At 35.0% G+C, this 72,089-nt stretch overlaps 5 protein-coding genes across 6 annotated transcripts in view; 2 read left to right on the top strand and 3 right to left on the bottom strand.

Annotated features, from left to right (window-relative positions):
• LOC110864413 overlaps positions 1-1,690 on the bottom strand; it is a 3,889-nt gene extending 2,199 nt beyond the window's left edge. Inside the window, exons 1-2 of the mRNA XM_022113469.2 lie at positions 1,471-1,690; positions 257-538 (exon numbers count right to left, since the gene is read on the bottom strand). Of these exons, the coding sequence (XP_021969161.1) occupies positions 257-448 (192 nt within the window). The 5' untranslated portion in view covers positions 449-538; positions 1,471-1,690. The remainder of the gene's footprint in view (positions 1-256; positions 539-1,470) is intronic.
• Positions 1,691-20,869: 19,179 nt separating this feature from the next.
• Positions 20,870-30,540, top strand: LOC110864412 (mitogen-activated protein kinase kinase kinase YODA). The gene is made up of 12 exons (XM_022113468.2): positions 20,870-21,159; positions 21,253-21,320; positions 23,591-24,372; positions 26,182-26,889; positions 27,008-27,095; positions 27,546-27,608; positions 27,723-27,883; positions 27,983-28,058; positions 28,137-28,196; positions 29,046-29,156; positions 29,258-29,479; positions 29,557-30,540. Exons 3-12 carry the CDS (start codon positions 23,846-23,848, stop codon positions 30,118-30,120), a joined length of 2,580 nt encoding a protein of 859 aa, XP_021969160.1. The 5' UTR covers positions 20,870-21,159; positions 21,253-21,320; positions 23,591-23,845; the 3' UTR covers positions 30,121-30,540.
• Positions 30,541-34,191: 3,651 nt separating this feature from the next.
• LOC110864411 (short-chain dehydrogenase TIC 32, chloroplastic) lies at positions 34,192-36,492 on the top strand. Its single transcript, XM_022113467.2, has 7 exons — positions 34,192-34,312; positions 34,392-34,623; positions 34,721-34,954; positions 35,033-35,111; positions 35,197-35,281; positions 36,069-36,115; positions 36,201-36,492. Exons 1-7 carry the CDS (start codon positions 34,207-34,209, stop codon positions 36,381-36,383), a joined length of 966 nt encoding a protein of 321 aa, XP_021969159.1. The 5' UTR covers positions 34,192-34,206; the 3' UTR covers positions 36,384-36,492.
• A 919-nt stretch (positions 36,493-37,411) lies between these two features.
• LOC110864410 (short-chain dehydrogenase TIC 32, chloroplastic) lies at positions 37,412-40,340 on the bottom strand. Its single transcript, XM_022113466.2, has 7 exons — positions 40,158-40,340; positions 39,060-39,291; positions 38,904-38,983; positions 38,660-38,813; positions 38,115-38,193; positions 37,930-38,011; positions 37,412-37,793 (listed from the first exon to the last, which is right to left on the bottom strand). The coding sequence occupies exons 1-7, from the start codon at positions 40,264-40,266 to the stop codon at positions 37,582-37,584; spliced, it is 948 nt and encodes a 315-aa protein (XP_021969158.1). The 5' UTR covers positions 40,267-40,340; the 3' UTR covers positions 37,412-37,581.
• Positions 40,341-48,254: 7,914 nt separating this feature from the next.
• LOC110864409 (aquaporin PIP1-3) lies at positions 48,255-55,776 on the bottom strand. Of its 2 annotated transcripts, XM_022113464.2 has the most exons (5): positions 55,662-55,776; positions 51,913-52,280; positions 50,558-50,856; positions 48,709-48,849; positions 48,255-48,571 (listed from the first exon to the last, which is right to left on the bottom strand). In XM_022113464.2, exons 2-5 carry the CDS (start codon positions 52,238-52,240, stop codon positions 48,476-48,478), a joined length of 864 nt encoding a protein of 287 aa, XP_021969156.1. In that variant the 5' UTR covers positions 52,241-52,280; positions 55,662-55,776; the 3' UTR covers positions 48,255-48,475. The 2 variants fall into 2 exon arrangements, with proteins under 2 accessions (XP_021969156.1, XP_021969157.1); XM_022113465.2 differs by lacking the exon at positions 55,662-55,776 and having other exon boundaries at positions 48,375-48,571; positions 48,705-48,849; positions 51,913-52,360.
• Between the last annotated feature and the right edge of the window lie 16,313 nt (positions 55,777-72,089).

Below are 72,089 nucleotides of genomic sequence, written 5' to 3'. Positions count from 1 at the left end.
GACATTTTACTTTAAAAAAAAAAAAAAGCATTTCACTTTCATGACACTACATTAAATTACATCTACTATCACCACTACTAGTAACCACATTATCAAAACTAAAAATTGAAATGTGATGGTCCCATCATGCACAATTTTAATCATGTTGGCATGCTATTTCCCCCTTTTTTCTCCTTAATTAGTGTGACTAAAAGATTCAAAGTAACAAAAGGTGTATGAAATTGAAGTAAAAGCAAAAGGAAGAATAAGGCAATACCAGCCAATGCCAGCCACCAAGACCAACAGCCTTCTTGACAACGCCTTGAAGACCCACCAAAACCGATTTTGTTCGGTTATTCCCAGTCACAATTACTTTAGTATGCCTAGGAAGAACAGAAAGCTCTTCGTCCCCACTTTCTTCGCGAAAAGGGGAGAAAACTCTAGAAGAATATAGCTCGGGTTCTAACATTCCGCGTAATTTCCAACACTTGTAAAAATCTTTATCTTTATCTCTATCTCTATCTCTATCCAGTTCTCTTATCTAATCCATAACATTGAGCTGAATGTACCCAAAAAAATAAAAATTGATCAAAAACACCATTAAAGATTACAATTATTTTTTTTTTAATATTAATTAATTATATATATGAACTGGCCGAGTTACGTCAATATCGCAGGTAAGCGAGCAACAAGCTGCTGCGCCACTACCCCTTTCTGAATATCAACTCAAGTTTCAAACTTTAAGTTGAATATCACAATTCTTGATATAACTACATATGGGATTATTCCTCCTGATCAAAGAAACCATTAAAGATTACAATTATAAACTCAAGATTCAAACTTTTTGTTAAATCTTGCAAATCTTGATGCAACTGCATATGGGATTTAAAGATTTATACATACCCACCAAGAATTTAGACCCTTTTTGTGAAATCCAATTTGAAATGATGAGAGAGAGAGAGAGAGAGAGAGAGAGAGAGAGAGAAATGGTTCTTATCTATCTGGGTTCTTGTAAAAATTGAATCTTTAAAATCTGACACGAAACTTTACATAGAATGTTGAATGCTAAATGACCCACAAAGTCATCCTTCACGGATTCAATTTGAAAACAATAAATGAAGCAAACAAATAGATATACAATTCAATAACAATACAATATAATACAATAAAATATAATATATTCAAATTGGATTTTTGTAGGATTTTAAATCCCAATTTTCCCACTGTGATCTTTAATAAAAAATTAAAAATTCAGCTCATTTTATACAAATTTTATACAAATTAAACTAAATAAATTGATGAAAATCCCCAAATGAATCACACTCAGATCAGAAAGTATTCATGTATGCAATCATATGAAGTTCAACTAAATCCCAAAAAAAAAAAAAAAAAAAAAAAAAAAAAAAAAAAAAAAAAAAAAACTAACAATAATAATAATAATTAATCTAAAGTGCATTGAAAACAGAGCAGATAGTAATCCGTACAAATTACCTCATAACAAGACTGAATTCCAACAAATCAAGAGCTTGAAAAGGATGCAGAATTGGATATTGTGGAAGAGAAATGTTGTGAAATTATTGATCAATCAAGATTGGTTCTTGTTGGAATGAACAGAGCACACAGAGAGAGAGAGAAAACAGAGTGTATAGATACATACATACATACACACACACTAAATGCTTACCAACTGCCATTGGAAACGACCTGCAAATGAATAAGACACACGCACACTGTGTACGGTCAATCACACACAATCTTGCTTTTGGGTTTACCGGTTACCGGTTATTACCGGTTTCGTTCTTTTGGCTTGGCTTGGATTGGCTCGGCTGGGCTCGGCTTTTTTTTGTCTTGTTGTTGGTTTGAAAATTTGAAATGTAAGTTTTGCAGGGTACCCAGATTCCACTGAATCTACCCGACTTGATTTGATGTGACTTGACCCATCTAGATGTTATGAATCTCTTTATTGGGCTCTGTTTGAAAAGACTCACGCTAGTCTCTAGGGTGTATAAAAAACCGGGTTGGGCCCGGTGACCCGGAAACTGACCCGGTCCTGGTAAAAAACTGGGTTGGGTCTAACTTGACCAGGTTTGAGATTTTTGTGTTGAGAATTGGTTCCAATACAAACCGATTTGAGCTCAAAACTGATTAAAAAGGCTGGTTTAAACGTTAAAAACGGTTTTGAACCCAACTCAAATCGGTTTCGGTGGGGGTTGGGGTTTCAACCCTAAAACCGGTTCTTAATCCGAATCAGTTTGGGTGCAAACAGTGGCGTAGCCGGCATTTTTTTCTACGGGGTCGAAGATTTTTAAGGGACGAACAATCGATTGTCTTATCACTAAATTTCGGCTTTTTCTACGGTTTCGATGTCGAAATACACGTATATATAACACTAAATCTGTTTTTGGTACGAACACGTACGTCTCTATGTACCTATGCCCCTGGGCGCAAACCAATTTGAGACCAAACTATAAAAAACGGATCGGTTAACCCGGATTTTGTACACCTTTGGTCTCTGTTGGATAAATCAATATTATCAATATCAAGTAACGTTTATCGATCGATTAAAACAAACATTTTTGTTATAAACTAGTAGAAATTCTCTTGCATGGTAGAGATAGAGCAGGATTAATGTATTACAAAATAAAAAGGTTTATTATAAAGGTAGTAGGTTTAACTATATAAAAGTTGTTTGGTATGTATATGTTACAATATAAATGAAAGTTATCGAAACCGAAAATCATAATAATGAATGTCTAAACAAAACAAAAAGGAGAAATAATATCAAAAAAAAAAAAAGAGTTAAGATTAGGCGTCATGAATAAAGTGTTGAATAAATCAAGAACTTATCAAGCAACATGCCCATAAGATCGTAAGTTCTTGATATTTTCTTTTTTTTTTTTCTTTGTAGTTATATTTAATCTTTAACAACCAATTAAGAAAAGCTGCATCAAGAGGATGATGTATCATGTGCTTTAACATGTGGTACAATACATAACTATGAGTTGTTGTATACAACACTCTAATGCACAACACGTCAATGAAGCATAAAGTATAACCTATAAAGCCAACTACTGTTACAAAATTATAATATATAATTATATGATTTTTTTTTTTCAAATACGGTGAAGGTGAAGTAAACTTCTTTCTATTGTCATGACTAATTTATAATATTAATGAAATAACTCTATTATTAAGTTAGAAATATACTTCATTAAAGATTGTTCAAATGCACCACAACCGGAAAACTCAACACCAAGATAGAGAATTCTTTATATACCGAATTATATATACAACACACGTGTTTGTGCATGCACTCACGCTAAAAAAGTTAAAGTTAGACATGACAAAACATAGAGGTTGATTTATATTTTTTCTTATACGAATATGAACTCAAATATTTGGTTACTCGGTTATAAATATGTGTATTACACGGTGCTGTACAATAAAAACGATATAATTATATAATTTGTATAAATTTGATGTATTTTTATCTTCATATGACAGTTCGTACAACTGCTTTAATTCTATCACAAAAATTGACCTATATTAATTAGTAACACTGTAATAAGATTATTTTTTTTTTATTATTCTGTATCATCTAAATATAACTTTTACTTAAAGTAAATGAAAATGAATTTCTTGGTATGTCATGAATTAGATTTGTAATGCAATTATGCTTATTAATAATTGTTATATGAACTTAATTAATAATTAGTTATTATACAATTTTTCTTTAATTTGGTTTATCTTTAATAATTAATTACTTTCATTTGTTAATTTAAAAAAAAAAAACTAAATACGTGGTTGTGCTAAAATATTTTTTTCTGACGCGACGGTATCTTGACGAATCGAACTGATTCTAACCGAACATTGGTACCGATATTCATTATTTACAATTTTCGATCAAACACGTGTCAATATCCTTTTGGACGTAACTACGACTTTATTTTTTCTCTTTTCGGTTGCTATATCAAGTATTGGTACTGTAGCAATCAAAATCGATACCAACCGAATTCTCGCCGATACCAACCGAATCTTAAGGTTTGGTGGTGCAGTAAACACTAGGGTTCTAATAATAATAAAGTCCAACGTTATTATAACTAAAAATAACATACTTAATTACAGAGGTCAAATAGTACCACTCTCGCCGATACCGAATCCAAACAAGATTTGAAAATTCGACTCTTTTATATAGAGGTCAAATAATAGTTGGGGACAAAAGGCTTGACGATGTTGTTTAAGGACAATACTGTTGGATCGTAGCGACTCATGACTCAAGGTCCTTTCAACCACACATCTAGATTTTTATGATAAGTCAAACAACTTTTTAAATAATACATGAAAAATATTATCAACTTTTTTATTTTTTAGAAAGAAATATTTTATTAAGGGGGTGTACAGTTACATATACTATTCAAAACATCCATATTACAATTTTAGATTACCTATACAAATACACCAATTCTCCCATTCTATAGTAGTAACTTTCGCCCTATTAATTTTAATATTATTCTAATAAAATATAAATTTATTCTCCCTAATATTTGACATTCTTTTCTTACAAAAACTTTAATATTTTTACTGATTTGCTCATGCCAGCCCGTCAAAATAGTCCTATTTTTCCTCCATCACGATCAGAGCCTAAGATAACCTAGCTTTTTTTAAACGGCAAAAAATCACACGTGTAAACTCACCTTGCTCGAGGCTATGTCAAAGATCGACTCCTAGACCGCCATGAGACCGAGCCCGATGCGCGTGAACCGGTTGAAATCCGTAAATCATCGCCCCCTATCAGGTTTGAACCCGAGATTAAAGCTCTGATTCGTCCCTTTACTTAGATTTCCCTTGAAAATGGCCCAAACGGGAAGCGAACCCGCATCTCCACTAGGAAGGGCAAACCAGTACTAGACCAAATTCTCAGTACAATATAAGATAACCTAGCTATTTGTACAAATATGGTAGAGGGGTACCTACAGGAGCCTAGGTAAAACACATGGGTTGCCTTTATGGTGTGCGAGTAAAATCACCGCACAGGACTCGTGATTTCGAGGGGCAGACGTTTTTTTAAATCCGATATGTTTATGTTAATTTTCTTTAAATAGCATACCCATATAAATTCCAATATAGGCTCATTTACAAATCTTTTATGGTTTAGAAGTTAGCCCATACATTAGCTTTAGTGAGCTCAATACTAGTTTGATTAAAAAAACATTAGGTTTAGTGAGCCTAATACTAGTTTGGTTAGCTATTAGCTTATTACGGTATGTAACTCATTTGAATGCTACGATTTTATCATTTTCGTAATTGCATTGTTTATTGTTAAGACATAAAGACACATTTTTACAAGCTCAAACAAAGTAAATGAATTCTCATAAACGACCTTGATCAAATATATACTACATATATAATGGAGAATGACGTTCATACATAAATTAGATGCTGATATGATACTTTTAATGTTAAACAAAACAAGTATTTAATATAACACCCCATTATCATTATCAATATAATATAAGCAATGAATTTGAATATAAACTTGTTTTTTATATCGTGCGTTGCGGCGAAACCGAGCAAATAAAATGTAAAACAAACGTGATTTAAAAATAAAGCATGTTGTTTAGAAAATCAAACAATTAGAACGATTTAGTTTATCATTGTACCGTTTTATAATACCAAATAAATACTTTATTTTGAATATAACCTCGTTTTAACAAAACTTATAACGGAATGTCAGGGAAAGAAATCAAGCACAACTACGTACTTAAGTTTTTAGAAAAAAAAAGTTATAAACGTAACTTATTAAAGAAGTATCAAATTAATCGATAAATTAATATACGTTAAAAAAAAGAAAAAAAACAATTATTATAAAAGGTAAAGGAAATAGATGTTTAAAAAAAAAAAAGAAAAAATATGTTAAAAGACAATTAATAGACAAAAGAATGATTCATTTGCCGGTATAAATCCTCGCATTATTCAGAAAAAATAGAAAAAAAAAATCACAAGCTAAGGGAGCCAAGGATGTGAGCCTATATCACAAGCCAAGCGGAGCCAAGGGAGTGAGCCGTGAAAGAGTGTGTGAAAAAAAAAAAAAAAGATGAAGGACACGTGTCGGTATAAGTAGAGATACACACAGCTGTCGGATCTTATCCGGGCAATTTACATTACCCGTCCCTTTCTCTCTCTCTTTCTCTCCATACGTATAGATGATATCTCTATATCTATACGTACATATTATTTTTTCCCCAAGTGAAGACGTGAAGTGTTTGGTACTGTGGAGGCAGCTGCTCTTTTTTTTTTTTTTTTAATTCTGTTTATTTTAATTTTCATTTGGAATCCGCTGCATGCAGCTGGACCGCACACACTTACAGTATGCTTCAATATAACAACATAACCACCCTATACTATTATTATTATTCCTCTTTTTCACTCCCACTTTTCATATTTCTCAATTCTAACCTCATACCTTACTTGACACATTATATCTTTGAACAACAAGCTTTTCACCTAAATACTAACGCTGCAAACGAACCAAACGCTTGATAAACTGTTCGGTAGGAAGTTTGTTTGTGTTTTTTGGTTATTAAACAAACGAATACAAACGAGAAATTTCGTTCTTTTAGTTAAATGAACAAACGTGAACAGAGGCCATGTTCGTTCATTTATGTCCGTGAACGTTCGGTAACGTGTTTGTTTGTGTTCGATAGTTCATCAATGTTTTTAGTTTGAGTTAACTGCCATTTTCGTCCCTGTGGTTTGGTCACTTTGGCCATTTTAGTCCATTTTTCAAAAATGCGCCATTTTCCTCCCCGACGTTCTGGAAAGGTGCCATTTCAGTCCAAAAATCATAACCCAGTTAAGTCGGTTTGTAAATAAGGACTGATTGTGTAAATTTGTAACATAAAGGACCATTTAAGTAAAATGTATATATAAATAATATAATTAAAAAAATTCAAATAATCATTTAAAACAAGTAGGCCCCAGCCGCCCCACTTATATATATATACATTTAAAATTAAAAACTTATCCCCCACCCCACTTATATCTTCTCCGGTGATTCTTTAACACCGGTCACCACCGCCACGTTTTTTCCGGCCATGCCCGCGACCACACACACTTTCACCACCGTTTAAACACAACCTGTCACCTTCTCACCACCGCAAACAACCAATCACATCCGACACACGTCACCGCCTTCCATTACCTTCACCTCTGCAATAAAAAACCTCAAATCACTCTCCCCTTTCACCTCCGACACACCTCACCACCCGACCACCGAAAGCCCCCACCTTTTTACCACCTTCATGAGGATCATTACGTTACATAAACCGACTTCATCTTATCAATTCCCCTAACAACGTTACATGGCACAGAGAATCATCTTAACAAGGTTACCAACACTAAAAATCATTCTTATTTATAAACATCATCCTAACAATATCACAAACATGCATGACCAGGTTGTACATTCAAATGAAAACACAGCATCCTACTATCACATGGTTCTATCATTAATCAAAACATGAACAGAAGCATTTATGTGCACAGGACAACTCCAAATATCATTTCATCACAACCATGGCATCATACTATCACATTAGTGGATTATTTAAGTAAATAGATTATTGTTTTTAAATCACTCTCTTGTTCAACTCACATTGCCAAGACATCGACATGAATCATTATTACCATTAAAACTAGTTTTCTGGAATCATCAACAACATCACGACATCATTCAACATCACTTGGAATCGCAGTGTTTTAGGGTTCTTACTAACCTGAAGAGTGATGGTTTAAGATGTGAGAAGATGGTAGGAAAGATCTTCGAGAACGGCGAGCGGAAAGATAAGAATGAAGGTTACCGTAGACTTTTCCGGTGTACGAGTGATGTTAAGCAGAGAAAGAGAAATGGTTCATAGGTCGTTAACGAGCTTAACGGGAGCTATCGGAGAGGAGCGGAGGTCGCCGGAGATTGGTCGGCTGAGGTGAGGTTTTTGTGTTGCAGGTTCAATGGAAGAAGAGAGAGTTTTAAGGAAGAAGAACAAGTTTTAGAGGAAAAAGGGGTATAGGGATTGCTGCACCCTTGTTAAGATTATAATTATATAAATATTTATACATTTTACTTAAATGGTCCTTTTATTAACAAATTTACACAATCAGTCCTTATTTACAAACTGACTTAACTGGGTTATGATTTTTGGACTGAAATGGCACCTTTCCAGAACGTCGGGGAGGAAAATGGCGCATTTTTGAAAAATGGACTGAAATGGCCAAAGTGACCAAACCACAGGGACGAAAATGGCAGTTAACTCTTTTAGTTTTTATATTTTATTTAGAAACTTCACAATTCTGATAAATAAATTATTTAATAAATGCCAATGTTTTATATACTTTGTTCACGAACGCTAGTTTGTGTTCGTTTTCCATTTGTGTTCATGAACATTAGTTTGTGCTCATTTGTGTTCATCGACGTTCGTTTTTGTTCGTTGCCTAAACTTAACAAACAAACACAAACGGACATGAACATGTTCATTTCCTTAACAAACGAACACGAATATAAAATAATGTTTGGTAAATGTTAATGAACAGTTCGTTAACACATATATTTTTTAACAAACGAGCACGAACGAGGTCTTGTTCGTGTTCGTTCAGTTTGTTTGCAGCCCTACTAAATATCATACAACATAACCTGACACTCGCGGGGATTTAGTGAGGGACAATCATTATACCACCACTAAACCACTAGGTTACGGATTCTTATCTACCACTTGATTGGTAAGCAAGAGCTCTTATTTGTAATGGAGTTGTTTGAACGATACTATTTTACTCAGTAATGTCCAAAATAACTCTTCATATCTAATGTTTTATATTATAAAATACGTTTTATACTGAAATAAATAAAAGTTTATATCACTAATCGTTCCTAGTAGTATTTTTTTGATCATGCATGCATTATGAAGCACAAAAGAGAGGAAAAACATATAAAGGAAGATTAGTAAATGTTTTATATGTTCTATATTAACTAGTTTTATGTAAATCATAACGAACTAAACTACGTTCATTCATGCTGAAATTAGTGAGATGTATCACTTCAGATTAGGCCCTAGGCGACATAAAAATCGGGGCCCAAAATTTTGGTCAAGAGGAAATAATTAAAAAAACAAGATATTGGTGTTAGAGTCAAATCTTAGACCTCTATATTATCTTGAGATGGTTTTTTCAAATCCACTACCAACTTTTTTACGTATAATAAATAGATGCATATACTAAATATATAATTTATCACATATATAAAAGCTTATAAACTTTTCAGGTCTTTTGAAAATTCAGACCTTTAGCGACAACATGGGTTGGCCGGCCCAATAGCGAGCCTTGCTTAAGGTAGTTATTCGTTCACTCGGATATGATTGTCCTAAAAAGCCAAGGGCAAACAAAAATGCAAGGACTAATTGGTGATGACCTTAAAAGTCTACAAGTTGAAATAGTGAATTCAAAAAAGTTGAAGGTGTAAAAAAAGGGCCTACTTTGGAGATTTTTAGGGGGAAGAGTGGACCCATATCCAAAGTTCCAAACCCAATACTTGCTTTTGAAATTTCTCACTTTCCTTGGTACTAAAACACTTGTCCCATTTATTTTCCCTCCATTGTTTTGGCGCCAATTCTAGGTTGCAAAAAGAAATGTCACATTTGTTACATAACTTTGAGACATGAGTGTTGAACTTTTATTACTTAAATACATATCATGCCAATTTAGTCAATTTGGATTTTCTTTTTTGTTTTGTTTATGGGAAAGCGATACAACAAGGAGAAAAACCAACCTCTAAAACTGGTCCAAAGTGTAAACTACAACATACAAAAAGAGGTTCACATAAACATCCAAAAGCCTAAAGCCAAAAATCATGCCCAACCCCACCCGTGGCGACCAGGTGTTAAATTGGACGTGTTCGAAGGTTGATGGGTCGATTTTGATATAAACCCATAAATTTTTTTATGAATCTGAACATAACACAAACTTGAGAAATGTGAACACGGAGATATGTATAACCAGAAATCATTTAATTGTATTACTATTAGTTGAAATATCACTACTCTAAAGGTACAAAAAAATAAAATAAAATAAATTAATCAAAATAAGCATCTACAAAACAATTTTGCATTCAATCATTCTTTTAGAGTTAATTACACATATACTTCTTGTGGTTTATTGAAAATAACGTCTTTAAGTACTAACTTTTTTTTGTAACATGTTAAGGTTTTATGGTTTTGATTTTTGTAACATATTTAAGTATTACCTTGACCGCAAATCTTGGTCAGACATTTCATTGAACAGTTGGTGGGCAGGCCTTGAATCACCGGAATCGCAATAGGTTTTGATGAGTTTGAGACTTACACGTGAGTTATCCTTGTAGCCTGTTGCGCATTAATTCCCAGCCCAAGATTCAGCCTCTTTTCCTTTCTTTTATAGGCCACAACACACAACGAATTTAATGCCAGCCCAAGACCATTTAGTCTCATCTCAGCCCACTTAAAATAGCTTTAGAATCCAATTGTGACCTTTTGTTCCCTGCATGTAATTTCCCAAAAAAAAAAAAAAACAATTTAAGTTTGACTACTTAATTAATTTAGCTTTTTAATAGGGGTGTGAATTTCTGATACGATTTGAAAACCCGACACGAATCTAACACTAAATTTGCGGGTTTAGGTTTAGTCTAAATGGGTCCGGGTCAGTTTCAGGTTGAATCCGTGAACCCGTTTAGGTTGACGGATCGGGTTCGGGTCAACTTGGTTCGGTCGGCGGGTTGACCCGTTTAACACATTTATATCATATTATATTTTTTTACAATATGTTTTATGCCATAATTTTAAATGGGGTGTGTATTTTATGCCATGATTATAACTTAAAAAAAGAAATTAACACATGTTTTATAATTTAAATATGATATTATTATATACATTTGTGTTTTTTAAGTATATTTTAATTTTAGTATATTAATTTCAGAAAAAAAATCAAAAAATTCGGGTTAAACGGGTCGTGTTCGGGTCAACCCATGAAACTTCGGATCGTGTTCGGGTTCATATGTATGATACGATTTTCGGGTTAGGGTCGGGTTAGGGTTTGTGTAAAATTTTCGGGTTCGGGTCGGGACTCGGGTTGAACCCACCAACCCGCGAACACGACCCGTTTAGCACCCCTACTTTTTAACACACATTTAATTGCATCATGGATTTGTTATGGGAACCTATGTCAATCTCTTCCTCATGTCCTTCAATTCGTTTTAAGTTACAGTAGGGAACCCAGCGAGGTCAACAATACAACCTATCTTCATCTTCAATCGATCAATGTATAATCGCCAGTTTTCTTCCATAGCATCACATTAGAATCAACAAATACACACACGGATACATTGTCACAATATAAAAAATAAACAAATCAGATCTAGAATACTAACCAGCTTAAAATTAGAGTCGCCGAAAAATGAAATTATACGTCATATATAATAGATAACAGATAAACAAAAAGATGAAACAATAGTTGCATCTAAACAAGAATACATCAAATATTCCTCCAGGGATCACATTAACTCCATACATAAAATATAATATTACAAATGCATGAACTCCATACATAATCAAAATCCACAGGACCACAAGTAAGAGAAACCTTACATCATGTTATGAACCTAGGTCAGCAAGCCCAATTAAGTAGCCCAACTCATGAAGCCCAACAAGTGAAGCCCACCTGTGTGAATGCATAGTAAACTTTATTGTTTGTTTCTGAATTTTGTTAAGCTTCCAGTTTTTATGCTAAATATATTGTTATTTTAAAATCTTACGAATATATCATATCAAACTAAGTATGTTTTATATTGTTTTATCAACATTATATATTTTTTAACCTTAAAACTAATCTAGGTTTATATTGTTATGTTATATTTTTAAATATTAATTGAGATTTAGTGATTATTATTTTCAGGTTTAACATTAAATGAAATGTAACTATAAAAATGGTTATTATAGTCCCTTCAGATCCATTTCAATTAATTCAATTTTGTTAACTTTACTTTTATGGTTATTCTTCAATTGATATAACTTTGGGTGATCTACAAAACAAACATTATGGGCTCGTTACGAGAAGGAGACGTAGGGGGTTCTCTTTGTAACCACCTTCCGGCGTGAGAATAAGTATTCTTATTTTAAGAAATAAAAGAAACAAGCGTGTGTGTTAGGTGTGAGAGTATGAGAAATTAAATTATTAAACCTTTGGTAGTGGTTGTTATTTATAGTTGAAGGGTTAGAGAAGAAGATGGGCTATGGGTTGGGCGTTGCTATCAAGGAATATCCATTTTGTCTCCTCTGACAGGACATGTAGTGTCTGCAGTGGTGGAGGTATGCTGGAGCATCGTGATTGGTTACACGTCACCTGCCAAATGTACTTGTCACGTTTTTCATCAGCTGTTAGTGAAGATCATAGGGTGGTGAATGGTGCACGTTGATTGGTTACATGTCACTGTCCTTTTGTACTGCTTGTTCCTACACGATTGATCATTGTGGCGATTGGTTGTGACAGAGCCTGGCACATGCGGATTGGCTGCAGGCTGTTTCCACTTGTATTGGTTGTACTTTATGAATTGTCATGGTTGCGCGTGCGTAGGAGGATCCCGCGCGAGAACCTTGAAATAAGCTGAGTATTTTAGGAATTAAATTATTAAACCTTTGGTAGAGGTTGTTATTTTAAGATCCGCGCACATGACTTGCGTGGCATTTTTGACCATACATACCCCTTCAGTTATCATCTCCTTTTTTTCTGATTAATAACATAGTTGATATAACATTTAGTTTAGTTATCATGTCCCTCTTTGTTATTTTACAAATTATATAAACATTCAAAATAATATAATAAGAAGAATATACGTATATTTAAAACACAGAATAAAATGTATGTTTTACATATAGATTGGGTTATATGATGAAGAAGTCAACAATTCTATCTAAGTCCATGTTAAAAAATTATTAAGAATGTTTTAAGCATGTATAATAATCAGTGTGAACATTTTTCTACATCTTTGTGACTTCCTTTTTCTTAAGGAACCACTTTTCTACATCTTTGCGAGTTCCTTTTTCTTCTAAAAATTGAAAATGGAGACAATTTGTCGATTATTAATACCCCCTACACTTTTGTATCCAAGCAAAACTCACCTTAAAAATAGATCGAAATTAAAAATGAAGATAATTTGTCGATTCTTTTTCTTCGTTCGTTTAACTGAATCAAAATAGATCAAAATTATGCAATTTTATTTGGTCGGAGTGGTGTTGTTCTCCGACTTCCTTTGTAATTTGTAACTATTGTTTCTCTTGTCTAGCGTCTTGTTATTCTTTAATGATTGCCAATGTCTAGAAAAAAAGTTCTTTTTTTTTTTTTTTGTTAAAAATAAGTATAGATTTTTTCTTGTAACCTATAATTTTATAACTTTTATATGAAAACATAATATATTTTATGAATGTTATGCATGTTGCAAATTTGCTCTCGCTAACACTATGAGATTAATAATCAAACAACTAAAAATTTCCAGCCAACAATCTTGGCTACAAGATTATCAAATCATATTGAACACAAATGTTATTAATGTTGAACTTGAAATCAACCTTTTTTTTTTCGTTATTAATGTTATCAAATCATATAACTCTGGGTGATCTACAAAACAAATATCATGGGCTCGTTACGGGAAGGAGACGTAGGAGTTAAGTGTGAGAGTATGAGAAATTAGATTCTTAAACCTTTGGTAGTGGTTGGTATTTATAGTCGAAGGGTTAGAGAAGAAGATGGGCTCATGGGTCGGACGTCGCCATCAAGGAATATCTATTTTGTCTTCTCTGACTGGACATGTGGTGTCTGCAGCGGTGGAGGTATGCTGGAGCATCGTGATTGGTTACACGTCACTTGCCAAACGTAGTTGTTGTCACGTTTGTCATCAGCTGTTAGTGAAGATCATGGAGCGGTGAATGGTGCACGTTGATTAGTTACATGTCACTGTCCTTTTGTACTGCTTGTTCCTGCACGATTGATCATTGTGGGGATTGGTTATGACAGAGCATGGCACATGCGGATTGGGTGCAAGCTGTTGCCACTTGTATTGGTTGTACTTTATGAATTGTCATGGTTGCGTGTGCATAGGAGGATCCCGCACGAGAACCTTGAAATAAGTTGTGTGTTTTAGGAATTAAGTGTGTATATGATCATGCGCACACATGACTTGTGTGGCATTTTTGACCATACCCTTTCAGTTATCATGTCCTTTTTTCTGATTAATAACATATATAGTTGATATAACATTTAGTTTAGTTATCATGTCCCTCTTAGGGGTGTTCAAAAAACTTGTGGCTCGCAGCTCACTCGAAGAAAACTCGGCTCGAAATTGGCTCGGTTGTAAACAAGCCAGCTCGACTCGGCTCGGTTTGTAAACGAGCCGAGCTCGAGCTTGGTCTGGCTCGGCTCGTGAGCTGGCTCGATAAGGTTTACATCCTTCATTTTTTTGTCCCACATCGCTTAGAAAACAAAAACTAAGGGAGTATCTCCGCTATAAAAGAAGGTAAAGACAATGTACAATGTGAATTAACTATTTGTACTTGCATATTTAGCTTTATGGTTAAAATAAATGGCAATTATGGCCCTTAGTCTATGAATAAATTCATTCTTACGGACTTTTTAAGTAATAAATTTTACGGTTCTTTCTTAGTTCGAGCTAGATCAAGCCAAGCTGAGCTAGTTCGAATTCTAATCGAGTCGAGCTGAAGCCTCAAATCTTAGCTCGATTTGAAATTCGAGCTCGATCCGAGCCAGCTCAAATCGAGTTCAAGCCGAGCTTGAGCTGGGTCTAGCTCGGCTCGACTCGACTCGTTACAGAATAAAATATATGTTTTACATATAGATTGGGTTATATGATGAAGAAGTCAAAAATTCTATCTAAGTCCATGTTAAATAATTATTAAGAATGTTTTAAGCATGTATAATAACCAGTGTGAACATATAAGGAACCACTTTTCTACATCTTTGTGACTTTCTTTTTCTTCTAAAATTGAAAATGGAGATAATTTGTCGATTATTTATACCCCCTACACTTTTTGTATCCAAGCAAATCTCACTGTAAAAATAGACCGAAATTAAAAATAATATAATTTGTCGATTCTTTTTCTTCTTTCGTTTAACTGGATCAAAATAGATCAAAATTATGCAATTTTATTTGGTTGGAGTGGTGTTATTCTTATACTTCTTTTGTAATTCGTAACTATTGTTTTTCTTGTCTAGCGTCTTGCTATTCTTTTAATGATTGCCAATGTTTAGACAAAACAAAAGTTTTTTTTTTGTTAAGATTAAGTATAGATTTTTTCGTGTAACCTATAATTTTATGTCTTTTATATGAAAACATAATATATTTTATGAATGTTATGCATGTTGCAAATTTGCTCTCGCTAACAACTAAAAAATTCCAGCCAACAATCTTGGCTACAAGATTATCAAATCATATTGAACACAAAGGTTATTAATGTTGAACTTGAAATCAACTTTTTTTTGGACGTCTAAACTTGCACACCATGGAGATTGAATCGCTGACCTCCTCCTACCCTAAACTCTATCTAACTCACCAACACTACTGGGTTATTCCCAAATGGATGAACTTGAAATTAACCGACTTGAGTTAAGAATGGATCGGATGAAAGTGACGAGTGCTTTCATTAAATTTAAAGGATGGCCTAACATTTAGATGTATAGGCACATTGAACTAGAGGTTTGGTGAAATGGATTATTATGTGTTTGGTACATTCAAAACTAATTTTTTTTTCATGAAAACTTTGTAGCCAAGGTGTTTAGAGAAAGACTTGTTTCTTTAATCAATTGTTTATTTGTGATGTTGTTTGATTATAGTTGTAAACAATATGTATTACTTGTTTAATTTAAACACGACGGGGTATACCTATTTGGTCGGGACAGGTGTCATTTACCAATGATAAACTGATTAGTGATTAATGTAAGTTTTGGATTGATTTTCGTTTTATATCAAGATGAATATAAGAGGACTAACTCTTCTTTCATGTCGATATCTTTGACATGATGAATAATTTAGCATAATTCCTTTAGCTCATCGTATGATTATGCTTCAGTCTTTTGATTAACTTCACGACTACATAAACTTGATTAACTATACGCACTTACCTTATCTTACACAATATTAGGTGCAAATTAAAAAAAAAATGTTCTAAAAGCTAAATTTATTAGGATATTGGATTTAAATAATACAAATTTTCATCAATTGGCCGATATCACTCTCAACTTTTGATTTGTATCACACCACTCTCAACTTTCAACTTATTGGCTGATATCATTCCCAAACTAACCCAACCCTAACCCAGTTTGTTGCATCAGCTGCCACGTCACCGACCAGTGCCGTGTTAGTTGCCACGTCATAAAAAACCAAGTCAGCTGCCACGTCATCAAAAAGCCAAGTCAGCCGCCACGTCATAAAAAAATCCACGTTAGATGCCACGTCACCCCACAAGTGTCACATCAGCAAAAAAATAAATGGGTTAGGGTTCAGTTAGTTTAGAAGTGTTATCGGCCAATTGGTGAAACTTGAGGTTATTTAAATCAGTATCCCTAATTTATTTCAGTAACATTAGGAACCCATTACCAACAAATTCACGTGACCAGCCAACACCCTACTTAACAACAAGATCATATAAAATGTAACTCACACCAAGCAGACGACATTAGAGGAGATTAGAAGCATACAACCAAAAAAAAAGCTCGTTTCGAGTTTTAGACCTCTACTCATGAGAATTCAAGTAGGCTTACCACCACACTTACGTTGTATAGATGCACCTTGCCGCACAACTAGGGGTGCAAACGAGCCGAGCTGAGCTCGAGCTTCACCAGGCTCGAGCTCGATTAACTTATGCGAGCTCGGGCTCGAGCTCGGTTCGATTCGAGCTTTGTTTTCAAGGCTCGAGCTCGGCTCGTTTGTATTTTCTCAAGCTCGAGCTCGGCTCGTTTATTATCTATTAATTAATATATTAAATAAAAATAATATAAGTAATAGACTTTTTAGGCTCGGGAGCTCGATAAGTGAAGCTCGGGCCCAGACTCGTTTACTAAATAAGCTTATTTTTAGGTTCGAGGTCGGCGTGTAAACACGTTTGAATAAGTTTGGCTCGACTCGGCTCGTTTACACTAAGGATCGATAAGGCTCGACGAGCCTAACGAGCTTCACATGCGAGGTTCGAGCTCGGGCTTGATAAGCAAACGAGCTTTATTTTAGGCTCAAGCTCGGCTCGGGCTCGATAAGGCTCGGCTCGTTTCGAGCTTTTTCTCGAGCCGATCTCAAGTCGCATGCACCCCTATGCACAACCATCTTCTTTACTTAACACATTATCCAACCCGTTTGTTACGACACAAGGATACTAGGTTTGTTATGAGATTAGAAGAGGGATCAAACTGCAATTTAGAAAAGCATGGTGGAGTTGACTGTAGTTAATCTATGGAAATATAACAACCCCTACAAAATCCCCCTTTCACACTGTATACTCTCCCTCTCTCCTCTCTCTCTCTCTATATCCTCTTGCTTCTTTTCTTTAGCGTCTTTTCCCGCCGGTTTCCTACACTTTACACTCTGGTAAGTCTTTCTTTCGATGTTGTAACTGCCACGTTAAACACCTCAATTTTTGGGATTTTTTTGTGTTTTTTATGGATTATAGATACGTGTATAGATAGGATCGCAAGACCCATGATTTGCTTGTTGGCCCAGTTGCTGATTTAGGGTTCTTTTAAGTTTTAAGTTGTTTTGTATGCCCACCGGTTTGGAATAAGTTGGATTTTTTTCATTTCAGGTGAATTTCAACAAAAAATATTTGATTTTTCTTATACCCTTTTGGTTTTTGCTTGTGGGTATTTGTGGAATCTTGATTATTGATGATGGGGTTTTTGCATGGGGGTTGTAACCGTGTTAGTAGTGGTTTGGAATAGTTTTCTTTTTTTTTTTAATAAATACAATTAGCGACTGAAAAAATATGCGTATTTGTAGGGTTTTTTGTTACAAGATTGAAAATAGAAGCGTATATTCTTCCATATTCAACGGATTTTCTTATAGAATACACGTGTAAAATAGCTTGTCGCCATCATTCGCTATCGATAACTATGGTTATATTTCATTTTCTACAATTCACCAAATTTATAGGTAAGCACTTCCTTTAAGTTATATAATTAGAAGGCTAGGCTCCATCATTCTTTATTCTTGGTACATAACACATACAACTATATTATAGACATGAGGTATAAAGTAGTTAAATGACGTGTATACATGTTTGATACTTGTTAATCGCGTCGTCTCTGACCATTTAAACACGATAAGACATGTTTTGCCAGCCCTAGAGTATAGTTATATTATGTTGGGGTGTTTTTAGTTGGTCAGTATATTTCGTAAATACCAGGCTAAATCGTAAAGTGGCAATTGTTTTTTTTTTTCTTTTAAATGGGACGACGCAATGATTTTACGTTCTCGACCATTTAGGGATTTGGGCGAGTTTGGGTAACATGTTAATATGATAAATAAGTTTGTATCTATTGGATTAATTGTATAGATGATGTAGTTATTATATAATTATAATCTTTTATAGAAGATTTAATAGAAAACTGGGCTCTATTAGTTATTTGGTAGATTCTGACTCTCATAGTCATATTTTATGGATATGTATTGAGTTCCTTGTTTAGGGGAGGAGGGGTGGTCACTAGTGATGGATTTTTATCATTTCCACTATCCAATCAAATCATGCCATGTCATCACCCAATATTCTATCACTATTGATAGAAATGTAGGGGGGGTGGTATCACTAGTGATGAGATTCCAATATACAAGTATTAATACCCAATGTACAAGTAATACACATTCATTTGATAAAGTTCAACGCGTTATACATTTAACGAGTTATTCCTATAACTTGTGATAAACATGGAGGCGGCGGTGTTCCATGAGTGATAGGATTCTATCACGATAAATAATATATCCACCCCGTATGGCCTTATAGAAAGAAAAATTTTCCTTTTCCTATAGCCAAGCTCATAAACGTTTTCGTTTTATTTGTTTTTTCTTTCAATTAATCAAATCATCAAACAACACGTGATTCCACGTAGAAAATGATTTATTTTTAAATGTTATTATGGGCCTGCATGTAGAGCGGGCCTTACACGTGTACTCCTAATTAATCATCGATCTAAAATCAAACATTTTTAGTCTAAAAGGGGAATAAAGAGCACATAGTAACATATGGGCTTGCCATTTGGTTTTAAGGGTTCACACGACTTGTACAAATTAAAAATCACTTTAAATCAAATCACTAAAGCATTATTGGTTATACCAAAAAAAGTATAAAATCATCAAAAATCACACTTAGGTGCTGTTTGTATTTGCTTATATATTTGCTTATATTATCTGAAAAGAGCTTATGTCTGCGGGCGGGCAGACATAAGCTCTTGAAGACTGTTTGTTTAAAAAATAAAAGAAGATCTTAAAATAGCTTTTGTTTGCTTAAAAAAAAAGCTATGAATTATAGCTTCACCATCTTCACACACCATCTTCACACACCACCCACCCTTCTTCTTCTTCTTCCCGCCACCACCACCTCCGCCACCACCACCGCACCACCTCCGCCACCACCTTCGGCACCACCACCGCACCACCTCCGCCACCACCACCCACCCTTCTTCTTCTTCTTCCTGCCACCACCACCACCGCACCACCTCCGCCACCACCTCCGCCACCACCTCCGCCACCACCACCGCACCACCGTAGAGAGAGAGAGAGAGATCTGTGAGAGAGAGAGAGAGCTGTGAGAGAGAGAGCAGTTTCTAGAGAGAGAAAGAGCAGTTTCTAGAGAGAGAGAGATAGCAGTTTCTATAGAGAGAGAGAGTTTCTAGAGAGAGAGAGCAGTTTCTGTGAGAGAGAGAGAGACCTGTGAGAGAGAGAGAGAGAGAGACTTGCGGTGGTGGTGGCGGAGGTGGTGGCGGAGGTGGTGCGGTGGTGGTGGTGGTTGTAGAGAGAGAGAGTTTCTAGAGAGAGAGAGCTGTTTCTAGAGAGAGAGAGCAGAGAGTGTGTTTTGTGGGTGAAGTTGTTTTTGAAGAAAAAAAAAACAAACCCTCTTCTCCTTGCAGACTGCAGACATTTGGGCCACATCTTCTCTTGCAGATGCCTGCAGATGTGGTTCGCAGACTACAGACATTTTACATCTGAAAAAACAAACAACACCTTAATTTGTCCCATTTTGAAGAAATAGGACCCTCACATTTGATGAGCAAATAACCAATCTTTATATCACAATTCAAACGGTTTGATTTGTCTTTAAAATTGCTAAGTTTTATACTTAATGTTTAAAAATCTTACACGTTTTATCCTTTTAACCTAACCCAATCAATTTTAGGAAAAATTACAAGTTTTGTCCTTTGTCTTTATACCACTTTTCAGACGGTATCCTTTTTAACGAATGTTGACAAACGGTGTCCTTTACTAGGTATTTTGTTGCAAGTTTAGTTCTTTACACCCAACCCAGTTAAAAAACCCTGTCAATTGTTGACAGACGGTGTCCTTTACTAGGTATTTTGTTGCAAGTTTAGTCCTTTACCTAGATATTTTGTTGCAAGTTTAGTCCTTTACACCCAACAATTAACATGGTTTTTTAACTGAGTTGGGTGTAAATGACTAAACTTGTAACAAAATACCTAATAAAGGACACCGTCTAAAAACTGGTATAAAGATAAAGGATAAAACTTGTAATTTTTCCTTAATTTTAACCATTAACTGAAGGGTAAATTGGTCTCTTTATCCATTTATTACCAAGTATCTCTCTCTCTCTCTCTCTCATCACCATATGCCACCAACCCGTCGTCACCACCCTTGATCACCTCCTCCACTAGGGTTCCCAAATTACACACTATGTATGGCTCACACATCTGAGAAAAATTGTTAGAAGTTCAAGTGTTGTTGTTGTTTCCGTCACATCCTCTAAACAATCCACCGGAAACCCTAACCTACCACCGCACCCGTCGGAGCTTCTGCTGCTGCTGCTGCCGTCACTCCGCCTCTGTTAACATAGATACGAGATTTAAAACACCGCAATTAACTTACAAACCTCTTCGATTTAGGTAATCAATTGATGTTTCTGGTCATCATACTTTCATGTGTTGAATTGTGAATATGATTATTAAGCTTTAATGTTTGGTGCAAAATATATACAGGGAACCATTGTTGAAGATTTTGTGTCCTTTGGGAAGGTTACATCAAAGTTATTAGCTTTGGAAAGCTGGTAATCGTTTTCTCATCTTTTTTTGACTTTTGTCAAATTTTTGATTTATTGATATGGTTTTTGACTTTTGTCAAATTTTTAAAATTTCAAAATCCTAGAGGAATTTGTCAAAGCTATTTACAAAATGTATGAGACATAGTTGTCGCTATAGCGTTACGTAGCGTATAGGTCTAGGCTCGCTATTAGGGTTGTAACGATAGATAGCGACAATATTTTTTTAATATAAATAGCAATTAGGTTTTTGTTAAATATACATGTGAAATAGCATATATACCAGGGTATTTTGATATAATATACATATAATTTTTTTTTTCTAGTGTATAGGTATTTATAAAATAGTTGTCCGCTATTTATCGCTATTCGATATGTAGCATATAGGTACCTTATCGCTATTTGTCGCTATTCGCCATTAACAAATAACAACTATGGTATGAGATGAGTAAGAAATTTAAAGAAGATATAAAAATATTGATGTATTAGGTATTAAACTCCAGATGATTTGATTTTTGTAGTTTGTTACTTTCATTTGTTTCCCTTTTGGTGACGTGAATAGTGAGGAAGATAGCTAGCTCGTTTAGGTGGTCGGTGAAGGGTGGTGCGGTTGATGGTGGCAGTGGAGAGATGTAGAGAGAGAAAAAAAGGGTTATATATATGTATATATTATATGTATAGGTAGAGGATCCTGTACATTAATCCAGAAGTGTGAGAAGTGTATTATAACACTATATATAACACTATATAACACCATATAAACACCGTATAACACTATGTAACACCATATAACACTATGTAACACTATATAACGCTATATAACAAATATAACACTATATTTTGTCTGATAGTATGTCTATGATAGATGTATAGTGTCATATATTGTTGTATAGTGTTATATAGTGTTATATGGTGTTACATTGTGTTATACGGTGTTTATATGGTGTTATATATAGTGTTATAATTTATAACACTATAACTTATAATACACTTCTCACACTTTTGGATTAATGTACACTATCCCTACCCTATATGTATATATATTAAAAGAGTTAACTGCCATTTTCGTTCCTGTGGTTTGGTGGAAAATGCCACTTCAGTCCAAAAAAAAAAAATTCGCCAGTTCCGTCCTCAACATTTTTGAAACGTGCCACTTCAGTCCAAAAAGATAACGCCTTGCGCCAGTTCCGTCCTCAACGTTTTTAACGGCGCATTATCATTTTGGATTGAAGTGGCACGTTTCAAAAATGTTGAGGATGGAACTGGCACAATTTTTTTTTTGGACTGAAGTGTCATTTTCCACCAAACCACAAGGACGAAAATGGCTGTTAACTCTTATTAAAATGATTTTTTTTAAATAATAAATAAAAAAGACCAATTTGCCCTTCACTTAACAGAAAAAAATAACTAGGTTAGGGCTAAAGGACATAACGTGTAGCATTTGGAAACATCAAGTACAAAATACATCAATTTTATAAACAAAGGACACCGCCTAGCCTGAAATGTGGTATAAAGATAAAGGACAAAACCTGCAATTCACTCTTTATACTATAACATTAAGCCTTTTAGCCCACACATGTCTGTTGTTCGACCATTTAGGGATTTGGGCGAGTTTGGGTAACATGTTAATGTGATAAATAAGTTTGTATCTTTTGAATTAATTGTATAGATGATCTAGTTATTATATAATTATAATCTTGTATGGAAGATTTGATAGAAAATTGGGTTTTATTCGTTATTAGGTAGATTCAGATTTTCATAGAGTCATATTCGATGAATCTGTATTCATTTCCTCGCTTATAAAAAGAAAGATTGTCCTTTTCCTATAGCCAAGCTCATAAACATTTTCATTTTATTTATTTAATTAATTTCTTTTAATTAACCAAATCAACACGTGTATCTTGTTTTCACGTAGAAAATGATTTATTTTTAAATGTTATTATGGGGCTGCATGTAGAGCGAGCCTTACACGTGTACTTGTAGTTCGTCATCGGTCTAAAACCGGACATTTTTTAGTCTAGAAGGGAAATAAGGAGCAAATGGTGACATATGGGCTTGCCATTTGGTTTTAAGGGTTCACATTACTTGTACAAATTAAGAGTTAAACTCTTTAAGTCAAAAGGGACCCTCCCATATATATAAAGATTATTGTCCATTTATATTATCTGTTGTTTGACTTTTTGAATTAGATGATTTGTATGTTGAGTCTATGAACTAAATTGAGTTATGATTTGAAATGCTATACGTAATTGATGGTTATCTTCTCGAATTTAATGTAGGATACTTAAATGCAGTTATCGGTGCACTGGTCCTTCACGTAAATACTATTTATTTCATGATTACGGAAGCAGAGGCCGATATTGTCCTATTTAGCCATGGTAGTGTTTGGGAATATTTTCAAAGCAAATCGTTCCCAATTCTCACTTGTAACCTAGAAATTGCACAACCGATTTCGCTTTCAATCCGCTTCAAATCAAGTAGAAATTATACAATTGATCCGTAGTCTCTAGTCTACCGATCAAAGTTCAACAATCATGTCTCCATGGTGGAGTAAATCTTCATCGAAAGATCCGAAAAAGAAATCAAATGGGGGCGGTATTTTCGGTTCCATTCAGCGAAAGCTAAAAAGCCCGTCTGAATCTAAACAAAAATCGTCTCGAAAGCGTTGTGAAATCGCTTCCGAAAAGGGATCTAATTCTCGGGCCTCTTCTCCGTCGACCCTTGTGGGCCGGTCTCAAAGTTTTGCAGAAAGACCGCATGCACGTCCACTACCGCTTCCGGAAAACTTGTCGGATGCTGCTCGGGTCGATTCAGGAAAACGGGCATCAAGAAGCCCGGGAGTTGGCAAAGGGTCATCACCGTTGGTGCTTTTCCCGCTTCCTAAACCTAATCGTGTTCAAAGTGCGGTTGGTCATGTGGATGCTGAAGGGGATTTAGCAATGGATTCGGATTATACTGATAGTGATACTGATAGTGATGACCCCCCTGATTCCCGGCTTCTAAGCCCTCAAGCATCTGATTATGAAACGGGGAATAAAACGTCTGCGAACAGTCCGACAAGGTGAGTTTTCATGTTTAATCTATAATCATTTTCAAGACTTATTTCTTTTTGTGTAATCTGTGAGCACCGATTTCTTGTATTTCTATTGATATTGCATCTGCCTCTTTATTGCTTTAATATATATAGTAAAAGGTTTAAATACAAAAGGCTCTTAACGTGCGACGGTACGCGACCATCAATTAGGGGTGTGAATTTCTGACACAACCCGAAAACACGACACGAACCTAACACGAAATTCGTGGGTTTAGGTTTAGTCTAAACGGGTCGGGTCAGTTTCAGGTTGAACCCACGAACCTGTTTAGCTAAATGGGTAGGGTTCGGATCAACTAGGTCGGGTTGACCCGTTTAACCCATTTATATTATATTATATTTTTTTACAATATGTTTTGTCTCATAAATTAATTTGGGTGTGTATTTTATGCATAATTATAACTTAAAAGGAGAGATTGACATAAAGTTTTATAATTAAAATGCAATTGTATTATATACATTTGTGTTTTTTGTAGTTAAATTTTAATTTTAATATATTAATTTACGATTTAAAAAAAAATTAAAAACTCGGGTTAAACGGGTTGTGTTCGGGTCAACCCGCTAATATTCGGGTCGTGTTCATATGTATGACCAGATTTCCGGGTTTGGGTCGGGTTGGACCCGCGAACCCGACCCGTTTAGCACCCTTACCACCAATATAATGTGCGTAATTATGTAAATAACGTGCGTAACTAGGGTTTACCCAACCCATGCGTAATTATGCAAAGTTAATTACTATAGTGCCACCGCGTTCAATTAAGGGCCTAGATTAGATCAGATGTGCGGTTCGCACGATAAGGTGGTCTTGTACGTTCACCGATTCATTACTATAAATTGGAACCTCAGCTGGGTGTTCCTGTAAATACAGAGGAGAAGATGATATACTAGATTAATAACTCGTATATCAGCATAGAAATATCTTGAATAAACCCTACATGGAATGCTAGGATTCCCCTTTCAATCCGTAAAAAGAAGAATAATAAGTTGCATAAAGGAATGTAAAGAACATAATTAGTAGTTCTAAGTTATTCTTTAAATCCGTGAAAAGTTGCGTAAAAGCCTGTTAAGATGAACCATTCAATAAATGCCAACCCTCATATAACAGTTTTCAATCAACCAATCACAAAGTAAGTTTGGAATCAACAATAAGCCTAAATTTCATTACTTTTGGAATAGATGAATAAATGTAGACCAGCAAAGACCTACTCTTATGGTATGGATCCATTGGTTATTTAAGTTAAAAGTAAAAGGATAACAAAGGTTTAGTTTAACACACATTTTATATTTTAATTTTATATTTTAACCCTTAAATTCCACTATAAGGGGAACGCTTCATTTGCAGCATTAAACCTCCGGTTTTGAGGGTATGTGAAATTTGAGGGTATTTGTGGAAGAGACAAGGGTAAAGGTGGTATTCATGTTAAAACTGAATAGATTAATTTACTATTTTGCCCCTTACGTGTCTTAAAATATTATGGAAGTTACAATCCTATCCTTCTCAAATAAGTTACACACCCTTGTACATGTTGTTTCAAAAGTTGTACGTGTGGTAAAATTACATCTCTGTCCATCTCATTTGCTTTATATACTCATTTGCTTTATATAGTATTATAGATATAATTTAAAAATAAAGGTGAATACATATAAATTGTCAATTTGGCTAAAGGTGCATTTGTTTATTATTATTATTATTATTATTATTATTATTATTATTATTATTATTATTATTTTTTTTTTTTTTTTTGTAATTAACACATTTTTATTATATTTTTTCTTTAGCCGTGTTACTTTTGTAACTAAAAAGAAAAGGGAGAAAACAAAGCCAGTCAAAGCATGTGCGAACAACCAAACGGGACCCGCATCACAAAAACGGGGTCCGTTTGGTCATCAAATGGCCAAGTTACAGATACCTCCATCGGTTGCTTTCTTTAGTGCACCCGACAGTTCCATGTCCAGTCCCTCTAGAAGCCCAATAAGGGTATACGGGCCCGAACCGACCCTGTCACCAGGTTTCTGGGCCGGTAGGCCCTACGCTGATGCGGGCTTTCTTGGATCAGGCCAGTGTTCTAGTCCTGGTTCGGGTCACAACTCAAGTCATAATTCGATCGGTGGAGACATGACAACTCAGTTGTGTTGGCAACATAGCAGATGCAGCCCTGAATGCTCACCGTTACCTAGTCCTCGGATGGCAAGCCCGGGTCCCAGCTCGAGAATACAAAGTGGGTCCGTCACGCCGTTGCATCCACGAGCCGGTGACTGGCATGATGATGCGGTTACGGGAAAACAACAAACCCATCGGCTACCGCTTCCTCCAGTAACCATGTCTAACGCTGGCCCGTATTCACCATCGTATTCGACCGGAACCACACCGAAGGTTCCAAGAAGCCCCGGTCGAGCGGACCTTTTGGCTAGCCATGGTTCACGCTGGAAGAAGGGTCGGTTGCTTGGTAGAGGCACGTTTGGACATGTTTATCTTGGTTTCAACAGGTTTGTGGTTAAATAATAGTATTGACTGATTTCATTCATTGTTTGACTTCTTGATATTTGATTTTTTTTACTTAATTTGATTCTTGACTGTTTGACTTATTTGATTTATGAACTGTAGTGAAAGTGGAGAAATGTGTGCGATGAAGGAGGTGACTTTATTCTCAGATGATGCAAAGTCGAAAGAAAGTGCCCAACAGCTGGGGCAAGTAAGTCTTTTCACTGCACCCTTTATTTATTTGTCGCCCTTTTATTTATTTAACTAAATTGCAATTTACGTCTTTTAAGTTTGAGCCAAATTGCAGACACCATTCTTTAACTAAGGAAATTACATTGGATGTCCTTTATGTTACTGTTTCTCACCAGACGGTGTCCTTTTGCTCTAATTCAGTTAACTTTTTCTGTTAAATCTTAAGTGAAAACACGTGTTAAGAGTTAGCAGAAAAAAATATCTGAGTTAGGGCAAAAGGACACAGTCTGAAGAGAAACGATAACATAAAGGACATCCAGTGTAATTTCGTTAGATAAAGGACACCGCCTGCAATTAAGCTCAAATTTAAGAGACTTGAATTGCAACTTACTCTAGTTTTTTATTTATTTATTTATTTGTAAAAATCGATCGCTATCTTTTAGATAACATTTATTCTTGATATTGGCAGGAAATTGCTCTTTTAAGTCGTTTGCGACATCCAAGCATTGTGCAATATTATGGATCTGAGACCGTAAGAAAATCAATTTTTTAAAACGATGCACCCCGCTTTCTTCTTCATTTATACTTTTTCATTGATTGATGATAATATTTAAAATATTCTAAAGATTTGGTATGAACGTATCAGGTGGATGACAAACTTTATATATATTTGGAGTATATGTCTGGCGGTTCTATTCATAAAATCCTTCAGGATTATGGACCACTGGGTGAAATTGCTATTCGCAGTTACACTCATCAGATACTATTAGGACTTTCCTACTTACATGCTACAAATACAGTCCATAGGTGAGTTTAATTTTGCCGTATCTTACGCTTTTATATACTTATAATGCTAACAATATATTAAAATGACACCATGTTTGTTATGTTTACTACCTTACTTAGGGACATAAAAGGAGCAAATATACTTGTTGATCCTAATGGACGTGTAAAGTTAGCTGATTTTGGGATGGCAAAACACGTAAGACCTATAGATAACTTGCTGAACACAATGTTAGCCATCCGTTTTTTGGTTTCTTAACTTGATTTCATTTTGCAGATTTCAGGACCGTCATGCCCGTTATCGTTTAAGGGAAGTCCATACTGGATGGCACCGGAGGTTAGTGTTTCAAGTACAAGATATTCTACATATTATTTTTAACTAGTGATGAATAGTAAAGCTAAAATTTTAATATTATATTTATTTTAATTTTATTTTTTCTAATTTGTTTTTTTATTGAAAATGGATACTGTGTTGCTATCGTATCAAATCGAATCGAAACCGATAATTATATTAAGATGGATACCATGACACTATTGTACCAAATCAAACCGAAACCGATAATGAAATTTAAAATGGATACCATGACGCTATCGTACCAAAGCGAACAGGAACCGACAATGATATTTAATTGTTTTTTTTTTCTATCATAAACTACACAAGTGCCGATAAAAATATAAAAAACACATTTTTTGTATCGTAAACTGTACGCGTATTGACATGGGACTTACGAACCAATTTCAGCCGAATAACATTGGTACCAATATCGGCAGTATGGGAACCAATGTTCCTTTTTATGGTTTTCGATTGATATTTTTCTATCGGAAAATGTAAACTATACGAGTGACAATAAAAATATACAAAAACAATTTTTTTTATTGTACACTATACAAGTGTTTATACGGGACTAACTGAACCGATTTCAACCGAACATCGGTAAAAAGATATCGGTAGTATCGGAACCGGTATTCCTTTCTATGGTTTTCGATTGATATAAAGTACGTATTCTTTTGGGCATAACCCGATTTATTTTATAGTTTTCTCTTTCAGCTACTATAGAGAGTGTCGGTTCGGTACCAGAACGGACCGAACGGATGAGTTCCCGCCGCATAGCGCGGGGGAATACCACTAGTTACCATTAAAAAATTCTTTTATCAGAGATGTTAAATTAAGTCAAAACCGTTTCAGGTTATTAACAATAATTCAAGTGGTTGCAATCTTGCGGTGGATATATGGAGCCTTGGGTGCACCGTAATAGAAATGGCTACAAGTAAACCACCTTGGAGTCGGTACGAAGGGGTCAGTAAATAAGTCATTAAGTCATTATAATTTTTTATGTATATATATTTGGTTCAACTAACCTTACTCTTTTATTTTCTTGCGCTATGTATATGTCAAAGGTTGCTGCTCTATTTAAGGTTGGAAACAGCAAAGAACTTCCGACAATTCCTGATCATCTTTCGGATGACGGTAAAGACTTTATCTTGCAATGCTTGCAGCGGACCCCGTCACACCGCCCTACCGCCACTCAACTTCTTGACCACCCGTTCGTCAAAAGTATCGGTTCGTCTGAAAGATTCATATCTAGTCCTGGCCCGATTACAAACGCGATGAGATCTCTGGTATGCTTTTATTGCGAAATTTTTTTATTGGAAGTTATTCTGTTTGATTATTTATTAACCTTTTTTGATGGTTATAGGGCATTGGTCATGCTTCTGAAGGTGTTCCGGTTCTTCACTCTAGAGGTCATACACCTCGTAGTAACATATCATGCCCGGTTTCCCACATGGGCAGCCCGCTTTTGCATTCAAGAACGGGTCAAAATATGAACGGAAGACTATCCCCATCTCCAATATCAAGCCCGCGGGCCATCTCGGGCTCATCCACACCTTTAACCGGAGCCTGCGGTGGTGGGGCCATTCCGTTTTATCCCCGGGTGCAGAGCCCATACCCTCATGAGTTTACGGGTGTGACTTTGACTTCAAGGTCTCCTACCAGAACCTTCGGCCCACCTGGTAATGGGCCCCACTTTCTGGACCCAAGGCCTGATATGTTTCGAGCAATGCCTCAAGGGTCTCCTTTCTTTCACGAGATAGTTCCGTCAGACAATGATTTTTTAGGGAATCAAAAAGAAACATATGGCGGAAAATCGGTGTTAGCCGACCGTGTTTCGCAGCAGCTTTTGGGAGATCATGTCAAACTGTATCCGCCCATTGACCTCAAGCCCACTTCGCCAGTGGTTAGTCGAAGACACTGGAGTTGACTTGATTTGACCTTTATTAGTCCGACTAAAAGAACGTTATGAATAATATCTAAAATATATATATTTTGTTTTTATGCTCATAATCCCTTTGGAAGGTAATACCTGGAGGGATGCTATTAAGTATAGGTACAGTTATTTCGGTTATGCAGATGGATAGCTTTTGAAAGTTAAGCATTTTAACAACGGTTGGTGGTGGATATGTAAAGAAGTGTACAACTCATACTTGTTATGCAGCAGTGATCAGTGGGCTTGTTTGACAGAAAGACGGTTAGATGTTAGAATTCGGATTTTGGTGAAAAAAGTTGGTTCGGTTGTTGTGTAAGGTGTAAGGCATGGTTTAGGGTTAAAGTGAAAACAGTTGATGTAACCATGTTTTGTGCACAACGAAATCTTTATCTATGAGGAATCTCTTCTTTTTTATTTTCTTTATCATATGAGCCAAGTTTAGGTTGTTTGGTTGCTTGTTTTTTTACCATGGTTGCATCAAGATGTAATGAAAAGGTTCATCGAACGGGCTCGACTGGTCATAAGGCCGGTTCTTGCAAGACCGGGTCTATATGGTAGCGTTTTAGGCTTTAGCTGACCCAGTCTTGGCTGCAACTGAACAGGAAAACAGAGTTGAAGATCTTTGGTTGTAGAAGAAGCTTCATATATTGATTATCATTTTCTTTCTAAAATTCAAAATTATTAGAAGAAGCTTTATATATTGATTATCATTTTCTTTCTAAAATTCAAAATTATTCACATGTGAAACATATATTTTCGTCATGTTGGATTATCAAGATCAAGATTCTAATGATCTTATATATACAAATAAAAAATACATACAACGTTAATCACACAAATGATATTTGGATTCAGCTTATATTAAAAGACAACTTTTATGTTATTTTTTAAAATAGTTTTAGCTCAATTGGATTAGGTTATTTGTTTTGTTGTTGTTCAATTTTTATATCATAATGAAACATTTTGTATTCTTGAAACATTTGCTTATTTCTTAAGGTTTTATATAATTTAGAGTTTATCTTATTATTACAGGGATGAGCAAATAAGCACAAGTACCAAAACCGAACCGGTACCAAATATACGTACCGAGCCATTTTCAGTACCAACTCGGGACCTACCAGTACGGTACCGTACTGAGCACTTTCGATACTAGTTACCTATAACTACAAAGAGTTGGTTGAGAAATATTCGGCCTATCTGCCCGCAACACAGGCAGGTCATCAACTAGTTATGTATACAAACAAACATAAGAGTTTACTGGGCCAAAATTCCATGGGCCTAGATCCATTGATTGATTCCAATATTGCCAAGGAATATTGTTAGTCTTAAGTCTCAAGTCTCAACCCTTGGAAATATTGACTTTGACCTTCAAGTCTTCCCCGATGAGTTTTTTGACTTCTTCTTGTTCAATCTTAAGAATTTGCATCGAATTATTTTACATTGAAAAGTGTTAATACAAATGAAATACATACCTAGATAACTCAAAGTAATTTTGATATACAAACGGTCTTAATTAAACAACTTGATATAAGAATAGTTTATAATAATTCACTATAAAAGGAAGTAACTTTTTATCTTTTATTGTAAAAACATTGGTTTAATACAAGAAATGATACTTTGATAGAGGAAAAAGCCGACCGTATGTTATTTATAAAAGTCGTATGAAAATGACACCTAACACTAAAGATGTTTGTTTCAGCTTGGGCACTAATGATTTAGACATCTTACTGTTCAACACTTAATGGTTTAGACTTCTTAATAGTTCAACGCTTAATGGTTCCGAAGTTGCCAAAGAGGCCTAACTAGTAATGTAATTCATATGTACTCTATTTAGGGGCTGTTTGGCAACATCTGAATGGTTAAGGGGCTGTTTGGTAGTCTCTTAATGGTCATTCGGATGCTACCTCTTAATGGTTTAAAACCTCTGAATGAATAAGAGGTAACCTCAAGTCTGAATGGTTAAGAGGTAACCTCTGAATGGTAAATCATCACATATCACATTCTTCTACCTTCTCATTGGTAAAATTCTTAATGGTTCCATTAAGAGGTAGCCTCTTAATGACCATTCAGAGGCTACCAAACAGCCCCTAAGTGCTGAACCAGTAAGAGGTTTGAATCATTAAGTGCTGAACCAGTAAGAGGTTTGAACCATTAAGAGCCTGTGTAATGCTTAACCGTTCAGAGGCAAATGTCTGACCAATTCAGATTAGAGGTCTTAACCATTTAGACTCTGTATAATTCTTAACCATTCAGAGGCAACCATTAAGTGCTGAACCAGTAAAAGGTTTAAACCATTAAGATCCTGATTAAAAGATAGACAAACAGCCCCTTAGTTAAATTAAATCTTTTTATATTGTCTTCATACGTACGCACACCACACTTATATGAACCAATTATAACAAATTAAATAATTAAAATTTATTCTTTTTACGCAATAACTTACTAAGGAATTATAAAAGTCTCTATCATACTAAATAATTACAAAGATTGTCATGTGTCATTACGTAGGGTTTTTCTCCTATATTTATTTTTTACACTAATTTTAAATTAAATATTATTTTTAATTTATACAAAAAAAACATATGTTAACTTTCAATATAATCTCTATCTTTTTCCCTATATCTTGTTTTTCTTTATCTCTATATCCAATAAATAAAAATCTTAGGAGACACGTGACACAATTCTATGCAACCTTAATTTTCCCCCAACCTATATCGTATACCAATTTAACTTACACAAATACACGTGAACCCTTACCCGTTTCAAATTTACCCGTTCCTTTTCAATATTACATTATACATTTTTATTTCGTTTTCATCAACCTTACACGTTTTCATCATTTAAATTTTACCACTTTTATAATAAAATTTTAATTGAATGTTCTTTTGTTTCTGTTTTTCTAAATTTAAGAATTTTGATTCTCATTTTCCTCTTTTACCTTTTATGATCTCACATATTTAGAATTATAAAAATAAAATCAAGTTTTACTAATTTAAGCATATATAAGATTCTAACATAGTACATAATATATTTATACTGATAGATAGATATAACATAAGTTAGGAAAAGAGTAATTAAGGTGAATGGTTACATTATTCTTACATTAAATCTTCTTCTGTATTTAGATTTGTAAGAAAACTATAAAGATTTGTTTAAAATAAATACACAAATAATATAAACCTTTCACAAATATGTTTGAAAAAAATATGAGAAAGTCGATATCTAATATGGATTATTCACGTTAGTTGGCGTGTGACAAAAGCCATTATAAAAGTACACACATTTTGACCATCAACTGATGCGTTTTGTCGTTAATATTGCTCTAACGGCACCGTTTTTGTCTTTGCATGCTTCGTTTTGTTGTGTTTGTGTTTGTTGCACATACATAATTGGGAAAATCACAAATATATTTAACATATAAAATTCTTTTAGATTATTTTAGACATAAGATCAATTAATAAATACAATACAATACGATAGGGGAAGACTCTATGCAGAATACTAAATATTGCGAAAACATACAGAACAAAATGAATTACTCATTTTTTCAATCCTAAAAACCTAAAAAATAAATGAAAATGTTATAAATGTAAGATTTATTGTTTCTCACACTAGAATTTAAAACAAAATATAAAAAATCTTCATTTTTTAAATAACCTATACACATGTAGGTTATATGTAGGCTAAATTACCTACATGTATGTAGATTATATGTAGGGAAATATATGATTTTTTATGTATATATAATACATATATGAATGTAAGAAACATAAAATTTAAGAAATATGAACCTTAAATCTCAAAATTTAATAATTTAGAGTTGTTATTTTTGTTCTCGTAATAATTAGTGTTCTATAATGATCCTTATCCCAATACGATATATGTTTCATAAGTTATCATACACATAAAGTAGTAAAATGAGATTTAAATCGTGAGTTTTTATTAACTAACGAGTGTAATTAAATAATAGTGATATTAAAAAAAAGTGTGCAAAGTTGACCAAAAGTCAACCTACCTGTTTACACCATTATATATCTCCAACTTCACTACAATGTTAAATAACAACATCCAAATTTTAATATGTGGATACTTTCATGGAAGGGAGCTACTGGCTTTTCAGCTTCATCTACTGCTGAAGAAGTTACTCGAGGAATCGAAGCCTATGGCCTCACCGCCATTATTACAGGTCAGTTGTGTTTACTGTTTAGGCTTTAGGGTTTAAGGTTTATTTTTTGTGTGATTTGGATTTACCGGACTAAATTCAGGTCCAACAAGTGGTATTGGCCTGGAAACTGCTAGGATTCTGGCGTTGCGCGGTGTACATGTGGTTATGGCCGTCAGAAACACGACAGCGGGTCACAAAATCAAGCAAGAAATAATCAACGAAATCCCCAAGGCGAAAATCGATGTTATGGAGCTTAATGTCGCTTCACTCAAATCGGTTAATAAATTTGTGACCGAATTTAAAGCGTCCGGTTTACCCCTTAATATCCTCATGTAAGTATATACTTGTTTCTAGTCTACTTTTTCTAAAATGACCACTCTAAATACTATTGATGACAACTAATTAAACGCGACGATTTGGTGTTTATAGCAATAACGCTGGGATGATGGCACCACCGTTCAGCCTCTCTGAGGACAACATCGAGTTACAATTAGCGACGAACCACATCGGTCACTTCCATATGACAAATGGTTTATTGGAAACCATGAAAAACACTGCCGAAAAGTCAGGAGTCCAGGGTAGGATCGTCATAGTGTCGTCGGTGCTTCAGAAAACGACTTATAAAGAAGGGATTAGATTCGATAAAATAAATGACGAAAAGAGGTATCCGGTTAAGTTATCATAATATGTTTTGACGACTTTATGCGTCACTAAAATGTTGGACTTTTTTAAATATGACAGTTACAATGCTTTACTGGCGTACGGACAATCAAAGCTTGCTAATGCTTTGCATGCAAAGGAACTCGCAAGGCAACTCAAGGTGATTTTCGGGTTCATTTTTGCAAAACCGTTTAAAAATATTGATCGCGATTTTAGTTATTCATAATGGTCATGTGAATCTACAGGAAGAAGGTGTTAATATAACCGTAAATTCACTCCATCCGGGAGTTATCGCGACCAATCTTGCACGCCACACAGCTGTGATGCGAGGTACTTGTTTGACACTTGGTACAATATTGTGTCTTTCACTACTAGAAAGCTGACTTGACCCGACCAACTTTTTTGTTGGAAACTTGTTGGAAAACGGCGTTTCTGACCAATTTTCGTAAAAAAAACGTTCGTTGGAAAAATCCAAGTTTGAAAATATTGCTGACAAGTTTGCGACCAAAGATTGCGACAAACGTTTCTTGATCGGAAAATGCCAGATTTTTAGTAGTGTTTGATCTGACCAACTTTTTTTGTCCCAAATTGCCGGAAATGGTGTTTTAGACCAATTTCCGACAAAACAAAAACTTCTTAAAAATTCTTGGAATAAAGTACATGGATGGTACCTGTGCTTTACCAAAATTTTAGATTTGGTCCTTAACTTTTCAAAAGTACACAGATGGTCCATATGGTTTGTACTTTATAACGCATTTAGTCCCCGGATTTTTCAAAAACTACATGAATGGTCCTTGTGGTTTACACTTTATAACGCATTTAGTCCCTAACTTGGACATGCTAAAACCTTTAGATTTGTTGGCTGGGGACTAAATGCGTTACAAAGTGTAAACCATAGGGACCATTCGTGTACTTTTTAAAACTAGGAACCAAATCCAAAATTTTGGTAAACCATAGAGACTATTCATGTAGTTTACTCAAAATCCTGGTAGGAAAACATTGCCTAGAAATTTGCGACAAGAGTTTTCTACAAACAATTCTTGGTCGGAAAATGCAAGTTTTCTAGTAGTGAAGTTGTAAACCATCTTTTGTGACGGAATTAATTTTTTTTTCACAGTGATCTTTGGGTACGTCGTACGACTTTTCTTGAAGAATGTGGAACAGGTTTGTTTTTGTTGACGGAAGGTGTTTGTTTTTTCCAATGGAAATAATGGTGTCACTAAAAGATTTCTTTGATTTGTGTATTTAGGGGGCGTCAACTACATGCTATCTGGCAATACACCCAGGGGCTAAGGGAATTAGTGGCGAGTATTGGGCTGATAATAACATATCGAGTCCAAGCGGGTTTGTTAATGATCCAGAGTTTGTCAAAAAGTTTTGGGATTTTAGCGTTGAGTTGGTTGATCGGTCGCTAGCTTCATCGTCACTATAACTTCTTCCCGTAGCTAAGTATTAGCAACGGTGTAATGTAAACTGTCCTTGTTGTTATAATAAAAGAAGCTTTGTATAATAAAAGCAAACTTATTCTCCTCTTTTGCTTATTACCGGTTCTTGTAACAAGTAACAATACATAATTGAGAAAACAAATGCTGAGCCCAATGGGCCCAACACCCCAACATAAAGCCCGTTTACTATAAGAATCTGGTTCAAGAGCCCCGAAGCCCAATCCAAGCAAACTAATGTTTTAACTCTTATTTGTTTATTCGTTACTTGAATCAAAATTGATTAGCCCACTTAAGGATAATAGGCCATGTTAGGCCCAAAACCCGAACGAGTATTCACCTTTAGGGCTGCAAACGAACTGAACTTTCAGCAAACAGTTCATGAACCGTTCGACGGGAAGTTCGTTCGTTTAATAAATGAATGAACACAAATTTTTTTTGTGTTCGTTTAGTTAAAAGAACGAACATTAACAGCGGCCGTGTTCGTTCGTTTATGTTCGGTAACGCGTTCGTTTATATTCGTTTGTGTATGGGGTTTTAAATTTTTATACATATTATATAATAATAATAACAATAATAATAATAATTAATACATAAAATTTATTGTATATTTTATTATATTCCTATATTTTTATTTATTTTATATTTTCCCAAGATCTGACACAAATAAACCAATGAAACTACAAACGCTAAGTATTCGTTTGTGTTTGTTTATGTTCATTAACGTTTGTTTGCGTTCGTCTATGTTCATGAACACTTGTTTTTATTCATTTGTGTGTGTTGTGTTCATGAACGCCCATTCGTGTTCGTGTGCGTTCATGAACGTTCGTTTGTGTTCGGTTCCTAAGTTAACAAACAAACACGAGCAAATTCATTTCCTTGGTGAACGAACACGAACATAAAATATCGTTCGGTAAGCGTTCACGAACTGTTCGTGCACGCATGTATATCCTTAACAAACAAACACAAACAAGGCCTTGTCTTTGTTCGTTCAGTTCGTTTACCATGCTTTGAATCATGTGTAAACATGCCTTAGTCTTTCATTCATCATAAAAAGTAAAAACAATTACATAAAATATTCAGAACTCTTCTTACAACTGATATTATTACTATAACATACATTATTGTTTTGTTTCATTCATTTTACAAAGAAAACAGTACATGAAATGAAGTTGACCACCAGATAGATTACTTCGATTCGGTCAACTTCACACTGAAATCCCACAGTTTCTTTGCCAATTCTGGGTCGCGTGCATACCCGCTTGCTTTACTCAAGTTGCTGTCAGCAAAATACTGCCCGCTAACACCCTTAAGTTGCGGGTGCAACGCTACATAGCATGTAGTTGCAGCTCCCTGTGGGACGTTCTTCAAGAAACTATGGACCGTGTTAAGGAATATAGCTGCGTCAACAGAAGTTCAAGATCATCAGCAAAGAAAAAAAATATAATTAATTTGTCACAAAAAAAAAAAAAACTTTTGTATTTGTCACAAAAAAAAAAAAAAAACTTTTGAACGTCCTAAAGGGTTGAGACATACAGAAGAAACCACCGTGACGCGCTAGATTCGTTTTAATAACTCCAGGGTGCAGCGAATTGGCGGTTATATTCACCCCCTCAGCCTGCAACATATAACATTCATGAGCGAAGTTGATGTAACCTCAAAAAACCGATTTCTTTACTAAGTGTTAATGTTGGGTGAGTGGTTAACGGCTAGTTAGTTACCTGTAACCGTCTTGTGAGCTCGCTTGCGTGCAATGCATTAGCAAGCTTTGATTGCCCATAAGCGTACAACGCGTTATAGCTGAAAACCATGTCACACAAGATCATATTAGGTGGATGATCGAGTGACCCATATTGGCCCGTTGTATAATAGGAACATACCAAAATCGACCCGTTGTATAATAACATACAAAATGGCCTTAAAGTGAGAAGTGAAGGAAGTTTTTTTTTTTTTTTTGAATTCTTTTTTCTCATCTACTTAAGTATGATATTTAATTGCAAAATGTAAAAAAATCGTGATTATACGTTAGTAGAGACGCAGAGTAATTTTATAGAGTAAAATTACATAATTACTCTACTAGTGTAAAATCACGATTTTTTCGGATTCTGGGACTAAAATACGTGATTAATAAGATGGGAAATAAATTCAAAAAAAAAAAAAAAAAAATTCCTCCACTTCTTACGTTAAGGGTTTTTTGTATGTTAAGATCATGTGTACAATAACGTAACCCATATTATTATATTGATTGAATAAATTCAAGGTTTACCTCTTTTCGTCGTTGATTTTATCGAACATAATGCCTCCTTTGTATGTCACTCTATGAACTTCAGAGGAAAGAATCACTATCCTTCCTTCTTTCCCGCTTTCTTTCGCGGTCTTTTTCATGGTATCCAACAACAAGTTTGTTAAAAGGAAGTTACCTAACAAAAGAACGCAAAAAACTTTCATTAGCGCGTTCTTCGCAAGTGAAAGAAAAAAACATAAAATCTTGGTAACAAAAAAACACATACCAACATGGTTGGTAGCAAACTGCAATTCAATGTTGTCTTTGCTTAGAGTGAATGGAGGAGTCATAATCCCTGCGTTTAGACTTTCGACAAAAAAATGTACATAAAATTAGTCATTTCGCGGTAAATAATTTTGATGATCTAATGAATGTGTCTTACATCAAGATGTTTAATGGAAGTCCCTTTTGACAATATTGCGATGCGAATTTTCTAACGGATTCGAGTGAGCTCACATCCAACTCCATCACTTCAAGTTTTGCATTGGGGATTTTTTCTGCAATGCTTTCTTTTATTTTTTCACCGGCTTCGAGGTTTCTGACTGGCATAACGACGTTGACACCGCGTAAAGCGAGCACACGCGCAGTTTCTAACCCGATACCACTTGTAGCTCCTGAAAGTAACATAAGTCATAACACCAGTTAAGCATGTACTAAAATAATTGTTCGGTTTGCCAATGTGTTCGGTTTGTTGAGAATTGCACATTGTTAATGCCAAACAGATGTAGTCATGTAAACGAACCAAAAGAACACGAACAGAGCATGTTCGTGTTTGTTCGTTAAACTTTAATCGAACAAATGGTCGAACACAAGCAACTAAACAAACGGGGTTTTCTTGTTTATGTTTGTTCTTTAAAAGTGTAACGACGAACATAACTGAACAAACACCAATTAAAAGTAAACGTGAAAATCAATCTGTTGGCCCTAAAATATTTAATAAAACTAGACTAAATTTTAACGAGCCGGGGGTCTCATGGAAGCAGCATCTCTATTCCTACGGGGTAAAGGTAAGGCTGTCTACATCTACCCTCTCCTCAGACCCTACCTTAGCTTTGCTATTGGTGAGATTTACTGTGTATGATGATAAGACTAAATTGTAAGCATATAACTAACTTAATTTGTCCTAGGCCTAAAAAAAATTGGATGAATATATAACGAACATAAACCAACAAACATAAATGAACATAAACATATTAAAACGAACTAAGGTTCAAAGACGTAAATAAATGAACCAGATACGTGTTCATGTTCATTTGTTTAACTAAATGAAAAAATAAGTGTAGTTTATTCGTTCTTGTATCAAATAAACCAATATAAATGAACTTCCCACCAAACAGTACGTTATGTGTGATAGTGTAAGGAGATCAAACCTGATTGAACAACTTATATTGATCTTTGTTTATATCAAATATAGATGATGATATGATAAAACAGAACACACGAACGAACAAACATCATACGCGCAATAGAATTAATATACCAGTAACAATAGCAGTGAGACCGGTTCCATCGATTCCTTTAGTAACATCTTCAGCAGTAGAAGAAGCTGCAAATCCAGATTTACCAGTGAAGATTGAAATCCAAGTCATTTTGTTTAGAAGCTTTGTTATGGATTGAAAAACAGTTGCAAATATGGTGTGTAGAAGAATAATATGAGTCAAGTTGTTGTGATGAAGTTAGATTTAACAACAACTATTTATAAAGTTTTTATTTATTTATTTTTTTTTTTTTTGAAAAGGTGGCAGAGTAAACCAAAGTACCAAACATACATTATTTTGTCTCGGTCTTTCACACCATGACGTCATATGACAACTTTACTAGACCTTCAATTTAAAAATTCTAGAAGAATGAACTATCGTGTTTAGGTCTATGAGCTTTTACTTATTATCACTTTGACCCCTACACTTTGTAACTTCAATAATATAAAACTAGGGTTGTTTACGAGTCTAGCTGAACTGAGCGGGCGTTTGCTTGTGTTTGGCTCGTTTACAATTGAGCTGAAAATCGATCAAGCATTAGACCGTTTGGGTCAAAGATTGTCGATTAACGGTTTAGGGTTTTACTTTTATATTTAGTGATAATTTTTTTATTGGGCTAATTGAGCTAGTAGGGTGTATAAACATATAGTGATAATTTTTTTATTGGGCTAATTGAGCTAGTAGGGTGTATAAACATAATTGTATATTTGTGTATTGTGGGCCAAAATCCAATGAAGTGTTATTCAAAAGGGGATTGTCGCACAACTTGTTGTTGCCCGTTTACCTGCTATTCTTATGGAATTTTTCTATCGTTAATATGTATAAAAATGTTATTCTTATATATATAATACTATAAATATAATAGAAGGTTAAGTTTCGGTACAAATCGATCTTAACATACAAATTGGGAATAACATGAGAAGTGAAGGATCAAGTTTTTCCCCAATTGTATTAAGGACGTATTTTAGTCAAAGGATCTACAAAAAATCGTGTTTTTACATTAGTAGAGTAATTACATAATGTAATTACTCTACTAGAGTAAACAGACGTTTTTTTTTTTTACATTTTGTAATTAAATACCATATCATATTATAATATAATATAATAAAGTAAAATAATATAATAGATATTTTATTTTTTACTTTTTAATATAATATAATTTACAATAAAAATTATTTGAGAAAAGCACACCTTTACTCGTGATTGGCTTGTTTACAAACTGAACTGAACTGATCAGTTCATTTACAACCGAGCCGACAATCGAACAAACATTTTCTAAGCTACCGGTTTGAACAACTCTACATAAAACCGGTTGATGCATGCCCTAAAAAAGTAAAACCTCTACAAACTAATCATTTTTAATAATAGTTACTTTAAGAAACCAAATGAATTATTTTTGCTAATTGTTTGATCACATTTCAGTAGATGACTGGAATTTGTGATGTCCGTTTCATATGTCATGAGCATCCACTATTGTTGTTATTTAAATCCTCCTACATTCAAATATCTAGGGGTGCAGATGAGTCGAGCCGAGCCCGAGCTCGACCAGACTCGAGCGTGATTAACTTATGAGAGCTCGTGCTCGAGCTCGGCTCGATTCGAGGTTTGTTTTCAAAGCTCGAGCTCGGCTCGGGCTCAGCTCGTTTATTATCTATTAATTGATATAATAAATAAAAATAATATATCTTAAGCTCGAGCTCGGCTCGGGCTCAGCTCGTTTATTATCTATTGATATATTAAATACAAATAATATAAATAATAGACTTTTTAGGCTCGCAAGCTCGATAAGTGAAGCTCGGGTCCGGACTCGTTTACTAAATAAGCTTATTTTTAGGTTCGAGATCGGCTTGTAAACAAGTTTAAATAAGCTCGGCTCGTTTACACTAAGGTTCGACGAGCCTAACGAGCTTAATATGCGTGGCTCGAGCTCGGGCTCGATAAACAAACGAGCTTTATTTTAGGCTCAGGCTCGGCTCGGGCTCAATAAGCCTCGGCTCGTTTCGAGCTTTTTCTTAAGCCAATCTTGAGTAGCTCGCGAGTCGCTCGGCTCGTTTGCACCCCTACAAACATCGTAGAAAATATTTTAATATAAATATAAATATATTGACTTCCTTTTTTCAGGACCAACTAGTCTATATTGTGATTGTTAAAGAACTAAAGATGTAAATCAACGCAATTGGTAGACGTCATAGATGATTCAGCATACACCTGAATACGAAAATACCTTCACAAATCACAACTAATAAAGTCAAATTCCGGTCAAACTATATGATATTGCTTTTTCTTTATTGTTTATCTATAAAAATAATTTATACAAGTATCTAATCTAAATATTAATAAAAGACTACAAATAATGTCGCATGGCATTCTCTCCTTCAACCAAATAAATTTTATTTATATTTATTTAATTAAAATATTTCTTTTAATACTAACAACTAATATATATATAAATATCACTTATCTTTATCTTTATCCTTATCTTTATTTTAATATTAATAAATCCAATCTATATCTATACTATATATTAAAAGAAAACCTGTTTTGAGACACTTGTCATTCTCTCATTTAATTGATTAAATTTATTAATAATACTAATAATAATAATATTTAATCTAAATTAATACAAATTCTTATTATTAATAATATTTAATCAAATCTAAAATTTAATCTAATACAAATTTTTAAGTTATCTATCAAAATTGAAATTACTTATTTAATTTAAGTTATTGTTATCGAAATTTAAATATTCCTTATCTAATCCTACATGGAAGACAAGTAATTTTTTTCTATTTAAAAAAAAATTATAACCATATTGTTGTTAATCTAACTTATAATAAAAGACTCCAAATAATGCCACATGTCATTCTCTGCTTCAACCTCATAACTTTTATTTATATTTGTTTAATAAATTTCATTTAATATTAATATTAATTAATAACTAATATATAGATATCACTTATTTTTATCCTTATCTTTATCTAAAATTAATAAATAACTTCAATTTTGTAATTTAGACCTTTGTTTTTTTACTTTTAATCCAAAATTTTTCATCTTTTGCAATTTAATCCAAACTTTTTTTTATTTTCAATTTTGGTCCACCATACTTTTCATCTTTCCCAAGTTTTTCGTTTCGTTCTAAATTTTGCGAGTTAACGCTCCGCAACGTGCGTGTAGGGTTGATGTAGACTAGGAAATGGGATACGAAATCGGACCTATTGATTCACACAGAATACCAGGAACAATTCTTCCAAAATTCGTTGATTCTTGCGGAATACCGAAAATTGGGGGTTTCACACTCAAGACACTCACAAGTGAATTGGGAGAAAAAAAATGACTTTTCATAAAACTCAAAACTGATTATCTTCCTCCCATTACATCCATATAAATAACAACGTAAATTCAAAACGGGCCTCAAAACACACTTGGGCCAAAAGCTAGAACCAAATAAAAGTCCACGAAAAGCACTAAAAAACATAAAAATATAAATAACTCATAGAAATAAGCGTTTTTGGGCCAAGTTAGAGCCATTTTAGTGAAGACTCTTTTGTCACGCGATCTTGGGCCTCTAAATACAAGATGGCCCGTTCCTCAACACTTGGGCCTGCATCAAGGGTTCAACATTTTTTGTATATTTTTTCCCGTTTGACTGGCCCGTCGCGTCACATCTATTTTTCTGCGTTTGACAAGTTCGTCCAACACGCGGGTCCTGGAAGGTCTTAGTTATTTTTTTTCTATGTTTTATGTTTCGGTTTAATTTCTCAGCAACGACCGTGCGTGATTCAAAGATCTTACGTATGCTTTTCGATCGGCGTCATTTTTTACCGTTTTTATTTATTTTGTTTTTACGAGTTTTTTCGGTGTTGGTAGTTGCTAACAATGGTATAGTATTGCTACTACTTAACACAGTTTTATAACAACCGCTGCAACGCATGGGCTTAATACTAGTTATCATAATAATTTTTACATAGGTAATCTATCTATACTATATAATAAAAGAAACATATTTTGGGACACTTGTCATTCTCTTGATTAAATTTATTAATAATACTAATAATAATAATATTTAATCTAAATTAATACAAATTCTTATTATTAATAATATTTAATCAAATCTAAAATCTAATCTAATACAAATTTTTATTATCAATAATATCTAATCAAATCTAATAAGAATTCACACGAATTCCAAAGTTGATATTAACTTTCAAATAATTAAAAAAAATCCACCTAACATCACAAATGTTTCTGTTAAGTTCGATTAATTAATTTGTTCAACAATCACTATTATCTTTATCATTCAGTACGGTTAACCGATTTATCATCATACAACCTCCCACTTATTCAATCATATGATTTTTCAATCTTATATTAACTAAATAAATAAAGATTAATATTCAATCTTATCCTACTTTAAATATAAAAAAATCCGTTAGTTCAGATTAATATTTAACCTTATCCTACTTTAAATATAAAAAAATCCGTTAGTTTTTTAAATATATTTTTTTTATTATTTGGTATATAAAATCATATTTATTCAACACATGTAATAAACATGGGTTTTTAAAAATATAACTTTTTTTATTATTTGGTAAACAATATTACATTTATTCAACCCGTGTAATACAATGGTTTTAAAAGATATATTTTTTTTTATTATTTGGTATATAATATTACATTTATTCAACCCGTAAAATACATATGATTTTTATAGATATAACTTATTTTATTATTTAATATATAAAATTACATTTCTTCAACTCGTGCAATAAAGGAGACTTTTAAAAAGATAATGTTTTATTATTTGGTATATAAAATTCATTTATTCAACCCGTGTAATACACGGGGTTATAACCTGGTTAATAATATTATAAATATCTAAATCTAATATCTAATAAATTATTAATATCCTTTGTTTTAGACCCTTTGTTTTTTACTTATTAATAATATTACCCAAAACTTTTATACTTTTGTAATTTAGACCCTTTTTACTTATTAATCTAAAGCTTTTCATCTTTTCCAATTTAACCCCAACTCTTTTTAATTTTCAATTTTTTTCCACCATACTTTTCATCATTCCCAAGCTTTTCGTTTCGTTCTAAATTTTGTGAGTTAGCGCACCGCAACGTGCGTGTGGGGTTCAACATCTTTCGTATATTTTTCCCGTTTGGCCCGTCAAAACACATCTATTTTTCTCCGTTTGACACGTTCGTCGCAACGCACGGGTCCTGGATTAACTTAGTTATTTTTTCTATGTTTTATGTTTCGGATTAATTTTTCTACAACGAGCGTGCGTAACAAAAAAATGTATACAATGTGGTGTTTGTTAAATAGTAGAAAATAATTGTACTCATATGTAAAAAAACAAAAGTGATTAGGCTGGAGGGTGTGGGGGCGCCATCCCCGCCAACTCAGCAACTATAGCGACCCATAGGGCTCCATCACCACACCCTCTTTTAAGAGAGGGGGGGGGGGGGCGCCATGGTTGAGGCGCTAGCATGGTAACGAGCAGACTAAGGTGTTCAGGTGGGGCCCATAACATGTCAACCAATCAATTTTTTTTTTTAATTTTGTTTAATCGATCCACACCCTGCAAATTAAAGGGGAGCTTCATGGCTGACGTAAATCCTACTGGCCTGATAAAGCCCCTAAGGAGCTCCAACCACACCCTCCGACCTTACTATCCTTACTATGACCATTCTAGCCCAAACTAAAATGCACGACTTTTGGGTCAATTCAAGGTCATAAGCATACTTTCTAGCTCTTATTAATGCTAACCACGACACCAATTGATTTTTCCTATTGTTCCATGGTTCTTAATCGCTATTGGTTTTTTAATTAGATAGCAACTTGTGATTAATATGACTGACTCATAGGCTAACTAGAGTATTAGACCTGGAATAACTTGTGATCTATTTATCTATATCTATATATCTATACTTGTTTTTTCAGTTAAAGACACTTAATATAAACTTATATATTTTTATTTAAAAATCTCACTAAGTTCAAAATTATGTTGGTTGAAATATTAAAAAAAATGAAGGATAATAATAATTGTTTGTATGAGTGATTTCCAGAGCCGTCCCCGAAAACTCTTGAAAAAATTTAGGCCTCGGGCGACAAAAAGAATTGGGCCCAAAATTATGGTTAAGGGTAAATGAATTACAAAAATAAAAACTTAGTGATGGAGCAAAGATTTGAACTTGAGACCTTTACATTATTTTAATACAGATTTTACCACTACACCACTAATATTTCTTTACAAAATATATGGATGAATATACTAAATATATAATTTAATAAATATATACAAGCTTATAAAGGCTTTTCGGGCCCTTTTAAATTTTGGGCCTCGGGCGTCGGCACGGGTTTGCCGGGTCCTGGTGATTTCTAAAAAAAAAAATCATATATTTAATGCTATGGGAGGTTAAGAATGGTAAAATTACAATATGTTAAATAATAATTAGATGGTATTAAAAAATCAAAGTTAATACCCAGTTGAAATAAATAATGATTTAAAAATGAACTTAACAAATTTCATTAAAAATTAGAGGACGACATTACCGTATTATAAATTACCAACTTTTGTTTGCATTGTATCTTGTACCCTAAGCTTTGGAGATTTTTCAAAAAAAAAAACTTTGAATTTTCACTTTTAACCCAAATATTTTTATATTTTGTATTTTCACCCCTTTTATTTTTTTACTTTTAACCTAAAGTTTCTCATCTTTTATAATTTAACACAACACTTTATTATTTACAACTTTGGTACCCCATACTTTTTATCTTTCGCAAGTTTTTCGTTTTACGTTTCGTTTTAAATTTTGCAAGTTCACATCTCGTAGCGTACATGTGAGGTTCAACGTTTTTTGCTCTATTTTTTCAAATTTGACAGACCCGTCGCAACGTGTCCATTTTTTCTCTTTTGAAAAGTTCACCGCAACGGGCGGGTCCTAGATTGACTAAGTTATTATTTTCTACATTTACGTTTCTAGTTAATTTTTCGCATTAACACACTGTAACGGGTGTGCGTGGTTCAACGTTCTTAAGTCTACTTTTCGTTCAGTGTAATTTTTACCATTTTATCTATTTTATTTTTACGATGTTGAGAGTCGATGTCGTTGTGGCATTGGTGCTACTTGGCACGGTTTTACGAACGTTTTTAACCTATTAAAATTTTTACTAATATTTTGTTTCGGTTTACCCCTATAGTTTCTTTACTTAAAAACTATTTTTTACGTGCCTATTTTATGTACGTGTATGTATAAATATGATTTGTTCTACATTCCGATGTAAACTTTTTTTTATAGATGAGTCAAGTCAAATATGATACGTTTTCGTTTAAAGAAACAATTTTTACGTGTATATTTTTATGTACGTTTTGGTATAAATTCAAGTTATACATTTCAACGTAAACTTTTTTAGATAATGATTCTGGTCAAATATAATTTGTTTTCGTGTTTATTTTATGTATGTTTTGAACCGAGTGGAGTCAAATTATGGTTTCTTTTTCTCCCCTTTTTTCAAAAGCTCTAATTAATCCCTTTCGATTACATGTGCATATTTTCCGTCATATCCGTTACGTTTTCTATGTATGAGTTGGGTCACATATAATACGTTATGATTGTTCGATATGAATTTGATTTACTTTACGTTTGATCCAATCACAATGCTTATACATGTTACATTGAGTTCAACTAAATACGTCGAAATGTGTATTTTCATATGGTTAATGCATCATATAACGTTTGGACTAATCCATTCAATGTTTACGATATACCCGCGCCGCAACGCGGGCGGGTCTTAACCCTAGTTCAAGAAAAAAAGGAACTTGGGCCATCAATTTTTTTAAATTTTGGACCTAAGCATTTCACTTGTTTGTTTGTTCATTTAGGACAAAACACAGAATACATAATAAAAAGGAAAGTTTTTTAAGGGCCCTAAACCTATACCTAAGCTTATTGGGCGGGCCCTGCTTCCCATTTCCAAACCACAAATGGGCTCAGTGCTTCAATTATTGTTTTGATCCAACTTGGTGTTAGTTTTGTTTATCAGCCCAAAAGAAAAACAAGTGGCCCATATAGAAAAGTGGGAGTTATGAATTAAAAAAAAAAATAGGCTACAAGAGCTCATTTTTTAAAACTTAACGTAACACAATACCAACTCAGGGGTAGATGGGTAATTTACAAACACTCATGATTCATCAACCAAAAGCTAGAAAAAAAAAAAAAAAAACACTAAATCCACATTTTGGTAGAGTACAACAACAATCCATAGCATACAACAACAAATGAAAGAAATACAATTTTTTTTTTCATTTTTTCTAAGACCGGCTCTTGAACGGCATGGCTCTGATAACAATCTGGTGATACAGCGCCGCAAGTGCAGCTCCAATGAAGGGACCGACCCAGAAAATCCACTGCAAAAAGATCGAAAACCAAAATTACCCTTTTGACCCAATCGTGTTATATACACATTGATCACATCAAAATGCAATCTTGATTAATATGTTGGCTTGAAACATGAAAGTCAAATGTGGTCAAATGAGGGACTTACATGGTCATCCCAAGCATGGTCCTTGTTGTAGATGATGGCTGCACCGAGACTTCTCGCAGGGTTGATTCCGGTTCCGGTGATGGGGATGGTGGCCAAATGGACCAAGAAAACAGCGAACCCGATTGGGAGTGGAGCCAAAATCTGCATAGTTTGGTTCCAATTGAAGTCAACTAAAGATGGTCAAAGGTCATAGGTCAAACAAAAGGTAAATAGAATGTACTACTTTAACTTTTACCGCATGATACCATCCCTAGTTCCAAAGCTCTGATTTTGGCCCATTAGAAAGTGTATATTGTATTTTATTAGTTTATTTAAAGGAAAGTGCAACTTTCATTGCATTGCATGAGACACAAGTGTTCAAAGACTTTGGAACTCATACATAACAAACTACTTTTGTAACAAAGAAAGGTTCCTATAACCTAATTTTAGGATAAGAAAGTTTCAAAACTTGTAGAACATACATGAAAAAGTCACAAAGTAATTGTTTGAGTAAACTACATAAATGGTCCCTGTGGTTTACTCTAATTTTTATATTAAATTTCTTAACTTTAAAGAAGCCACTCAGGTTCAAATCTGGGCAAGGTGTAAGTTAGGAGTAGTGTGGGTTGGGGTGCATAATGTATTAGCCGTTCCAAAAAAAAAAAAAAAAAAAACTTAAAGAAAAGAAAAGTGGACACCGTCTTATTAGATGATTAAAAGTTAACAAGTTATTATCTTATAAATATTCAAAAAACACTAATGATATACAAATTAAAATTAGTGGACTTTTTGTGTATTTTTTGCAAGTTATGTACTTTAATATACCAAAATTAGTTTGAGCAATTTTATTGTGTCATGTAGGGCTGTAAACGAACCGAACGAACACGAACAAGGCCTTGTTCGTGTTCGTTCGTTAAGGAAATAAATGTGTTCACGAACTGTTCATGAACACTTACCGAATGAGATTTTATGTTCGTGTTCGTTCATTAAGGAAATGAGCGTGTTCACGAACACAAATAAATTTGGCGAACTCGACGAAGGATAAAGATAGATGGCCCAGAGAGTAGCACTCGAACTTGAATCCCTTATTGTGGAACGGAGGTCGATCGTTTTCGTGGATGTAAATAATGAGAAATGAAAGGGAAATGATGCATAAATAAGGTGAAAGTGGGTTTCCTAGTTTAATTGTTAGGGAAATAAAATAAATAAAAGTCTAATAATATAAAAAGTACAAATAAAATATAAGAAAGTACAAAGATCTTCAATTAAAACACAAACATACGAACATAAACGAACGTAAATCAACGAATGTTCACGAACACGTTCACAAACACCTTATCGAACGTTCACGAACACAATCGAACGAACGAGACCTCTGTTCATGTTCGTTCATTTAACTAATCGAACGAAATTTCTTGTTCATGTTCGTTCGTTTATTAAACGAACGAACATAAACGAACTTCCCGCCGAACGGTTCACGAACTGTTCGCTGAACGTTCGGTTCGTTTACAGCCCTAGTGTCATGTGTGTGTGTGCATATATATTAGTTTTTTATATGAAATAAACCCTTGTTTGTAAAATGTAATGATCTCCCTCCAAATATTTGGAAAAATAAATCAATGCACATGGAAGCAAATCACCTACACTTGCATTGCACAGAAAACAGAAGTTACAAAGGCATCAAACCTACTACTCTTCCATCATTCCCCACATTTAATTTCTATATATATATCCTCTTTGCCTGGCAAATCTTTTTAAAATGATTATCTACTTGTTTTCTTCTAAATCCTAAACAATTCTTTGGTATTTAATAACAATTAATATGCATAAGACATAAGTATTAAATAGACAAAAGGAAGAGTACACATACAGGGACATGTGAGTCTCTGGCACTTCTTTTGGCATCAGTGGCTGAGAAAACAGTGTAGACAAGCACAAAGGTCCCAACAATCTCAGCACCAAGACCATCACCCTTGGTGTAACCATGAGCCACAACATTGGCTCCACCCCCTAAAGCTGTGTACTGGTGCTTGCCCTGGAACCCTTTGACCACACCTGCACCACAGATGGCTCCAAGACACTGCATCACCATGTAGAATAGTGCTCTGGTTAAAGACAGTTTTCTTGCTAGTAGTAAACCGAAAGTCACTGCTGGGTTGATGTGTCCTCCTGTTTTTTTTTTACACCAAATTATAAGCATGTTTAGCAAAAATTTCAGATTTTTTTACTACCCATTTCATTTCTTGAACAATCCATGTCAGCAAGATAACAAAATTAGAAGTATGATTAGCAAAAAGATCAGAATTTCAAGGATTGTCCTTTATCTTTATACCCATTTTCAGGCGTTGTCCTTTATGTTTAAAATTGACGAGTTTTGTCCTTTATGTTTTCATATCATACACGTTTTGTCCTTTAGGCCTAACCCAGTTAGTTTTTTCAGTTAAATTTGGTCATGTGCAAGAGGGCATTTTTGTCAATTCAAAGGTTGCAGAAGCTTTGAGCTGTAAATCTACCGTTGAACTTACCTTTGAATTGACAAAAATGCCCTCATGTGTTGCACATAACCAAATTTAACTGAAAAAACTAACTGGGTTAAACCTAAAGGACAAAACGTGTATGATATGAAAACATAAAGGACAAAACTCATCAATTTTGAATATAAAGGACAATTGAAAATGAGTATAAAGAAAAAGGACAATTCTTGAAATTCACTCACCCATTTTATTTAAAGATAAATCTTGAACAACCCATGTCATTTGAGGTAAGAATTTAGATAAAAATGGAAACTTTAAGCTTAAAAATACAAGAAAACAAAAATTAGAAATATGTTTAGCAAAAAATATCAGATTTTTTAACAACCCATGTCATTTGAGATAAAATTTTAGTTAAAAATTGAGACTTTATGGTTATAAGTTAAAAAAACAAACAAGAAAACAAAATTTGGAAGAATATTTAGCAAAAGAGAGGATTCTTGAAGAACCCATTTCATTTAAACATATATCTTGAACAACCCATGTCATTTGAGGTAAGATTATAGTTAAAAATGGAAACTTTTTTTCAAAAATAGCAATAAAAAAATTCATGTTTTTGAGAATAATTTCAAGAAAATCAGTTAAAGATAAATCTTGAAGAACCCATGTCAAAAATAGCAAAATAAATAAATAAATAATAATATAAGTTGAAGAAAACAAAGGGTTTTGGTAAGTAAGTAACTAACTAACATACCTGAAATACCAGCAGTGCAGTAGACAAGTGCAAAGATCATACCACCAAAAGCCCAAGCAATTCCTTGAATACCAACAGTGCCACACTTTGTGGGGGATTTGACCACACCCATGACAGTCAACACAGAGATGTACAAGAACAAGAAAGTGGCTATGAACTCTGCAATACCGGCTCGGTAGAAAGACCATGATGATAACTCACCTGGCTCGAACAAGGGTGCAGGTGGTGGTTCCTTGTAGTCTTTGTCTGTTTGAGCTGAGGTCCCAATGGGTTGCCTCTCTGAGAACTTGTTGGCTCCTAGCTTAACATCTTCTTCCTTACCCTCCATACTTGTTGCTCAAAGCCACCTTTCTCTCACTACTCTCTCTCTCTTGTTTTAGGTAAGCAAGAATGAATGTGAGTTTGTGAGGTGAGAGGATAGGTGTTGTGGGATTTTATAATGGAATTAAACTCATCATTTAACTCAAAAACTTAAAAAAAAAAAATTATTTCTAACCTATTGGCAAAAGGTTATTCACATAGACGATGTTGATGACCTGGTCCATCATCAATTTTAGGGAAAATTCATCGTATGAATGCTTAATTCGGTAAAATCTCTTATTTTTCACATGATATTTTGTCACGAACAAGACTCTAATTAATAAATCTGTCTGGATACTGCTAGATCACTACCCGTTTAGTCTCAGAAAACTTTTAATATGTAATTAACTAGGTTCATGCCCGCGCTCCATGGCGGGTACGCCCGATGGGAATTTCGTTAGTGCCGTTCGGTTCATACGAAGTCAAAACTTGGTATAGCAATCGAAAGAGTAAACCCAAATACGATAACATTAGCAATCCACAGAAAACATAAACAATAAAAATAAAGTGGTGGTGTAAAAAAACGCTATCAACACGTGTTCAGTTGTAGTTGACCAAGATAATAAAACGATTGTTTAGGGTTGATTAAAACTCAACTGCTTCAACGTATAAACATAACCTACTCGTTTAAATAACTTTAATATTATATAAGCTTTCATGTAGTATTATATATCTATAATCTTTAATATTGTACATCCAAGATTTTTTTTCCAATGGGGTCCACTTTTTCGGTGTTCAAAATTTTCATAACAAAACGTTAAAATTTTCGGGTCGGTTCTTGTTCGGGTCGGGTCTGAGCGAGGTTTGAACTAGCTTAACAAAAAAACAGAAAAAACAAGCTATACAACGATTGAACCCATGACCTCTTGTTGTTAAATAGGAGGTTTACCACTACACCAGCTTTGCTTTTCATTTCATGGTGTCCACCTAATTGTATTTATGAGGTCCTTATAAAATTTAATATACCAAATCTACTAATTTTTTTAAAAAACATTTGGGTCCGCGGACCCCGACCCATTCAATATGGGTCTGCCCCTGCCAATGATATGGGGTCACATGACCCAAGAAGAGCAAATCACTGTTCAAGATTTCTTTTGTTATAGTATAGAACTAGTGAAATTCCCCGCGCTGCGTAGCGGGGAATTCGAACGTTATCGATTCGTTTTGCTTTGTAACGGGATAAGCACGATACCCGTTCGGTTCGTTATTTACCGGTGTTTTACCCATAAATATCGGTACCATACTGGTTAGTTAGAAAACTTACAAATTTAGAAGCATAGAAAACAACGTAAAAGTGAAAAAAGAAGAATGAATAAATCACGGAAAATATTATTAAGAATAATAGATACTCAAACTTTTATTTAGCAGCCAACTGAATTGCGAGACACTCACTATATTTGAATGTTCATACAACCAACTGAATTGCGAAAGTTTTTTTAATAGTTTCGCGCAAAAATAACTATAATATATACATAAAGCAGAAAAGGACAAAAAAAGAGAAGAAACAGCAAAGCAAAGAAAAACGATGGCAAAAATGTAAATTTAAATTGAGGGAAAAATCGTAATTTGACTGGAAGGAGAAAAACAAAACTAATTGCAAAACTGTAAATTTAAACAGGCAAAATCGTAATTTGGATCGATGGCAAAATTGTAATTTTTAGTTGTGGGCAAAAGCATAATTTTATTTTGAACTGAGTGTAAAAACGTAATTTTGAACTGATGGGAAATTCGTAATTTTAAAGCGGGAATAAAATCGTAAATTGGTTGGGCCAATGGGGGAGTTCCAGGCAGTTGCCTGCACTATGCCCCCATCTTGTGTCTGTACTTATACACTGGGGGCAAAATCGTAATTTGACTGGGACGCAAACAAAACCAATGACAAAAAAATGTAAATTTAAATTGAAGGCAATCGTAATTTACCTGTGAGGAAGAAAACAAAACTAATGGCAAAACTGTAAATTTAAACGGGGCAAAATTGTAATTTTTCACTAGGGCAAAAGCATAATTTTATTTTGAATTGGAGGTAAAATGTAATTTTAAATTGATGACAAAATCATAATTTTAAAGTGGTGCAAAATCGTAATTTGACTGATAAAGCAAACAAAACCAATGGAAAAATGTAAATTTAAATTGAGGGCAAAATTGTAACTTACCTGAGAAGAAGAGAACAAAACTAATTGCGAAATTGTAAATTTAAACGGGGGAAATCGTCATTTTGAACCGAGGGCAAAAGTGTAATTTTTCACTGAGGGCAAAAGCGTAATTTTATTTTGAACCGGAGGTAAAAACGTAATTTTAAACTGATGGCAAAATCGTTATTTTAAAACGGGAAAAAATTGTAAATTGATTTGGCCCAATTTTATAAAGAAGAGCATATTTGTAATAACAAGGGCATATTTGTAATTTCGATATTTAAAATAATATATATGTCCTGTTCATCGCAATTCTAAAATAGTTAATAGTTAATAATAGTTAATTAATAGTTAATATTAATAGTTAATTAATAGTTAATAGTTAATGTTATAGAGTTAATTTTTTTTTCTCTTAATTTTAAGTCTAATGATTGAGACTCCAACTGCCACATTTTGTACGTTTAGGTTTGTAACTTCTTGCTGACCTGGTTTTTATGTATTAGATGTTTAAAAAAACAGATATGGTTATTCGGATAGTGCTAGATCACTACCAGTTTAGTCTCGAAAATTTTTAATATGTAATTAATTTTTTTTCTTTTAATTTCAAGTCTAATGATTGAATTTTAAGTTGTGGGTCCGATGAAACGTATTAAACATTTTAATGGGTTGAAATTAGTCTGTCGGTACAATTATTTTTGTGGATATAATGGGTTGAAATTTTAGAACGTTAGTGCAAAGTGAACCGTTCGTTCAAGTTTTATTATTTACTTATATTTCTAGTTGGGATATATATACACACACATGGGACTCTTACACACAGTCATCTAGAAAAAAAAATTAAGAATTTTTTTTTTACCTAGGGTCGTTCCTAAGAATCGAAAGGCCCTTATGATCCATGTACGACTAGTAAAATTGAGCCCTTGGATTTTTATTTTACCTAGGGACATTCATGTGTGGCTAGCATATATATAATAACGAGGTTATAGACCCACGGGTTGAAATAAGATTTAGAGTTATATTATGATACCAGTGGGATTCTTTCTCGCTTCGCGTCGGGAATTCATTAGGTATCGGTTTGCTTCGTTATGATATCAAAACTTGTTATAGCTGCTACTAAAAGAGAATATCCAAATGCCCAAAAAAATAAAGACATATTTTATATCAATTTCATCATACTAACAATCATCTTGAACTCAAGGTTACCACCTTCAAGTTCCTGTTCACATGAAAGTCATCAAATCAAGTTTTATGACATACCTTATGCTTGTTAAGCTTAGATGATCACGAATTTGAGATCATGCATCGATTCATGACGAATCCTTCTTTAATTTGGGCATTTCTTGGGATTTTTTGGGGAGTCTCCTCCTTCTCTATCTCTATACACACACACACACACTTGTGTGTGTGTTTTGTGTTTTTCATCTTTACATACCCACATCTTTGCTTATAACTAATTTTAGCCCATATGGTTTGGCTTTATTATGATTAAGACATCATCCACTCTTTTATCCACATATTATATATGTAGTTAACTAGGTTAAATATTTCTAGTTATATATTTCATGCCAGATATTAAATAAACATGATAATTGGATTCACTACGTTTGGGGGTGTTATAACCCGACTTAAATTTAAGCCCCGATAACCCGAGCATTTTGTAACTTTTATCTTTTGAAACATTTATTCATTTTTATTTAACACTAGATTCATTTAATTATATTCTAATATTTATCGGGTTAACTTTTACCACTAACGGTATTTTACCTCGCTCATCACAATTAACTTGGTTTAATTACCAAATCCGTTTTTAGGGTGTTACAAATTACTATTCTTATTATCATGAATTATAAAAGTGATTGATATCCTCCCACATAATAAAACAATGACAAGAAAAATCAGAATATCTTTTAAATTCTTCTACATAACAAAACCTATTGATATTTTTACTAATAGGTTGCATGTCAAATGAATGTGATCACCTAATTAGGCTTATTCAGTGATAAACTAAAAATAAAAAGGTAAAATGCATGGATAGTCCCTGTGGTTTTGTAAAATAACACATATAGTCCCTAACTTTTGGAAATTACACCGGTGCTCCTTGTGGTTTGACAGTTTGTTATTCGGGTAGTCCCTGGAGTGGATGACAGTTAGTTTTCTTCATTAAGTGGATGTGAAATGACAAATTTACCCTTCATCTTCTCCACTCTATAAAAACAAAACAACCCCACCCCAACCCCACCTTTCTCTCTGTTTCCCCCAACCATCACCCACCTCCCACCTACAGGGAGCACTGGTGTAATTTTCAAAAGTCTCAAAAGTTGGAGTCTATAGGTGTTATTTTGCATAACCACAAATACTGATTGCATATCAATTGAATATGATTGGATGAAGAATATGAATATTTAGATTCATTTTATTTGAACAGCATACATATTTGATAATAAGTTGCATTTTAATTTATCTCGTACTTATTCCGGTTAAAAGATATAAAATGATAATTTAATCCATACATCGTTTTGAGGTTACAACCGCTGAGCCACTAGATTTGGATCATGCTAATCACACACAGCCAAAATAATTTTCACACCCCTAAGCGCTCCGCTTTGGCCATAGCGCGGCGCTTAGGGCGACAAAAGGTGATACGAGGTTTCGAATGACTGACTGAGTGACAGACTGACAGACATAAAGGTTACTAGGTTTCAGTCGCCCCGTGAACCCTAAGCGCCGCGCTTTGGCCATAGCGCGGCGCTTCGATCCCAAATTCTGGCTTTAAATCACTGGCCAGACAACAGATTCATCACTCGAATTGTTTTCTGTCGATCTTCTTTGCTCTATTAGTTAAATTTTTTGAAAAAACGATGTCGTGGTTCAGTAACTATCTTTTCGGTGATTATTCTGACGAGTCGGTTGTTCCTGATTCTTACGAGGGGACCGCTATTTCTGACTCGTTTGAGAAACCGGTGTCGTCCAACTTGAGGGAGACAGAGGTTGTATCTGGCATTCGTTATCGTGATAACACGGTGCAGCTGGATTTGAATACCCCTGTGGAGGACCCTTACGCACAACAAGGTTATTCGAATTTCGGTTACGGTGGCGAGTATAGCTTTGTACAGCAGGAGTGTTATCCAAACGACAGTTACGGTTGTCAACAAGGTTATTCGAATTTCGGTTACGGTGGCGAGCAAAGCTTTGTACAGCAGGAGTGTTATCCAAACCAGAGTTACGGTTGTGAACAGAGCTTTGAACATCAAGTCTATTCGAATCTCGGTGACGATGGTGAGCCGGAGGATGTGTCTGTTGACGAGGAAGGTTGTTACCCTGTTACATTTTCGTTTGATACAACGCAGACCTTTTCGTCACGTAAAGAGTTGGTGCGTTGGGTACAAGACACGGCAAAAGACAATGGTTACCTCATTGTGACAAAGAGGTCGAATAAAAGAGGAGAGAATTACAAGATTTGGTTTCAATGTACTTTTGGTGGGGAGCATAAGAGTGTAGCTACACAGAGGAAAACGGGTAGCAAGAAAATAGGCTGCCCGTTCGAGATGATCGGGTTTTCGGAATCATCCGGAAGTGTTTGGAGGATCGAGGTGACGAAGGCGAAGCATAACCACACTCCTATTGAAAACTTCGAGGGTCACGCGTATGCGAGAAGGCTTTCTTCGGAGGACAAAAAACTGGTTAAGGAGTTGGCAGAGCAAGATATTCGCAACCAAAGTATTTGGCGAACGCTGACAAAAAACAATCCGGCTAGAAAGCTTATTCCGAAAGATATACACAACGCTGTTCAGAAGATCAACGCCGAAAAAAATGTCGGTAAGTCTCCGATGCAAAAACTTGAAAACATTCTTATCGAAAAAAATTACACTTATTACATGCGCACTAATGAGATATCGAACGAAGTTGAAGACGTCTTCTTTGTTCACGAAAAATCATTCACTATGTGGTGTGCCTTCCCGCATGTGCTAATGATTGACGCCACATACAAAACGAACATGTACAACCTGCCATTTGTTCAGGTCGTAGGCATGACGTCGACAAACAAATCGTTTACGGCTGCTTGTGCTGTAATTTCCGCCGAGAAGTCAGAGAACTACCTATGGGTGTTGCAGAGGATCAAGTCTATGCTGGCAGGATGTATGGAACCGCGCGTGATTTTAACAGACAGGGATTTTGCGCTAATGAACGCGTGTGAACAAGTTTTTCCAAAAGCGCATAAGTATCTTTGTCGGTTCCATATTCAACAAAATATTAATAAGAACAGCAAGAAGAAATTCTCTGACAAGGAGTGGAAAGAATTCGTACGTACATTTTGGACATTGTGCGAGTCTACGACCGAGGAAATATACATGTATAACTTGGAAAACTTTGAAGCACAACTGAAAGAAGCTGACCGTGAACGTGAGTATTTCTTACATAATTATGTTCAAATTTTATATAATAACAAAAACTGACTATTTACGTTTTTTAATTTTAGAGGTTTATGATTATATGAAGAAATCCTGGTTGGATCCGTACCGTGAAAAGTTTGTATCTTGTTGGATTAACCAAACTATCAACTTTCACCAGACTACGACCAACAGGGTTGAGAGCATGCATGCAACATTAAAAAGTCACTTTCCAAGTCATCGCAACACACTGGATAAACTTGTACTGTATGTTGATCATGTTGTTGCTAAACAATACGCCGAGATTAGAAGTACCTTTGAAACAAGCCTCCGAAAAGTGATGACGCACCACAAGAAGCAGCCCATGCTTGCATATATTCTCAGAAAGGTTTCAATATATGCGATTGAGCTTTTGAGTATGGAACTAAAGCGTAAGCAAGACGGGTTGAGAGCCTACGGTGCAAGCTGTGGTTGCCAACTTTTTACCAGCTGTGGTTTGCCATGTGCCTGTCGTTTGGAAAAGTTGGAAAATAAAGGTAATTATTATTTTTGAACTTTCTCGTTATGATTTTGCCACCTAATTTGTTTTCATCCACAGGTCAGCAAATCCGGATCACACACATAGACGTGTTTTGGAAGAAGCTTGACTTCAAGCCTGCAAGGAATAAAATAGAGGATATTGATGTAGACGCGGAATTTGAAAAATTGAAAAAACAGATCGATCCAACACCCCCTCAAGTGAAAAGGAGCTTCTTTGAAAAGTTTCAGCAAATCCTCAATCCAGGGAACAGTAACAAAAAACCTCCTGCTGTTCTGAAGAAAACTCGTGGTCGACTGTCACACCCCTATTTCCACGTGTCTCACCGGTGGGCCCGGTGGGGGATTACCGTGACAATGTTGGCAACAATATAGTCAAACCACACAATTTTATAATGCACAGCGGAAGCATAAGATAAATATATAAATTTCAACCTCTGATCGTAATATCAAAATGTATTACAGGGGTTGAATATATCCACAGCGGATCGTAAATAATCATAAATTATTGTTCCATCAGATACTGCAATCAAGCTTGCGAGGCTTATCCCGACGCTAGGGAGCTAATACCAGCCAATTACGTTTAGGTACCTGCACTTAATCTTTTTGGGGAAAATACGTCAGTTTACACTGGTAAATACATTCAACTGACACATTTGAAAATGTTTATTAAAATTGATTTGAATGCACAGGGCACAAACTCTTTTATAACTTGGGAAAATTCATAATGATCTTGTGAACGTTTTACATGTTCTTTTATGCGTTCAGTAGCCCGGGTCGTGCCGGGTTAAAGATTTATAGACACACCACGTTTGCGTAAAACCGTAGTACAGAAACCAACGGCTACGTCTTTTAGTTTTAATGTCGACACTTTATACCGGGTGTACGCCTACACCGGGATGTCGATGGTCGTGGCCATTTCGTAAAATGATGCCGAGGATATCCGGGACAACGGTCATTAAACCCCCCAAAGGCTTATAAGCAACAAAACTGTTTAAATGAGCCGATCATATTTAATCAATTAACCACCTAAGCGATGGAATTATATAATGCTCAATCAAGCGGTATTAATATACCGTAACCCAAGCCCGTATAGGGGAAATAAGTCAAAACTATTTACCTTTGCAAGTATGAATCCTTAATTTAGATCAAGTCACCGATAGCTTTTACTGGGGCTCCTAATCTGGAACGAAGGTTTTAATTAACCTCTTAGAATCCTAACGGTCCTTGTATTAGCCGTAGCTTTAAACCGGTTGATTCCGATATATATGGATATGGTTAATTCGCACGTAAAGGCGAAAACCGAGAATGGAGTATGATTTGGACCCAACAAGTTCAGAGACTTGTTTTATATGGGTTTATAGTTCATACTCTGGATTTTGGGGTTCAAATAATATATTTTGACCCGTATCGGCTAATGTATGAAAACTAGTTTCATAGGCCGAACCGTGCGCGCAATAGGCGAAACGGTTAACTATGAGAGTCGTACGCTTATTTCCTAAGTCAATATGCCTTAAAAGTATTTTGGTATCAGTAGGATACCTTTCGTAACGCCCGTAACGAGTTTAAGTTTATATTATGCCCCGTAGGGGCTTTTCGGTCATTTTAAAGACTTTTAAAATGCTTTTCGGGTTCTACAGGAAATCTGAGTTTCCCGAACAGTTTATAAAGTTTAAAATACTTTATTTATTATTTAAAATCAGTGGCAACTGGAATCGGGTCAAAAGACCTTGTAGAACTCCCGTTTTGGCCAAAAAGGGCATATTCGGTATTTACCGAACCGTAGCCATAACCGCAGGTTATGAGCAAGGTAAAAATTATTAAAAATCTTTAAAATTCCCAAAATATTATTTTACCACAGTGGGTAAAAGTTTTGGTGACGAAAACTTGGGTTAGATGGGCGTTATGCTAATTGCGCCGTTAATTACAAAACTTTCTTAAAAGTGCGCCTTTTAGCATAACTCTCATTCTAGGCCTCGGATTGACGTGAAACTTTAAGGACATGCTTATAATTTAACAAGCAAGGTTTTGGTCCGTTCACGTGTCCGAAACACTCGTTTTAATTTTAAAAGGCCGTTACGGTCATCTTTTAGGCGAATGACGGAAATGCGCTAAAGACTCGGATAACTCATGAACCGACCACAGAGGCTTATACCAACATGTGACCTGGTCCTAATAGAGTCCTAGGGTATATTTATACCTCACTAAAACGGGTCAGAACTGAAGTCAAAGCAAAAGTCAAACTTTTGCGACTTTCGGCTCCGAACCGGTTCTATATAGCAAATGATCGATTCAAACGAGCGCAAACATGTTTATATACTTATTATCATGTTTTATGATTATCAAAACAGGTTCCATAACATATATCTTACAGATTATGCATAAATCGCCAAAATAGCTTTCTGTTGACTTTTTAACCGCACGTTTGACTCGATATTTGACATAGTTAGAGTGGTGATCAGGGGGAACCCTTTTAGAGGTTTAATACCCACATAAATACCAACTCAAAACTACTTTTGATTCGTCATAAGACTGAACCATCACTGAGTTATTTTAAAGTCAAACCATACTTACGACGGTTTGGTTTTTAGCTAAATACTAAGCATAAACTGAAGTATGAATGATCAAGGCAACTTACAGAAGTTAACTCTTGATTAGAGAACAGAAGAGAATGCTAGGGAGCTCTTGAAATGATCAGTTGTAAGTGTTTTGTGTTGTGTGATTTGTTATGCACAAGGTGTGGCTATTTATAGCCAAAGGAAGCAACTTATGATCATTACAAGCACTACAATCAGTCCAGAGCTGATGGGTAGATGTCCCCCAAGTGTATGGGTTGAGCATAGGGTGCCCATGCCCCATAATTATGTGCATGATCGTTCACAAGCTCTAAAAGTCAAGTAGTTACCACATTTCTGCATCTGGGCGTCGTACGCGACCCGCATGGACATTCCATGCAACTTTTACGCGGGTCGCCTGGGATCAGAAGATCAGACGCGTAGTTGAGGAGGCTCGCGGCCCGCCTCAACTTATGTTGAAACCTTACGCGGGTCGCGTGAGGTTATATTATCTGGATTTTTCAAATCTTTTATAATGATTACAGAATCTGGCCATTAATAACGAAATCTTTCGTAATGATTTACCTGACCTTTCGGTTCTGAAGGGGTAACTTTGCGGTTTGGCCCTTGGTTATTTACCGATAGGGGCCTCGTGTTAATTACCCGCATTATTAAGTCCCCGGTTTATTTATTAATTATATTGGAAAGCCTTAACTTTCACTGTTGACGCTTTTAACCCTTCTTCTACGAATTCGTTCGTAACTTTCTCGTTTCATATCGAAACTTCGCGAAATTCATATATATTATTTTAGTGAGGGTATGATACCGCTACAAAGTCTTGGGAACGTTAAAGGGTCACTCAGAGGTATTATTAAACATGTTGACACAGTTAACCCCTGTAGTTTGTAATCTCTCACTTTCTTTCGCGTTTTATTTTTGTACGATCTATAATTTATTCGTTTGAAGGTTTAAGCATTATTTAGGGATACTTTACAGTATATTTACCCTTGTTGACATTTATAACCCTCGAATTTATATACTTTCAGGGTTTGTCAAAATTAGTCCTTTATTTATTATAGATGCCACGTGTAAACAAATGACACGTGTTAACACATCATTGGACACAAAATTTCGAGGTGTTACATCGACCAACATTGAAAACGCAGGAAGAAAGAAAGGTTGAAGCTGCTAGACAAAGCTCTTACATTCCGTCAGAAGAAACTTGGGTCGATGCCTCAGACGATCTTCCCCGTCACAGCTCGTACATATCAGCCGAAGATTCTTGCAGAGGAAAGAATACCAAACCGCTCAACCTACACCCTGATTTCCCGAATATCAAGCTCGGTCCTAAGACGGATATAGCGATCCGCAACTACGCATCTCAGATTCCCAAAGTGATCCATCCATACATCGTTAAAATAAAGGACGTGAAACCAGATGGTCATTGTGGATTTAGATCGGTGGCTGTTGGGTTAGGAGTGAAACAAAATTCATATTTGAAGATCCGGGAACAGCTTCTAAAGGAGTTACGTATGAACGAATCGCTTTGGAGGCAGGTTTTCGATCCGGAAAATGTAGGACATTATGATGCGCTGGTTAAACGGATCGATTTCAAGGGGGTGGGACGAGCAGGTATCGAAAATTACATGTCGATGCCTGAGACGGGGTTTCTTATTGCCCAACGATACGGTGTGATTGTTCACACCTTCGACATTCGTGGGAGCGATACAATTTTCCCTATGCTGGGCGGCCCAAACGAAGCTGAGGAACCTCACCTGGTAGTTGCGGTTGTGTTCGTCGACAAGGGGCATTTCATACATGTAGAGCTTGGAGGTTGTTATCCAATGCCTCCCCCAAACCTACTCTGGACAGCGAACAGAACAGAGCGCGCAGCAGCCTGGCATACATTATACATGGATCAGATCAACACGTACGAAATGCTTACGTATCGTGCCCCTGACCTTAATGCAACCCCATATGTTCACGATGTATCTTAAATGTGTTTAATAATAATCACGTTTGTGTTTGTGTATCTTAAATGTGTTTAATAATAACCACGTTTGTGTTTGTTCAATATACGCGTTACACGTTAAAAACCGAATGTCACCGACACGACCCAATCGGATTCAATACGCACTTGTACGACCCGAAATGACAATATACATCATAATACTGCAATTAATGAAAAAATACGTCATGTTCATGTACGGTAGGCGGCTGATACACATAACACTTCTCACAGGAGTACTTGTGATTTCAAACCTAAATGATACGAGATAACGGAATAAGACATCACACGTAACCGATTTGATCCGGAACTTGCCGTATAGTCCATATATATTAAAAAATGATGTATAAAGGAAAAAACAGCAAATTTAGACTATTTATTGACCCGTTTGTTAATTAAATACAATTTTAAAAAATTTAAAAAAACCCCAAAACGCCCCGCTATGCTCATAACGCGGCGTTTTGGTCCCAAAGCGCCGCGCTATGGCCATAGCGGGGCGCTTTGGACCCTCGTTATACACTGAAGCGGGGCATCTTCCCCCCCACTTCACCCAAACAACCAAACACACACACTAGGTGCGATTCACACACACTCGAACGATTTTCGACGATTTTTTGAGCTTTCCACCGCATAAAGGTTAGATCTAAACCCCTTAATCTTTCCTGTATCTTTTCATTCAAAATTATTGGTTGATTGTTGTTGATTTGAGATTGATTCGCTGTCTCTTTGGGTTCTGTTCTTCAGAATGAAGAACCAAAGCGCCGCGCCGAGGCCATAGCGGGGCGCTTTGGTTCATGTTGATTTTTTTTTTAATTTGTTTATTTATTATTAGTTTATTAATATTTGTTTAATTATTATTATTTGTTTAATTATTATTAGTTAATTATTATTTGTTTAATAATTATTTGTTTAATTATTATTATTTGTTTAATAATTATTTGTTTAATTATGTTTAATTATTATTATTTGTTTAATTATTATTATTTGTTTAGTTATTATTATTTGTTTAATTATTATTATTTGTTTAATTATTATTATTTTATTAATATTTGTTTAATTATTATTATTTGTTTAATTATTATTAGTTAATTATTATTTGTTTAATAATTATTTGTTTAATTATAATTATTTGTTTATTTAGAGTAAATTACGTTTTTGGCCCCTTTGGTTATATCAGTTTTACTATATTAGCCCAAAATAAGATTTTTTAACGTTTCTGCCCCCATGGTCCCTATATCTAACCATTTTGGCCCCTAAATCTAACCAAACCCCTAACCCTGGTTAATTAATTGGCACATGAGTTGCACATGATGGGTAAAATTGTAATTTTCCCTTCCCCTTTATAAATAAAGCCCTAGATATTTTTTTTATCTTCCTGCAATCAAAAGCCAAAAGCCACCTGCAACTTCTCTCTCTACATTCTCCTCCTTCTTCATCTTCCTGCAACTTCTCTCTCTACATTCTCCCTCTCCACCTGAAATCAAAAGCCATCTTCATCCCTGTCATTCGCCAAATCAAAAGCCACCATCGCTACCAAATCAAAAGCCACAATCGCTACCGGTGGTCGGAGGAACAGCATCATCGTTGCCGGTGAACGTGTCGGACTGGTCAAAGATACGGCATCATCCCCCTCCATTGTAAGTTGTTTAATTTCTTCGATTGTTGCTGAGTTCTGGGTTTGAAGATGAAAGTGGGTTTTAATATGAAAGTGGGTTTGAAGATCTGGGTTCTTCGATTGTTTAATTTCTTCAATTGTTGCTGAGTTCTGAATCGGTAGCTTTCAATTGCAGTTCTGGGTTTGAAGATGAAAGTGGGTTGGAAGATCTGGGTTTGAAGTTCTGGGTTTGAAAGTGGTTTGAAGATGAAAGTGGGTTTGAAGTTCTGGGTTTGTTCAAGAAATAGATGCAGATGATGATGATTTGTTCAAGATTTGGTGTCCACAGAACAATCAATGAGATCAAGCTATATTAGTGTAATAAACTGTAATAAACTTTTCTCATACAATATTAGTGTGTAATATATACATGTATAGAGTCAGTTAGGCGATTGTGCATGTTAGATACCTGATGATGATAATTTATATGAGATTGCAGTGATACAGTTGAGAGCACATTACTTGTTCACACTTGTAATGTTGCAAAAAAGTTCAGACACTAAAATTGTTCACAGGACAGGAACAAACCCTAGGTACTCCTAATGTGTAAAAGCATGTGCATCTTGTGTGTTTGAGGTCACATGTCGAACAGATTTACTTGTTATCGTATTATTAACCTCTCAATCGCTGTAGTTCTTTGATGTTGCATGCATAAATGTCAAAGAAAATGGGTTTGACAGTTCTGGGTTTGAAGATGAAAGTGAGTTTGAAGTTCTGGGTTTGTTCAAGAAAGAGATGCAGATGTGATGATGATTTGTTAAAGATTTGAGTTTTATTTATAAAGTAATAAAAGAGGAGGGGAAATTACAATTTTACCCATCATGTGCAACCCATGTGACAAATAACTAACCTGAGTTAGGGGTTGGTTAGATTTAGGGGCCAAAACGGTTAGTTATAGGGACCATGGGGGCAAATCTGTTAAAAAATCTTATTTTGGGCCAATATAGTAAAACTGATATAACCACAGGGGCCAAAAACGTAATTTACTCGTTTATTTATTATTATTTGTTTAATTATTATTTATTTAATTATTATTTGTTTAATTATTAATATTTGTTTAATTGATCAACGTGCAGGGATGGATTTATCCGATGAGGAGATTGAGCATATGGATGAGGGACTGGTGGGGGACGAGGAGGAGCCGGCATGTCCGTATCTTCAGTTTCCGGTGGGGTCACGGGCGAGGGGGAGATGCGCTAGGTTGCGCACCATACCGATTGGGGAGCACGTAGGCATAGACTGGGATCTGCTAGCTACCGTGGGGGAGATCGAGCGGGCGCGTGAGATAGTTGGGCTAGATACTCCTTGGTCGCGCCTATTTGAGTTAGCGATGGAGGACTCGTACCCGGAGCTTACGGCCGAGTTTTGCTCTACGTTTACATACGCGCCGCATCCGGCGGATTACGTGGAGGACCCTTTATTTCCTGTTCACGAGGTTACATTCCGTCTGGCCGGTCAGCAGTTTGAGATGAGTGTGCGGGAGTTTGCTGTCCACACAGGTTTGTACACTGAGCCTGAGCTTGATACTGATTTATATACGCAGGCTGTTACGATGTTGGACAGGCAGACACTTATTAGTTTCTGGAGGGCCATTTCCAGGGTTCCCTTTGGGAAATCCTGGCAAAAGGCCACCACCATTAGAGATCCCTTGTTCCGATACCTGCACCAGGTGATTGCGTCTACTATCGTGCCGCGGGGTTCCAGCAAGGAGAAGGTCAACCTTAGTGACATTTTCTTTCTTTACTGCCTACTACGCGGCCAGCCCTGCGATCTAGCAGCCAGCCTGGCAGATTACTTTGCTACTGCATACCACCGGCAGCTCCGCGGGTTTCTTCACACTGGCTCGTTTATCACCGCCATTGCACGATCGCTAGGGATCGTGCCCGAGCTTGATCCGCTGCTGTCCGATCCGGTCCCGTCATCCAGGTTGGGCCGCGCGTCAGTATTCGCTATGCAGATCACCCGTACCTTTGATGTCGGTCTCCGGTTCAAGGGTGCTGACGGGCTGATTTGGCAGCCAGAGGTGTTGCCGGAGGTCATCCAGGTTGTTATCGAGGTGAAGCCTGGGGTGTTAGCCCCTCCTGAGGTTCAGCGGGACGCTCGGCGGGCTCAGCGACAGGCTCTGGGCATCAATGAGCCTGAGGATCAGCATGAGGGTCAGGCTCAGGCTCAGGCTCAGGCTCAGGCTCAGGCTCAGGCTCAGGATGATCCGGCGCAGGAGGACCGGGTCGAGGAGGTCCACGTACCACCAGTTCAGCCAGCTCCTGAGCCGCCACAGTACCCGCAGCACGTTTACGCTGACCTACCTCCGGTAGCGCGTGAGGTGGCTCGGGACTTCGACCGGCGCCTCAGACGTCAGGGCGCACTCATTGACTGGATGGTCCAGACGCTCGTTGAGCTACGAGAGCTCGCTGCGTTGCCTCCACGTCCCCTCCCACCGTCCCCACCGCACGAGGATTAGTACATTAGTTTGTTTGTTTAGTGTTTTGTTATGTATTATGTACTCAGTTGTACCTTTTTGTTGTGTATTGTATGTACAAACTGATATATATATATATATATATATTGCAGTTAATCTTCTATTTACATCACGTTGGTTCTGGATTGTTTACGTTTAATTCTTATGGCTTTCTGTATATTTTATTTAACGTGTTCGTTTTATTTAACGCTCGTTGAACTTATGTTATACACCTTCTATAAAAATAATGACGTAACGACGTAATTATAAAACAACGTTAATTTAATAAAATAACAACGTTTTAATTCAAAAAAGGCAACATTCAATCATTCAAAAACAAATTCCCATTCACAACGGCAAATCTCACATAAAAATTTTTTACTCTAAAAATCTCTACCATACTAATTCAACCAAAAATCCCTACCAAACTAACCCACATCAACCCAAATAATCCCCAACCAAGGCTGTTGTCTTTTTTGACAAGGACTGACAGAAGTCAGTCCTTGTCTGTTGACCAAAGCCAAAGCGCCCCGCTTTGGCCATAGCGAGGCGCTTTGGATGTGCAAAAAGACAACCAGCGTGTGCGAATAGACCCAGCCCTAGATTTATATGTTTCTTCTTTAACCGGTTCAACCAGCTAGTCTGGTCATACTTTAATAACATTGTGCATGTCATACCCTTAAAAAGGTTTCAATTTTTCTTCCTTTTCTTCGAAAATTAAAATGATACTAATTATTTTAGACTAAACTACACGGATAGTCTTTGTGATTTTCTAAAATATTGGATTTGGTTCCTAGCTTTTCAAAAGTATACGAATGGTCAATGTGCTTTGCACTTTGTAATGCATTTAGTCCACAACTAACAAATCTAAAGGATTCAACATATCCAAGTTAGGGACTAAATGAGTTACATAGTGTAAACCAGATGGACCATCCATGTGACTTTTGACAAAGTTAGGGACTAAATACGTTACAAAATGCAGACTATCAGGACTATTTTGTATTTTTTTGAAAGCTGAGGACAAAATTTAAAATTTAAAATTTAGATAAATCACAGACACCATTTATTTGTGAACTTTACTCAATTTTTTATGATGTAAATAGTAGTTAAAATAGAATACTATGTTATATAATATCACCATGTAATTGATGAAGATTGTTTGAAAGTTTAAAATGGGAAAACTTATCTTCCAACTATTTCTTTTGGAATTATTTTTAAAATTAGAGCTTTTCAAATTTCCCATGCACAATGATGCAGTTTGGGACCAAGACTATGATTTGTAATTTAATTGTTCCATGTTTGGTATAGAGGCCCCAACTTTTACTCAATTTATCATCACAAATTATAGAAAAATAAAATAAAGAGAGACGTTACTTATGAAGAAAAAACATTTTAAAAGAAACTGTGGTTGTTTCATAAAAATAAAGAGACACGTTACTTGTGAAGAAAAAAACATTTTAAAAGAAACGAGTAAACTGGGAAAACGGTTCTTGAGGTTTGGTCATTTTTGTCACTTTAATCTAAAATTTAAACCTTTTGAATCTGGGTCACTATGGTTTCAATTTTGTTGTCATTTTCATCCAAAATCAAAATATAATAAGATTTTTCAGTTAACATCCAGTTTTTTTTTGTCTTTTTCCTCCATTTTAATGAATGGCAAAATGGTTTTTTAACGTTTTATTATAACAAATTAAAAATATCTAACCATTTTGCCTTTCATTAAAAGGGAGAAAAATAACAAAAAGCTGGATGTTAACTGAAAAATCTGACCTGATTTTGATTTTGGATGAAAATGACAACAAAATTGAAACCACAGATACGCAGATTTAAAAAGTTTGAGTTTTGGACAAAAGTGACCAAATCTCGAGGACCATTTTGGGCCTTTGGCAGTTTACTATAAAGAGACTGTGGTTGTTGCATGCTAGTGTGCTACAATTAAAAAAAAAATCACCGTCCCCCAAACTGGTGCTTGCTGTTGCACCAAGAGTCGTTGCACCAGGTGCTAAAGAAAATGTATGTGTATCGGGTAGGGGTGAGCAAAAAACCGAAAAAACTGATGGTTCGATTTTCGGATTTTTAATAACCGAAAACTTCGGTTCGGTTATCGGATAATCATTTACAATAACCGAAAAAGACCCGAACAGAACCGATAAGTTACAATAGTAGGTCTAATCCATATATTTTTATGTTTAAGTTTCAGTTGTTTAAGTGTTTAATCCATGCTTGTAGAAATTATTAATTTTATTCTTAAATGTTAAGTATTTATAATAAAAACGTTAACATGTTTATTTATAATTGAAATATTTATTTATTGCCTACAACAAATAACAAAATTTAATATAATAATTAAATAATCTTTAAAGTATTTTAAAAGAAAATGTATTAATAAAAACTTTAAAAAGAAAAATAAAAATAGATTAAAATATTAGGTTTATGTGAACAATATTAATTAAAAAGGATAAATATAATAACTTAAATGTAAACATTCTTAAATTTTAAATTATAATTTTTATTTTTTTAATCTAACATAATTCTATCCCAAAAAACGAAAAACCGAACCGGTGTAAAACCGAAAAAACCAAAACCGTATGGTTTTTAAGAACCGGAACAGAAATAAAAAAACTGCCGAATTAAACCGTGTACACCCCTACTATCGAGTGTCGGTCTTGCCAGTGATTGAGTATCCTAGATGGTAACCACAATCCATTTTGCTTGAAAAAAACAAAACCAACTCATCCGTAAGGACAAATGTTAATAAACATTTAAGTTATAGATGTTTTATTAGTTGATATAAGTGTCCTCATAATTGATATTTTAAAATATATTTGTATCGAACAAATTGATCAAAGACCATTTTAATCATTAAAATTTGGAGTGACCCTATAATGCAAGACAACTCATACTCAAGGGATGCTCTTCTGGTGTTGGCCTACCTCCTCACATGCACCCTTCTCTGCTTGGTCATCCTTATTTTTAGGATGTCTTTTATAAGAAAACATTTTACTTTAGAGTTAATAGCCAAAATGGTCCTTGAGGTTTGCTCACTTTTGTCACTTTAGTCCAAAATCCAAATTTTTTTAAATCTGGGTTCCTGAGGTTTGCATTTTGTTGCCATTTTAGTCCAAATTTCAAAAAAGTCAAATTTTTTACTGAATTTTGTCTTTATCCTCATTTCTCACAAGGGCAAAATTGTCATTCTACATTATTATAAAGCAATTTATGTTAAAGAAAATAAAAAAAACCCCTTAAAAGCCTCCTGTTTCGATCCAAAACAGGGGGTTTTTAAGGGGGAATGAGGGTTTTGATCGAAACAGGGGGCTTTTAAGGGGTTTTTTTTTTATTTTCTTTAATATAAATTGCTTTATAATAATATAGAATGACAATTTTGCCCTTGTGAGAAATGAGGATAAAGACAAAATTCAGTAAAAAATTTGACTTTTTTGAAATTTGGACTAAAATGGCAACAAAATGCAAACCTCAGGGACCCAGATTTAAAAAATTTGGATTTTAGACTAAAGTGGCAAAAGTGAACAAATCTCAAGGACCATTTTGGCTATTAACTCTTTACTTTATTTCAGACAAAATAAAACAAATTTAAATAAGAAAATTACATATATCTCATGGATATATTTGTGAAGGATATTTTCCCTTGAGTTTAAATATTTAAGAAGTTAGATAATTAGGAGGGTCGGGGTTCACAAGGTTGATTGGTGAACACCCTGTCCCCCCTAATACAAAAAAAAAAAAAAATCAAAATATGGTTTCTCAAATAATTATGTTTTCAAGATTTTTATCTTTAATAATTTGGGGTGTTCATGTTGCATTTGGGTATGAATTTCTTCTCTTTCACACATGCGGTTAACCTAAAGCCCGTGTCCTGCGACCTTGGTTGAATTTTTAAAGGGTCCAAGTTGAATTTTTCTCTCTTTTTAATTTAAAATGAAAGTTGTTTTTTTTAACGGCAAATTTGGATCATTGACGGACTACTGGAGTATTATCGTGTCACCAGCAAAACCACCCGATAAAATGAAAGTTGTACATCCAAATACATAATTCCAACCGTCCACGCCGACAAGCCTTCATCA

The sequence above is a fragment of the Helianthus annuus genome, chromosome 6 (assembly GCF_002127325.2).
Source record: "Helianthus annuus cultivar XRQ/B chromosome 6, HanXRQr2.0-SUNRISE, whole genome shotgun sequence".
Classification (NCBI taxonomy): Eukaryota; Viridiplantae; Streptophyta; class Magnoliopsida; order Asterales; family Asteraceae; genus Helianthus; species Helianthus annuus.
This window is presented reverse-complemented; position numbering and strand designations above follow the sequence as displayed.

Bases quoted from the DNA above. Each gene is read 5' to 3' on its own strand.
- LOC110864409 (XM_022113465.2), bottom strand. From the start codon at position 52,240: ATGGAGGGTAAGGAAGAAGATGTTAAGCTAGGAGCCAACAAGTTCTCA. The intron at 50,857-51,912 runs GTATGTTAGTTA...AAAAAAAAACAG, and splicing joins CTGCACTGCTGGTATTTCAG to GAGGACACATCAACCCAGCA. The intron at 48,572-48,704 runs GTCCCTCATTTG...ATCTTTTTGCAG, and splicing joins TGCTTGGGATGACCATGTAA to TGGATTTTCTGGGTCGGTCC.
- LOC110864411 (XM_022113467.2), top strand. From the start codon at position 34,207: ATGTGGATACTTTCATGGAAGGGAGCTACTGGCTTTTCAGCTTCATCT. The intron at 34,313-34,391 runs GTCAGTTGTGTT...GACTAAATTCAG, and splicing joins CCTCACCGCCATTATTACAG to GTCCAACAAGTGGTATTGGC. The intron at 35,112-35,196 runs GTGATTTTCGGG...GTGAATCTACAG, and splicing joins AACTCGCAAGGCAACTCAAG to GAAGAAGGTGTTAATATAAC.
- LOC110864412 (XM_022113468.2), top strand. From the start codon at position 23,846: ATGTCTCCATGGTGGAGTAAATCTTCATCGAAAGATCCGAAAAAGAAA. The intron at 27,609-27,722 runs GTAAGAAAATCA...TGAACGTATCAG, and splicing joins AATATTATGGATCTGAGACC to GTGGATGACAAACTTTATAT. The intron at 27,884-27,982 runs GTGAGTTTAATT...TACCTTACTTAG, and splicing joins GCTACAAATACAGTCCATAG to GGACATAAAAGGAGCAAATA.
- LOC110864410 (XM_022113466.2), bottom strand. From the start codon at position 40,266: ATGACTTGGATTTCAATCTTCACTGGTAAATCTGGATTTGCAGCTTCT. The intron at 39,292-40,157 runs GTATATTAATTC...TGTTACTTTCAG, and splicing joins TCTCACTGCTATTGTTACTG to GAGCTACAAGTGGTATCGGG. The intron at 37,794-37,929 runs GTATGTCTCAAC...CTGTTGACGCAG, and splicing joins GCGTCACGGTGGTTTCTTCT to CTATATTCCTTAACACGGTC.